This window comes from Lathyrus oleraceus, unplaced genomic scaffold, assembly GCF_024323335.1.
Source record: "Lathyrus oleraceus cultivar Zhongwan6 unplaced genomic scaffold, CAAS_Psat_ZW6_1.0 chrUn0214, whole genome shotgun sequence".
Classification (NCBI taxonomy): Eukaryota; Viridiplantae; Streptophyta; class Magnoliopsida; order Fabales; family Fabaceae; genus Lathyrus; species Lathyrus oleraceus.
Genome location: NW_026112605.1, coordinates 7,306 through 79,394, shown reverse-complemented (window position 1 = coordinate 79,394; position 72,089 = coordinate 7,306). Strand labels below are relative to the sequence as shown.

Sequence of the window (72,089 nt, the reverse complement as noted above, 5' to 3'; positions counted from 1 at the left end):
TTGAAAATATGGATTTGATCTTACTTGATCTCTTTCTAGAGGAATGTTATCTCTTTTGAGATATCAACATTAATATTAACTTTGAAAATTGAGATTTTTTTTATATAGGTGTTAGATGTTAGGCACAAAAAGATGAAAGAAAGAACAAACGATTTGAGTCAAATCACAATGTTATAATTTGAATCAACAAAAAGAATGACTTGAATTAAGGTAGTAAAATGAAGAAGTTTCCATATTTATTTGAATCAGGGTCTGTACTTGTTAAGAATTTATTAGAATTAATTAGTCATCAATTATAATTGATTAGTATTATTAATATTATATTAAGAGTATTGATTATGTTATCTTATTGTGTACAACCTATATGAGTATAAATATACACTCAGTGTGATCTCATTAGACACACAACAATATATAGAAAACACAATTTTAATATGGAATCAAAAGTTGAGGGTTTCACAATCCTTTCTATTTTTCCCTAGTAACCTTGTTGTTCCTAATACACACGATTATTGTATGTCTCTGCCACCATGCATCTAATCACTAACGTGCTGATCAGAAGTAGCTTCATCAAAGTCTTGAAAAGTCTCTGATGACGCGTGGCCTCTGAAAAGCATCAGGTTCTGAGACTCAGAAAAAGAATAAGGATTACTTCTAATTTTTTTTATAAAAATACATGTGTCTGAAAATTGCTATGCTAGCTGTGAAGCTATTGGGGCATAATCTGTAGAGTAATAATGCTTTACTCTTTGGATTCTCCATGGCCTCTCTCTCTTGTTATTTATTACTTTCTCTTAGTACTTCTTTATCTTAGTTGTTGGTTTTCCAAAAGATTTTATGTGATTTGTTTTTTCAAAATCTAGTTGTCTCAAATATTTCTCTCTCTTGGTTTTGCCTTTTCATTCCCTATTTAAATTGATCTCTCTCAGTCTAAGTTTTTCATTCTGGTTTTACAACCTGTCTCTCAAACCTGGTTGACACAGTTGTGCAACCTGTAGCGGGGTATTCGTTACCATTAGAGATATTGACTAAATCCAAGGTAAATCATACAAGTCGAGTCGCCACCGCACTTCTATTTATCCAAAGGAATGGTTAGTAAGCGAACAAAAACCTAAAAGTTTTATCGAATCAAAAACTAGTAAAAATGTCAGAGATCTGGGTAAGGGGGTTGGTTATGCTATGGGAAGGTTTTAAGCACCCAAAACATCCTAGGTACTCCTAGGGAGTCCTTTTCACATTTGTTGTAAAGTTGGTATTTTGTGAAAATTTGTTTGTGCAAACATGATTGAAGGGATGAGAAGAGAATGTACAAGTTTATTTACATTTTGTGTTTGGATGGATGAACCCATTGCCTACGTACCATCTTTAAAAGATTAGGATCAAAACCTCGTAGTTCGGGGTAAAAATTTCAAAATGAGTTGGTGAATTGATTGATCCAAAAGCCTTAAGGTCATTTGTTATCCAAGGGAGAAAACTCAACCTAAAACCACAAATCCACCATGTGAGGATAACTTCAACATGCTAGTGAGGGGTTAACCCTATAATAAGTATGGAAGACTCATTGTCCATCACTAAGGATATAGTAAGAATTACATCTACCTCAAGGATAACTCAAACCTAATAGCTAAAGGTTATGAATTTTTTTGACTAAGAGAGAGTGGCCATTGAAACCACAAAAAGTATTTGAATGAGTTATATTTACCAATGAAAAGTATGTACAAAATGGTCAAAGTTGACTTAGGAGTTCAATTCAAATAAGTATTATGAGAAGAAAGTTTGAAAATCAAAAGCATAAGGCTTAGGTTTCTAATGTTGAAAAGAAATGTTAAATGTTTGCACAAAGGTTTTGGCTTGGGTTAGAGTGGAGAGAAGAAGAAGAATGGCTAGAGTCCTGACATACAAGAAGTAAGGGATAAGAGAACAAGACCACAAATGGAGTTCCTCTCTTGAGATCAAATTGATGATCCAAGTAGCTCCCATCCTTTGGAATAAGCAATCACATAAGCATAAACTCAAGCAATCAACAATCAAATGAACTCTTGGAAAGCTCCTCAATGTATCTTGGATTCCTCTCTCTTAGAAGCTCATGGTAATGGTTCCTCAATTTGGATCAAGGTGGAATCCCTAGCACAAAAACACACACATCAAAAAGTTATATAATGCAATCAAAGAATGGACAAGAGGGAGTTTAGAATATGGTCATTTCAATGTTCATCTTCAAGTTTTAAGCATTCTAAAGGCATGAGGCCTAGTTGCTCTTTGACATTTAAGCATTCTAAAGGCATGAGGCCTAGTTGCTCTGCAAACTCCATTAGCTTGGGTAAAGTCCTAAAGTCTAAGTCCATTTTGTCCAATTCTTTGCATTTGGTTCACAACAAACAGACAAACAAAAGCACAAAAGATATATACACACACTACGCCAAATAAGGGAAAAGAGGGCGCTTATTTTGGCCTATAACAGCGCTTTTAAGCGCCCTCTAAAGTGGCACTGGCATAGGTAAAGACAGCGCTTTGTTTTCCTGGAGAAAGCGCTGTCTAAAGTGGCCCTTTAAGGGCCACATTATAGTGCGCTTTCAGAAAAAAACGCCCTCTGGAGTAGTCCATAAAGGGACACCTTAGAGGGCGCTTTCTGGAAAAAGCGCCCTCTAAAGTTGTCAATGTAAAGTGTTTAGAGGGCGCTTTCTGGACAAAGCGCCCTCTAAAGTTGTCAATGTAAAATGTTTAGAGGGCGCTTCCTACAGAAAGCGCCCTCTAAAGTGTTAGTTATTTTAAAAAAAATTGTTTGAAAAATAGTGGATATTTAATTGGTAACCTGTTCGCATGCTGCAAAAGTGTAAAATTCATATTGATTTCATCCTTTAATCCAATGTTATACACCATTAATCCATTGATATATACAACATGAATCCATTTATATACAACATTAATCCTCCATATATACAACATTAATATATGATTCTTTGATCAACAATATACAACAACATATTCATGATTTAGTAAAAGTACAACAACAATATACAACATATATACAACAACAGCATACAACAACATTCCATACATATATGTACAACAATATACAACCTAGCTATATGATTCTTTGATCAACAATGAATTGACATAATTCATCCTTCATTTCATCCAAATGAGCTCTTGAGTAAGATTTGTATTCCTCAAAGTACTACAATTAAGAGAATAAAACATATTCATGATTTAGTAACAAATTAGATGAAATATCCGATAATATTAAAATAAACCCTAAGTTATTATTCCATACCATTTTTGGGATGTCTATACGATTCAACGCAATGATATCTCTCATAAATCTCAATACAAAAAATCCGCAATCGACCGAATTGTTTTGCTGAGGACACTACACAGAAAAACAAACAATATATATATAGTTAATTTCTTACAAACACTATTATAAGCAAAAAAACAAACACTATTATAAGCAAAAATAAGATACTTAATATATACCTGAACTCTGACCCAGGTAATGTCCTTCCTATTACGGTAATTCTTTTTCGATCTAAATTTTAGTATTGCCCTAACAAAATAAAAACGTATATTGAGATCAATCTGACAGACATAATTAAATATACAAATACACACGAATATTTAGGGGAATTTCACTTACACGTCAACCGTCTTCTTCATACTCGGATATTTACTCCAATCACCCGATAACGAATCGAGATAATACACCATTAGTCTCGAAAGATCCATAGCAACCAACACCCAGTGACCACTGTAAAATAAAACAAAAATTTAGATGCATGAAAATTTTCTACGTAAAAGATATACATAGATTAGAATGATATTATTAGAAAGAAAATCTAACCCGTTGCCAGAATTAAACGGTAAAAAATACAAACTGGGTGTAGTATTATCGCCGGCCGCCATGAATCTATCGACTAGTTCATTCTTTACGGATGTTGGATTTTTCGTTATTAACGTTGTGTTGATACGGGAAGCAGCAATAAAATTGAATCGGTTACACAATTCAGCTCCCCGCATCAATGTTACATACATATACCTTAAATAGAAACATAATAAACATTAGACTACTCATTGAAATGTGTAAATAAATTGTTCAACTAAGTAAATAATAGATTGATCGGAGTACCATATGTATGTATGAATGACAGCGATGCCCAATTCTTCGTGTTCAAAAAGTTGTTGCATGTCCTCCTTTGCAATTATTTCGGAATGAGCAATTCCGAAAACACCTTCATCAAAATCTACAATACGGATGGTGCCGTGCATAATATCGGACTCTTCCACCATTTTCTCAAGACGCATCATAATTTGAGATTTTGTCCCGGACGTCGTTGGAATATCGTTACCAGCTTTTTTCAACTTTCGACCGGGAACCTAAAAATTCATATAAATTAAATCATGATTTTTGTGATGCAACAGAATCGTTGCGTATATAATTCAATGGGTATATATATTTGTACCTCTTTTTGAGATGCAACCGACTCGATGCGTCTTGAAATCCCTTTACCAGCTTTATGTGTGGGTCTTGTAGGAGTCTAACATTACCATGTAATAAGGATTGATTAAATATCATAATTGTAGCTGAATTGAAATGTGAATACTAAATATTCATAATCATCTAGAACATATATACCTCGGCATCTGAGAAAATTAGATCTGACGGTCATCCAACAAAGGATCCGACTGCATCTCGCATCAACGTTGTCTCTGAAACAACGTCAGGTAATGGTAGAAGCGCGTTGGTATCTAATACAAGGTCAACCGAAACTTTCATATATCCCACCAGGAGGGGATTATGGTGAAGTAATTCACCCGAAGTGTTGTGCACTTTTCCCTTGCCAACCATGCGATAAGTTGGTGACGATAGATACAGCTGACAAGGTGTAATGCCCTAAACCAATAATAAATGTTATTGTTAACGTGTATATGTGTCAAGTAAAAAAGTGCTATTTTAATTTCATAATAACATATATAATTACCTCGGGAAATTTCGGTTGACAATTGATACTAGCTCGGTCACTAGTATCTTTTGCCTCGGAAGCGCACCTTTCCTCTCTATACCTTGCATTCTCCTTTTGCAGTTCGAGTACTTGTGCCCTTAACTCCGCCAAGGTCTCCATGACCTCTTTGTTGGTAGGATTTTTTGTTTTTGGTTTTTTATAAAATGACGACGGAGTCACACCAAAACCCTTACCCCTCACACGACCGGAAAACTCAGGAACATTTAGTACTCGACTAAGTACGCTCCTGCAATCCTGGACCTCGGTTGAAGGTAAGGTTTGGGATAAAGTCTCCTGAAATATTATTAGAGGAGATTAAAAATGAATTATATGTCTAACAAAATTTTCGATATAATTAAAGAAATAATGTTGCATATACTTACACATTCGTCATAAACATTTTGGACCGCTTCAACGACAACCCCATCCTTCCCAACCCGAGCAGCCTTCCACAATACGTGCTCCGGAAGAGATGTTGCGTCACTTTTCTCCTCGGCTAGCTACAAATTGAATCAGATTATAAGATCATCAATTATAACATATTGTGACAATATATAAGCTCATAGCATTTGAATATACTCACAATTCTTTGTTGTAACCGTGCATATCCCGTACGCCCTTTTTTGTACGGATACGCGGGTTTTGATGCCCTTTTCCGATTTTTGTCGCTTACTTCCTGGATAAAAAAGTTTAAGGCATATTAGAACCAAGTAACTTAACAATTGTATAATACCATAATTAATAGACATTACATGGAATTTTTCGTTTCTTCGTTTGGCGACAAAGTTATCCCATTCTTCGGCTGAAATAATCTCGGCATACTTCATTGGCCGTTCTGCTTCAACAAAGTTTCCTTCCTCATCCTTGAGAAATTTGTTGGACAAAAAGGATCGAAATCCTCAGAGTCTTTTTCCGGCCAATTGAATACAATATTTTTTCCGGCTTTCATCGATGTGAAAGGATCTCTAAAAAACATACAAATGGAGTGTGTTATTATAAGTAATATTATAACAATATATGGTCAACAAATAGTCAACAAAAAAAACATATAATAATATATGGTAAGTACCTGTATCTCGGACCATATTTTTTCTTTGCCAACCTTCAATTCCGGACTTCTCCAATTATCACATGTAATCGGAATATGTTGTCGAACAAGGGAACCAATGTAACTTGCCAACATTGAACCGTTAGGCTCAATTAGTTGGTCTTCAGCACTCCAATGTACTTCGAATTTTTCACCCTTGTCTCTTGCACGAATGATTGACTTCATAACAGTCAATCCTCGTTTGATTTCTTTTTCAACATTGTTACGTGATCCACTCGCGTCATGGGTATCGTCTTGGTTAGCCATTTTATCTGTAATATAGAAATGATTCAATAAGACCCAAGTAAGACAATGACCATATTCGTGAAGCTACACGAAAAACACATTCATATACCTTCCATTTCTCTCATGTTACAACAATCTAAACTCTCTCTTTTTTTCATCATTATTGAATACAAACTCACACACACCTACTGCATACAAAAGACCAATACAAACTTATGGTGTTTGGAACATGAACAAACTTGCATCCACAATCATCAAACTTCCAAGCACAAGCTCAAACACACTCCAAATGACATCAGTTTTCAATCAAAAATAAAAAACCTTACAACAAGGTGCTCATGAACACCATATAGTGCTCGTTTGCCCTAAACAACATTAATCAACATAATGCACAAAATGTAAAACTCAGTTTAGAAAATGCCCTAATCAAACACCTGAAGAAAGTGAACGGTAACGATGGAGAAGAGAAATACCTTCAAGGTGACGGTAACGATGGAGAAGATGGACCGGTGCCGATGGAACGGCCGTGGACCGGAACACGGTGAACGTGAACGAAGAAGTGAACAACGACGGTGGACGCAGATAACTCAGTGAACGTGAACGCAACAGCAGAAAAAGGCGACGGCGACGACGACGGTGAGGGAGGGAGAACGAACGGATGACGAGAGTAATCGCAGTAGAGAGTAATCGCAGTAGAGAGAAAACCCAGTTACGTAAACGAAATAGCATATAGAGAGGGAAAATAAAGAGACATGCAGTATATATGTTATAATTTTAATGTTTAATAAAGGACCTTAGAGGGCGCTTGTGTAAAAAAAGCGCCCTCTAAAGGGGGCCTAAGAGGGCGCTTCTAAAAGCGCTCTCTAAGGCTTTCCAAAAGCGCCTTATAAACTGGAAATGTACATGGACTTAGAGAGCGTTTTTTTAAAAGTGCCCTCTAAGGGTACCCTTAGAGGGCGCTTTCATAAACGCGCCCTCTATTGGTGTCCCTCCATTTCCTCATTATTTTTTCGCTTCACTTTAGAGGGCGCTTTGTTACAAAAGCGCCCTCTAAAGTGCGTTGTCTATTCCTCCTTATTTTTCTCTTCACTTTAGAGTGCGCTTCTTTAAGAAAGCGCCCTCTAAGGTGCGCTGTCTATTCCAGTTTTTGGCGTAGTGACAATTATATGCTCAAGTGAGCAAAAGGCAAATGACATTAACATAAACATGTGCTCCAATGAGCAAAGGAAAAAGCAAATGAATAATATGTACAAGAATAATAAATTGCATAAATGTAAAGTGCAAAAAGTAAATGTTAATGGTTAGTGGTTAGTAGTTAGTGTGCCATAAGGCAAATTTAGCGCTATCTTAAGCAATCGTAATTGGACTTATGTAGAAGTCACAACTATCTGAGGCCGGTCAATAATAATGTAGGCAACAACACAAGTTAGAAGTCTTGATTAGTGAACCAAGTTCCAACAACTTGCCATGCCAAAAGAAAAAGAGAATTGATCTTGTATTGGTTTAAGCCTTTTGTATGATTTAGCAAGCAACCTATCCTTAATACAAAGCCATTCACTAGATCATTTGATCAAGATGAATTAGATTTGGATTGAGGAAGATCAAACCTTCTTAATCAATACTAACTTATCAACCTTTAACTCATTGATCAAAAGGAAAAAGAAGAAGAAGAAGAAGATGAATAATGGAAATGGAAATGAAAAGAATAAAGTGCATTAGATGAAATAGAATGTATCAATCAACAAGTGTTGACCAATGACATTGAGGATCATGGTCAAACAATCAAAAACAGAAGTGAGATGAAGATTGGAAGTCAAGAAATGAACAAAATATTTTTAGGCATTTTTAATATTCAAAAAATAAACTTGAATTAAAATATTAAAGAAATGTCAAACTTCAAAATCACTTCATATCAACTTTGAAAAGTCCAAGTGATTTATCCTAAGTTCAACAAGGTCAAACAAAATTTGACGAAAAATTTCAGCATTTTTAAAAGTCAGAAACTATTTTTAATCAATTAAAAATGAATAAAAATAACCTAATTGAACTAAAATCTCAAATAAATCTCAAATCAATTAAAAAATTGATGAGAATATTTTTCATAGATCCATCATCATTCAAATAGGTTAGGAAAATATTTTTGTATTTTTTGAATATCAACAACTAATTAAAATGAATTAAAAATAAACAGAAAAGAGAAAATTCACAAAAAATATCAAATGACAAAATAAAAAATATTAAAAATCATTTTTAGAAACTAGAATTTAAATGAAGAATAATACAATTGGTCCCATATTTTTTGGATTTTAAAAAATGAAGAAGTTATGAATTTTTGAAAATAAAGGAAATAAAAGAAATAAAATCAGAAATTAGAAAAAGAGAAAAAACCAGGAGCGTCTGATCAAGCCTCATTAATTGACGTGGTTGATCAGACGGATGTGAGATGCGCGCTTACCATGTACATAAGTCAAGCGCGAAGCATCATGGATTAAATGAAGTCAAACATAACAAGGGCCAGGATTAGATCGTGGTCAATGGATCCAAGGGGCTATGAAGCCATCCACGTGTGGACGGTGGTGGAAACCACGTCTTCTCCGGTGAGAAGCCAGAATCCGGCCACCAGTTGCAGGTTTTCAAACCTCAATCAAACTGCACGATTCTTATACCAAAATGAAGCTAGGGTGATGTACATCACCCCTGTAACCTTGAATTGTACTCAATCTTTCTATAGAATAAGAAATCTGAGCTGGAAGATTTAGGTACATAAATTGCAGTTCATTAAAACACAAAATCAAATATTTTAGTTTTTTTTTCTTTTCAAAATTTTGTGCATTTAAATTGTTTTATTTTTTATATTTTTATTGTTCTTCTCTTTCTTTTCAAATAATTTTGATAATGACAAAAGAGGAGAAATGCATAGAATATTTAAGAAGAGATTAAAGTATGAAAACTTGAACAAAGCAGTTTCTGCCAAAACAAATTTTGAATTATAAGCTTTAATGTTATTTATATTTTTGAGTAATTTATCTTAATAACTAATTTTAATTAAACAAAGACAATGACTTAAGGAAAGTTACAAACTTTACCCTAATGAACTGTTAGACAAAAGGAAGAGCTTTTAAATCTCAACCTAAGGTCTGCCAAACTTAGGGGGCGCTTACAAACCTCAGACCATGCTGTTAGGAGTTGTTGATTAAAATTATAGGATTAAATTAACATAGATAAAGAGTTAATGGGAGCTTACAAACCTTAAATCTTGTCTTAATGGAATATCAAACTTAGGGGGAGGTTACAAATCTCACCTTAATGGACTGTCTAACTTAGGGGGAACTTACAAACCTCATACTCTAATGTTATAATGTGTTAATTAAATCATCAATCATTATTCTTAAATAAATTTGTTTGTCGTCATCAAAAAAGGGGGAGATTGTTGGAACAAGATTTGTTCATGCCCTTAAAAGGTTTTGATGATAACAAAGTATTTAAAGAACAATGAGATTTACTAATGGTTGTTCAAGTGTGTAGGATCAAAAGATATTAACCTTGATATAAATTAAGTTAATCACTTATAAGAATCATTAAAGAGAAGCAAAGTTATTATGAATCTAAAGGATCATAACCAAGTCTGCATGATCTGAAGTCAAAATATATCAAGGTTTCAAGCTATCAAAAAACTCAGTTCCATAAAGAAGTGATTCAGATTCTGATTGATCAGAATCTGTAAGTTATTCACCAGCATCTAAAGGCTTCAGACTCTGGTCTAGATCCAGCCTCTGATGTGAAGGAGAAGGGCGATCCAAAATGCAGCGGAAATAAAAAATTTCTCCTTTAGTGATCCTTATGAATGGGCATGATCAGTGATAGAATAGTTACCTCTTGTGACAATTGAAACCTTTGATGCAGATCTATGGAGCGATCACGAACGTTGAACGATGCCAACGCCTCTACTCAGTCCACATGAACAAATTCCTTCAATCTCAGTGCTAGCTGTTACGAATGAAGGCTTTAAGTGTGTATGTGTGTGTGTGTGTGTGTGTGTGTGTGTGTGAGTGAGAGAGAGAGAGAGAGAGAGAGAGAGAGAGAGAGAGGAGAGAGAGAGAGAGAACGAAATGCAACCGCAACAAATGCTTCTGCACAAGGGTTCTATTTATAGAACCACTTGTGTGGGCTTCAAGCTAAAAATCCCACTAAGTGTAAGTGGCCCATATTTTATAATATGCCAAAATCACTTAAGCGTGTGGTACCTTACCATATTTCGTATTCTACTTAAGTACACCGTACCTTACGATGTTCTACAATTCACTTAAGTACACCGTACCTTACGATGTTCTATAATTCACTTAAGTACACCGTACCTTACGGTGTTCCTTAGTTACTCTATCTCTCATCAATCCGTCCTTTGTGTGTGACCCTGTAGGTTTTCGCGGCATTGGCAATTATATTAAATCATGTATTTAACATAATAAACAGTGAGCGGTATCTAGCAACACATCATTGCTACCCAAGACACGAAAATGTCATGTGATCTGACAAATCCTTCTGTGATAATACTTATGTGCATAATTACCCTTTTGCCCTTATGTCTATATTGAACACAAGGCATAGACAGTGTCATCCTTGTCCAGTTCAATATTGGCCCATAAACATTTATCTTGTTATGCAAGATGGGCAAATTCCATCTAGGTCACGCATGTCCTTTAGCATGCTTCGTGGAGTACCCATCAACTGTCTTTATGGTTATCCAGTTACGGACAACGTTTGATCAACAATAAAGCACTCGACTCTACATCTAGGGTCCATAGTGGTTTCAGGTCGAAGGGTGGTACACACCATTATCACCATGAGAATAACTTATGACACTTTGCATAACATTCTATATAGTATTCTCATAGCGGGTCAATCCAGTACAAATATTACTCTTAACATTCATACCTATGTTTAAGACTTGATAACTCCTTATCCATGATCCATGAGATGTGATCATCAGTCTATATACATAATAGTCTTAATGCTTCAATGTTATCCCACTTCACAATAAAGCTTGACTACGGATACTTTAAGAATAATGTCCTTATGTTTAATGTGATCTCATGATCAAGTCACACTTGATACATTAAACGGACTAGCTATCCTAGGGAATTTATTAAACAAACATAATAAAGAAAAAAGTCTTTTATTATTAATAAATAATTCGATACAAGTACTAAAATTATTGGCCTCTAGGGCTTACACCAACATCTAAAGGCTTCAGACTCTGGTCTAGATCCAGCCTCTGATGACCACTCAACTTCTGAAAGACTGAAGAGCATATGATCCGTACACCATACCAAAGCAATATTGTATTATTAAAGCCCCATAATTCTGGACAAAGTCTACTAGAGTTTTGTTTTGCGAGGCTTAAGTAATAAAGATATGACATCTTCAGTTTGCTCTACCTGTTGGTAGATATCTAGTACCTTGAAAGGTACTGAGAGTGTTAATACTATTAAATGGACAAAGCTTCATACTAAATGCTAATCTCTAACGACTCTCTTGGCATACTTCTTCAACATGCCTGCTCATTATGTTCAAACTCTCTAATGACTATTTTCCTAATCCTATAAAAGGAAGTTCAAGGATATGAAGAAGATGCTGAAGATGATTGATCAAGTTGATCAACATAGGTTCGTTGACTTTGATTGAAAACTCTAAATATGCTAAAGATTCAAATACCGTGGAAGTCTTTGAATATGTTGTTAATAGAACCATACAACACAAAGATGATATGATACAAGCAAGAACACTTATGTATATACGTTAGCTTGTACAATAGGGTCTTAAGATTTCTTACCGTTGCTAATCTTAGAAATCTTAGAGACATAAGGATCTGTGTTGTACCTATGCCCTAGAGGCCAATACTTTTGGTACTTGTATCGAATTATTTATTAATAATAAAAGGCATTTTCTTTATTATGGTTGATTAATAAAGTCCCTAGAATAGATAGTCCGTTTAATGTATTAAGTGTGACTTAATCATGAGAACACATTAAAATAAGGACACTATTCTTAAAGTATCCGTAGTCGAGCTTTAGTGTGAAGTGGGATAACATTAAAGCATTAAGACTATTATGTTTGTAGACTGATGATCACATCTCGTGGATCATGGATAAAGAGTTATCAAGTCTTAAACATAGGTATGAATATTAGGAGTAATATTTATACCGGATTGACCCGCTATGAGAATACTATATAGAAAGTTATGCAAAGTGTCATAAGTTATTCTCATGGTGATAATAGTGTATACCACTCTTCGACCTGAAACCACTATGGATCCTAGATGTAGAGTTGAGTGCTTTATTACTGATCCAACGTTATCCGTAACTGGATGACCATAAAGACAGTTGATGGGTACTCCACAAAGCATGCTGAGGGACATGAGTGTCCTAGATGGAATTTGCCAATCCTGCGTAACAGGATAAATGTCTATGGGCCCAATATTGAACTGGACAAGGGTGACACGGGGTCTATACCTTGTGTTCAATATAGACATAAGGGCAAAGGGGTAATTATACACATAATTATTATCACAGGAGGTTTTGTCAGATCACATGACATTTTCGTGACTTGGGTAGCAGTGATGTGTTGCTAGATACCGCTCACTGTTTATTATGTTAAATGCATGATTTAATATAATTGCCAACGCCGCGAAAACCTATAGGGTCACACACAAAGGACGGATTGATGAGAAGAAGATAGAATAATTAAGGAACATCGTAAGGTACGGTGTACTTAAGAAGAATACGAAATATGGTAAAGTACCAAATACTTAAGTGATTTTGGCATATTCTGAGATATGGGCCAAAATGCACTTAAGTGGGCTTTTTGGCTTGAAGCCACACAAGTGGTTCTATAAATAGAACCCTTGGGTAGAAGCATTTACACTCCAGACAACACAACTGAAGAGTTGGAATTTCGTATCTCTCTCTCTCTCACTCAAAGCCTTCACTCACAAACAGCTAGCACTGCGATTGAAGGAATCCGTTCGTGTGGACTGAGTAGAGACGTTGTCATCGTTCAACGTTCGTGATCGCCCCGTGGATCTGTATCAAAGGTTGATCATTGTCAGAGATCTGCACCAAAGGTTTGAATCTCCACAAGAGGTAACGATTCTATCACTGATCATGCTCATTCGTAAGGATCATTAAAGGAGAAATTTTTATATTCCGCTGCGCCTTGGATGGCAATTCTCCTTCAGAAGGTACTGAGAGTGTTAATACTATTAAATGGACAAAGCTTCATACTAAATGCTAATCTCTAACGACTCTCTTGGCATACTTCTTCAACATGCCTGCTCATTATGTTCAAACTCTCTAATGACTATTTTCCTAATCCTATAAAAGGAAGTTCAAGGATATGAAGAAGATGCTGAAGATGATTGATCAAGTTGATCAACATAGGTTCGTTGACTTTGATTGAAAACTCTAAATATGCTAAAGATTCAAATACCGTGGAAGTCTTTGAATATGTTGTTAATAGAACCATACAACACAAAGATGATATGATACAAGCAAGAACACTTATGTATATATGTTAGCTTGTACAATAGGGTCTTAAGATTTCTTACCATTGCTAATCTTAGAAATCTTAGAGACATAAGGATCTGTGTTGTACCTATGCACCACTGATAAGAGTATCAAGTGCATCTGTAATTACTATTCTAAACTACTTATTAGAATATGTAAGAAGTCTCTTGTCGAGTGCCTGAGCAAAAAAGTCTCTTTTTGGATAGATTGAGCATTTAAGTATCATGCCGCGGGCAGAGCAAAAGTCTCTTTTTGTATAAATTAAGCATTAAAGTCTCATGCTTGCGTAGAGCAGAAGTCTCTTTCAGGATTTGATTGAGCATGAAGTCTCTTTCCGTGGGATAGTGCAGGAAGTCCTGAACGGGTTGTTCAGGCAATGAAGTTTGTTGCTTGTTGTTTAATTGAGCAAGTTGTAATCTGATTGATTATAGTGAAAATCTCTTGTGCTGCAAGGGGACTGAAACTACTCTCGGTTTGAGAGGAACCAAGATATATTGTGTGTCTCTTTATTTACTTTTGCATTTATATTCCAATGTGCAACAAACTCTAAAGTCAGACTCTTACTTGGATCAGAATCTGAGCTTGACATCTTAGGTTCTGAACAGGTTTGAGAAAAAGAAGTAAATTTTCATATACACAATTCAATCTCCCTTCTTGTGTATACTTTTTTAACCTTAATATATGTCAAAGGTTCCTTATGCCAGTGACATTGATTGTTTAATGTATATTATGGTATATCTAGACCAGATTTGACACAAGTTGTAAGTCAAGTTAATAATTTTATGTCAAAAGTGATCAAGTGTCATTGGGAAACAATCAAGTGGATTTTCAGGTACTTGAAGGGTACAAGGGGTCATGATTTCTTGCTTAACATTGAAAATAACGATCTTTCAGTTGTAGGATATATTGATTCAGACTATGTTTGTGAAAGGGATGATAAAAGGTCTACAGTAGGGTACGTCTTTACTTTATCATGAGGGCTTATTTGTTGGAAATCATTGGTCCAATCCATGTCGACAACTGAATCAGAGTACATGACATCAAGTGAAGTTGCTAAAGAAGCCTTATATCTTACAAAATTGGATAAGAGATTTGGGTGTTGAGCATTGAGGAGTTCGGTTGCATTGTGATAGTCTTTGTGACATTTATTTGGTAAACAATCGGGTTATCATGCTAGGACCAGGCATATTGATGCGGGGTTTCACAAGATTATAGAGTTACTTGCATTTGGACACATATTACTTGAAAATATTCATACTTTAGAGAATGCAACTGATATGTTGATCAAGCCAATCATGAGTGACAAATTCAAGCATTGCTTGAACTTGTTACATATTTCTCAAAGTTAAGTAGGATATGTCCTCGATTGTCAGGATGTGATATTCGTCAATGTGGTGATTGTTGAGTATGACTTATATTAAGACAAAGAGAAACACAATATGTGAAGATTCCAAATGAGTCTTAAGCCCAATTGTTTGTGGTGGGTAGGTGACTAAGGGTGCAGAAGCTGTAGCTCCACGCGATACAGTTTAGGGATATTATTGTAAATTGAGTCGTAGTATTATATATATTGTCTGTAATATTGTAACCCCAATTATTAGACAAAAATCAAAGAAACTATAGTTACTTTATAGTCACATAGGTAGACATAATTAACCAAAGTCCATTAAGAAAATTCATTCATGTTGATTGATTTTTTTATGTTCTAACATATTCATTCATAATAAAATTAGTTTAAAAAATTTTAAAATTTAATATGATTTAAATAAATAAAAATAATTTAAAATTAAATTTGATTAATTTCTTACAAATACATTATGAAGTTTTTATACATAATCAAAATGAAATGGAGTATGTGTGAGTAAATCAAACACTAGCTTCAACATAATGGGCAAAAACGTGTCACAACTGACATTTGTTAAAGTGCATTGTTGCCTTGAACATAGTTAGATACGTGGCAACAAGTACAGAAACTAAAATAAAACACTTTTTTCACCATGAGAGGGAAAAAATGGATAAACGTTTTGTCTTCCTTTTGTTACTGTTTCCATTTCCACTTGCAAAGCTTTGTAAACAATATCATTCATTCCAAGCTTCCATGGATGCTCTCTCTGTGAAGCAAGCAAGGTATGAACAATATCATTCATTCCTATCTCAACTTATTTCATAAATATAGTAATTTGCAAATGATCTTTTGCTTCTGCTGTTGCAAAAAAGGGTTTTGAATCCGTAGGAACTTGGCATGTAAAATTGCTTCTCATCATCATTATCTCATTCTATTAGTATGTATCCAAGAGCAAACACTTGATTAAATCCAAATGATTGATAAAAAAGTTACTACATTCATATGTATCAAATGCCTTTTTAATGTTAATTTTAAGGGATATAGGTTTCTAGTTTTCAATGATATATAAGCACCACCAGGCTAGAATTCAGGTTTGGAAAGTTCCTTTAGTTGTAGTCTCAGAAATATCTCTTTATCTTCTACAGGTTTGTATGCTATAGGCTCTAACCATAGGATTCTTTTGTATGCTATAGGCTCTAACCATAGGATTCTTTTGTATGCTATAGGCTCTAACCATAGGATTCTTTTGTATGCTATAGGCTCTAACCATAGCTTAATACAACTCCTAGGTGAGTTTTTATTCATGTGCATTGAAATTCAATTGTTGCTAGATTGGGAGGGTCAAGTGAGTGGGTATCAGATTTTAAATCCCACATTGTCTATTTCATAAAATTAACTATGCTGCTTACGTATAAACAAAAGGACCTCTGATTACTAACAATTATGGAGCCGTGTGTTGATGACATAGCGAATTATTCTTTCGCCTTTTACTAAAGAATACTGTGTCAGCGTCACAATTAGCGGCATACGCTAGTTTTTGGAAGAGTCCTCTTAATTGAGGGTTCTGCAATTTAGTTTAAGGTTATAATATTTTTTCTACCATCAGCTTCACTAGACAAGAGCAAAACGGAAAGGGATTCTTCTCGTAACACACATTTTTGTAAAATAGATAGTAACTAATAAATTGTTTTGTTGAAGCTTTGCATTTCTGCTATTCTGTCGTGTCTCGAGATCCATAAATTATTTTGTTGAAGCTTTGCAAAAATTTTAAGCTATTCAGCAATGCAAACATAGTCCACTAGCGAGAATCGCGTCTCGAGATCCATAAATTGTTTTGTTGAAGCTTTGCAAAAAAATTCTGCTATTCAGCAATGCAAACATAGTCTCCTTGCGAGAATTGCGTCTCGAGATCCTTGCAAGCTGCCGCAGCTACATATAGATCACATGCTTCATGACTGAATTTCCGATTCTGGTCAGCACAAGATTTGGCAACGGCGCAAGTTTGTCTAAAAACCTAATTTTATTCTTCATCATAATCACGCACTTCATGGAAAGCGACTAGGAATGATATTTCTTACCATCCAGAAGAGCAGTGACAAGAGGGGCTGAAGTACTTTTAGCAAGATGCTTGTAGTATGCAGCTCGTGGAGGCATGGTGAAGAAGAGGTAGCTCAATGCTCTTTTGAGCTCTTATACCATATTAGTGAATGAAACTGAACCAGAGAGAGGCTTCAGATGCTCTTTTGAATCATCTGCTTGTCTCGGACTTGTCATTCATGATTCTATCAACACCATCTTTGTCTCCTAAAGATTTTTCCACTGCATGGTTTCAGATGTAGAAAAAGTGGGGTCAAGCTGGGAAGATGAAGAAAAATGTCACAAAGTTATATTCGGCTACACATGAGGTTGCAAATGTGAGTTGGTGTATGAATTGTTGATCCACTAAACTGATATAGACCGTGTACATACAACTCCAACACTAAATCTTAGGAACAAATATGTCCTGATTTAGATTTAAATGATGATTATCTTTCACAAAAAACGGGATGAATCAATCTCATGTCATCTGAATCCCACACCGGAATTGTTAGAATGAATAGCAAGGAAGATGAGGTATAAATAACAAGTGTGTGACACATTGCAATATACTTACCTGGATGGGGTCAATGGGTGATCATGAAGGCCCATGGCCTAGGCAAGTGACTTCCATTGCACTTAGGAGGGGTGCTTGCCTAAGGTCTACCCAAGTGGTGGAACCTACATCATAATTTGTTGCTGTGGGGGCCTGCGTTCGCGCGGCCCTCTTCAAGTTAAGTTTGTAAAATACTTTTTTAAAAGGGTCACTAGACTTGTATCAATCCTGTTCAAATAAGGAGACATAAATAATTAAGTCTTGCTGTGCTTGACGAGGGTAAGTCTTGCTGTGCTTAACAGGGGTGGGAGTAATATAATGGTTTTGTTTGTAACTTTTGGGTTTACATAATAGAAAAGCTGCTTACAAGTCTTAATCTTTCTAGATTTTGTTGGTGATGTTCCAATGTGTAATCTGATGTTTGGCAGTAGCTCAGTCTGTATACTCTATGTGCTTGCACATTTTGGTGAGGGTGTTGTATATCATCTTTCATTGGTGAGGTTTTTAAAAGATGGAACAAATCAATTAGCTCAATACAGTTCCTCTATTGCAAGGTGAGTTGTTACCTTTTGTTGTTTCATGTGTTATATTTGCATTGAAATTCAGTTGTCACTAGACTGTGATACTTTAGTTATTTAAGATAGGGTCAATTGAGTTGATAACAAACTTAAGGACCTCTGGTTGCCCTTAATTACAGAGCCGTGTGATGATAACATAGTGAACTATTCTTTCGCCTTTTACTAAAGAACCGTGTCAGTGTTACAATTAGCGGCATATGCTAGTTTTTGGAAGAGTAAAGTCCTCTAGATTGAGGGCTTTGCAATTTAGTTCGAATTTATCAATTTCATTGATGATTTTTAAGCTTAGTTTATTTTTAAAATTTTAGAAAACTTTAATACTATGATTGACAAAAATTTAAATTTTATAGGTATAATGCATTATTAGGGTTCCATAAAACTAGTTGGATCATATTTGTGGTGTATTGTCCTTGGAACAAATTAGCTATTTCTCTTTTTCTAGCATTTTGGGCACTTGATGTTATGGTTTTGTGGCATAAAACAAAAACTTGTGATACATTACCCTGATGTCTTTCCATAACAGTATCTTGCTAGCTACTCATATTAGATTGAGGTTTCTCTGGGTGTATCTTGGAATTATCAGAATTAGATGTGTTTTGGAGACTTTCATTCAATGGTTAATATCTTTGTTCTATATAAAAAGGAATGTTGGGTAGGATTTACTCGAGATAACTTATCTGATATGAGTAGAGAGTAATCTGTTTAAAGTGCATAGGTAAAAAAAAACATGAGATGAGTAGAGTGTGATAATTATTTTAAGATTTTCATTGTATTTGATTGAAATGTGTGACTATTGAATTGTATGTATCTACACAAACAAAAATTTCAATCCTCAGCAGATCCTAAAATTTGGATGCTTTTGCTTTGGGAGAAAATAAAGACCCAACAAACTATTGAGTCATGTTCAAAAGACAAACTCTAGTTTTAACCAAACACCTAAATACACTTCCAAACCTTTCTCTAGCCCTTCAGTTGCACTCTCCAATGCTTCAAAACATTCATGTGCAACCTGCATCTTGACAACATCAGAACCTTCGCGTAAAAGGGTCCTTAAGGATGCATCCACACACTGCAGTTCATTTAAATTCTCCTCCTCACATGATGATGTCCTCCTATGCATCAACTTTGCCATTTTCACCATTTGGTTGCCTTTGACTTGGGAGCCAAGAAAGACAAAATGGATTGAAAGATAGACATGTTCATTAGTATAACCTCTCTAAGAACTTATCACAGAAACGACTTCTTGATCTTGGTTCAAAAGTGTGGAAGCTCCAAATTTACTTTCCATTTGTTTTAGAGATGTGATCAACTTTTTGACATTTTTCTTCATCTTCTTTGTGAAGAAGTTATATTCGGCTACACTTGATTCGATGCTTGAATCTCCCTTTCTTCTTCTAAGAGAACAGTGAAGGGCTTCAACATTTTCTTTATGTCTAACATGGTGTCTCTTGTAATACCACAAACATCCAAAATTTTCACCGAACCATCCAACAACTCTTCCACAAAATTCTCACCTTGATGCCGAGAAATGGCCTTTTGTGTCGATGCCATATTGAGAAAATCTTCCAATGAAATATACAAATCTTCCAGCAAAGAAAGGCCAATGGTGATTGAATCAGACGTGGATGTTGATGTGGTTTCCCATGTCTTGATTTTGCTTAGCTCTTGTTCTATTCTAGTGGAGTTAGGATGAGATTGAGAAGGAAAACTATTAGAGCGAACATGGTTTTTATTGCCATATTGCTCTTTAATTTGTTCTTATTTTCTTCAAAGATAATTGTAAAGCTCAATGTTTGTGTGATGTTACCAAGCCTCTCTTTATATAAGACCTACTCGTGAATCATGATATTGTTGATAATTATTAATATCATATAGTAATAAAGAAATAAAATAGGTAGGACTTGTTAATGGAGGTGTAGAGCATGTGGTGCTTGCATGAGTTTTCCTTTGAATATGGTAAGCATGTCACATGTCAACCCAACATTGTGAATTTATTAATGGTATTCTGCAAGATGCTTATATCATTGAAATGTGTTTTAGGTGCACGATGAATATCACTGGCATGTCTTTCAAGTGTTGGTAATCAGAAAACATCATTAGTATTCATCTAGTTTGCCATCTCTGTAGACACATAGCACTCGTAATTGCAATTATAAAAATAGGTGTTTCTTATTGCTTCTTACATGTCATTCATGCACACACAACCAATAATAGAATAAAAATTGTATATAATTTAGTTTGGCTTGATCATATCCAACAAGATCTGGATCTCATCTTTCGATAATCCATTCTTTAACCTATTTAGCTCCTCAACAATGGAACATGCAGGCAAATAGATACCTCTGAACCAAAACAAAAACGCATTCTTTTTAATTAGAAACAAAGTGATTTAAGAAGTTTTATATTTAGCAAGAGTGTTTGGCACAAGTGTGACAAGTTTATAATTTAAAAGGAAAACTCGTGTTCTACCACATGCATGCTCACATGTGATGCATTATATTCTTGAATGAAGCATGATTGCTTGGTATTATATATTGTTAGTGTCAAAGAAGATATTAAGAATGTTAGGAAGTTGATGATATAATGGATGGAGATTTTGTAGTATGCCATTGTTGAATGAAGGTTATGAACTCACTGCTTTAAGTAGTGTGCTTAAAGAAGTTAATTGACAAACATTTCTATCTTGTGAAGAGAACTTGGAGAGTTCAATGAGTTGCATTGTGCGACAGAGGGAAAAAGTAATTTGTCGACTCCATAAGTGGGCTCAGCAACCATCTTGAAGTTGGTTCAAACATTTATTGTACATTCAAAAACGTTTCAACATTCAGCCTGTGTTCGTTGTGGTGATATCGATTCAGCTCTAGGGAATTTCGAAGAGATGAAAGATCAGAGCTTATGGTGTGGATATTGTCACCTATGCTACACTTTTGAAATATACATTTTTCAGTCTCAGTATACAACTACTAATGAAGGTTTTCTTTGATCTTAGGGAGAAGTTTCATTAGGACTAGCATATTCAGTGGTAGAGACTGCAAATTGCATTTTAAATAACAGGGGTATGTGATTTGTTGCTTTTGGGCTTTTTATTTGCAATGCTGACGTTTTAGTTATCTTCTCCAGGCTAGGAAGTCCACGACAATGAAAGGTTTGCAAAACTGAAGAATTTAACACAAGGTTACTCTATTCAAAAGCAAGCCAGTATAACTATATCATACCACACTAACTCTTAACTTTTCACAAAATCTTCAAATAACAGTAAATTAACATCAACCCAATTCTATTTTCTATATTGTCAAATTTTATACAAAAGCATCATAGTAAATTCAATCTAACACCAAGTGAGTTTTCAACTTCATGAAAAAAGGTCAACCACATCTAGAAGAAAAAAGTAGTCACAAATAAAAAAAATAAAATGAAGTAGATCAATAAACATCATCAAACTATATGTATCTAATGAAATGTTGAGAATCCGTTATCAATCAATTAGTATTGATTGATATTCAATTAGTCTGTAAATTATATTATTATCTATTGTGTATCTCTATTTTGCATATAAATATATAGCATGTGTGATCATATTCGACACACAGAGATACAATTACAACATGGTATCAGAGCCTTGATACAGTTTCCACGTGCTTGGTTTGGTCGATTCAGTTCTGCCTTGATACAGTTTGGTATGACTAGATGTGAAGCAAATCACTTTTTTTTCTTCCTCCTTTCCTCCACTGGTCAACACATCTTTCTTGTGGTCTATGTTGATGACATTATTATCATTGGAGACGATACATAGCGTATCCAACGACTCAAAACTCATCTTTTCAAAAACTTTCAGACAAAGATTTGGATCCACTCAGATACTTCTTAGGTATTGAAGTTGTTCAGTCCTCATCAGGCATTGCAATTAATCAACGTAAGTATGCATTAGACATTCTAATTGAAACTGGTATGCTTGACTGTCGTCCGATGGATACTCCTATGGACTCCAACGTCAAGCTTCTTTCGGGTCAGGGGGAGTTGTTGAAAGATCCGGGAAGATATCTGTTGCGCCGCGAAAAATACAGAGTCGGCACTGAATTTTATTTATTCCAAAGGAAAAGGAAAATAGCGATAAAACCCCAAATGAAGAATGATCTCGCAACCAAGAGCGGATTCAGAAGTCGTTTATGCAAGGGGAAGGTATTAGCACCCCCACATCCATGGTACTCCATGGGAACCACTTTGTATCAATGCGTATGGATGTATTATCTATATGTGCTGCTATCGAGAATGAGATGAAAGATAAGGAGGAAGAGAAAATAAGTTTTAAGTTAGTGTGCTCGCCAAAGATTTGGGCCCTTGTGCCTACGTATTCTCATACGGCAATAAGAAATCAGTGCTCCGTAGTTGGCTCACAAATGGAATATTATTTGGTTGTTTTACTGAACAGTATTGACGTTCGCATGCTACTGTTCACTTGTTGTATACTCTACCATGGAAGCGAGAAGTATTGCTTGTTTGCGGTAAAGTGGATGCGGTTGGATCACACTCTAGCAGTTAACATTACTGGCACACATGGAGGCTTAAGCGTCGTTCACGGTAGAACGGAAGTAACACGTCATTTTTAAAGGTTTTGAAGAGATGTGCTAAGACAAAAGATGATTTGATTTGTCGCGGTGATTTATGTACGGAGACAAAACATCAGACCCTGGCTATATTGTCATTTTTTTAAAGGTCTTGTAATATAGATTGGACATATACAAAAGTTGGGTTGATTTAAGAAAAATGGTAATTCCCTAGGCGAATCTCAAGTTAATCAATTACCTAGATTTTGAAAGATTACCTATATGATAAAAACATGGTATATTGTATTTCATTTTGTATAAAATGTTAAATATTTTTATAATTGATATTAATATTTTTGGATTGGAAAAATTAATACAAAAATAAATATTTAAAACTTCTAATTAAAAAGCTCTTATGTTTGTGTTGCAATTGTTGCTATTGAAAACCTATTTTTCGAAAACATGTTTACACTTTTTATTTATAGTTTCCAATATGTATTTGTAAGATTAGAAAGTCATACATGCCAAGTTTGTTCATTCCAAATGACAAAGTAAATTAACACACTGAACCTTCAAAAACTTGTCAAGGGTATTTAGAAACATAGAGTAAAAACAACATAATATACCATCTATAGTCCGTAAAATATTACATTCTCTCCAATTTAGTACCTAATTTAGTCTCTCGTACTAGTCATTATGTTATATTAGATATTATAATTAAATTTTGAGAACGAATTATGTGACGAAACATAAGTGTCATTGTAGGTTATATTTGCACATTAACTAAAATCTGATTTCATCTGTAAGATTGATCTTAAAACAAACTTATACAATTCTACTTAACTTTATTCTAAAATTCTATGTTACAAAAAATTTATTATTAACTATGTCATAAGAGTAATTCAATTAAACACAATTATCACTCTTTAAATAATAAGTCTTTCACCTTAATTTATAAAAAATAATGTTAAAAATTATAACAATACACAGTATTTTGTTAAATTATCAAACATCATAAAAAACAACATCTTTATACTATATATTAAATCTAATGCAACGAGTTATGTTGAGATTAATATATGCCATTTAGGTTATATTAAATCAATGCAACGGATTATGTTGCGAACATAATTTGCAAGATTATCTTAAAGATGACACATCAATTATTAATTGATGTGACAAATATAACCTACCTGGCATATTATGTGTCGCAACATAATCCGTTGCATTAGATTTAATATAACCTAAATGGCATATTATGTGTCGCAACATAACTCGTTGCATTAGATTTAATATAATAGATAATAGATGTTGTTTTTTATGATGTTTTATAATTTAACAAAATAGTGTAATTGTTATATTTTTTATCATTATTTTTTATAGATGTAAGGTGAAAAGACTTAATTATTTAAAGAGTGATAATTGTGTTTAATTGGAATTAACTCTTATGAGATATTTAATAATAAAATTTTTGTAACATAGAATTTTTAGAATAGAAGTTGAAGTATAATTGTATAAGTTTGTTTTAAGATTCAATCTTAAAGATGAAAAATCAGATTTTAGTTGATGTGGCAAATATAACCTACATGACAGATTATGTGTCGTAACATAATTCGTTCCATTAGATTTAATATAATAGATAGATATATAAATAATGACTAGTATCTAAAATTAGGGGACTAAATTGGAGAGAATGTGATATTTTACGGACTAAATAGATGGTATATTATTTTTTTACTCTATGTTTCTAAAATAACCCCTTTGACAAGGTTTTGAAGGTTCAGTGTGTTAATTTACTTTGTCATTTGGAATGGAACAAGACTTGGCATGTATGACTTTCTAATCTTACAAAATACATATGGAAACTAAAAAAAAAAGTGTAAACATGTTTTAAAAATAGGTTTCAAATAGCAACAATTGCAACACAAACATAAGAGCTTTTTAATTAGAGTTTTAAATATTTATTTTGTATGAATTTTTCCAATCCAAAATATTAATATCAATTATAAAAATATTTAACATTTTAGACTGGGAAAAAGAAATACAATATACATGTTTTATTCATATAGGTAATCTTTCAAAATCTAAGGTAATTTATATAACTTGAGATTCGCCCTAGGGACAATTACCGATTTTTCTTAAATCAACCCAACTTCTTGTAATATGTCCAATCTATATTACAAGACCTTTAAAAAATGACAAATATAGCCAGGGTCTGATGTTTGTCTCCGTACATAAAATCAACCGCGACAAATCAAATCATCTTTTGTCTTAGCACATCTCTTCAAAACCTTTAAAAAATGACGTGTTACTTCCGTTCTACCGTGAACGACGCTTAAGCCTCCATGTGTGAGCAAGTAATGTTTAACTGCTAGAGTGTGATCCAAGCGCATCCACTTTACCGCAAACAAGCAAATACTTCTCGCTTCCATGGTAGAGTATACAAGCAAGTGAACAGTAGCATGCGAACGTCAATACTGTTCAGTAAAAACAACCAAATAAATATTCCATTTGTGAGCCGAACTACGGAGCACTGATTTTCTTATTGCACGTATGAGAATACGTAGGCACAAGGGCCCAAATCTTTGGCGAGCACACTAACTTAAAACTTATTTTCTCTTCCTCCTTATTCTTTCATCTCATTCTCGATAGCAAGCAACATATAGATAAATAACATCCATACGCATTGATACAAAGTGGTTCCCATGGAGTACCATGGATGTGGGGGTGCTAATACCTTCCCCTTGCATAAACGACTTCTGAATCCGCTCTTGGTTGCGAGATCATTCTTCATTTGGGGTTTTATCGCTATTTTCCTTTTCCTTTGGAATAAATAAAATTCAGTGCCGACTCTGTATTTTTCGCGGCGCAACAGATATCTTCCCGGATCTTTCAACAACTCCCCCTGACCCGAAAGAAGCTTGACGTTGGAGTCCATAGGAGTATCCATCGGACGACAGTCAAGCATACCAGTTTCAATTAGAATGTCTAATGCATACTTACGTTGATTAATTGCAATGCCTGATGAGGACTGAACAACTTCAATACCTAAGAAGTATCTGAGTGGATCCAAATCTTTTGTCTGAAAGTTTTTGAAAAGATGAGTTTTGAGTCGTTGGATACGCTATGTATCGTCTCCAATGATAATAATGTCATCAACATAGACCACAAGAAAGATGTGTTGACCAGTGGAGGAAAGGAGGAAGAAAAAAAGTGATTTGCTTCACATCTAGTCATACCAAACTGTATCAAGGCAGAACTGAATCGACCAAACCAAGCACGTGGAAACTGTATCAAGGCTCTGATACCATGTTGTAATTGTATCTCTGTGTGTCGAATATGATCACACATGCTATATATTTATATGCAAAATAGAGATACACAATAGATAATAATATAATTTACAGACTAATTGAATATCAATCAATACTAATTGATTGATAACGGATTCTCAACAATTTCAATTAGATACATATAGTTTGATGATGTTTATTGATCTAACTTCATTTTATTTTTTTATATAGGTGACTACTTTTTTTCTTCTAGATGTGGTTGACCTTTTTTCATGAAGTTGAAAACTCACTTGGTGTTAGATTGAATATTACTATGATGCTTTTGTATAAAAATGTGACAATATAGAAAATAGAATTGGGTTGATGTATAATTTACTGTTATTTGAAAGATTTTGTGAAAAGTTAAGAGTTAGTGTGGTATGATATAGTTATACTGGCTTGCTTTTGAATAGAGTAACCTTGTGTTAAATTCTTCAGTTTTGCAAAACCTTTCAATTGTCGTGGAGCTTTCCTAGCCTGGAGAAGATAACTAAAACGTCAGCATTGCAAAATAAAAAGCAGCAAAAGCAACAAAATCACATACCCCTGTATTTAAAATGCAATTTGCAGTCTCTACCACTGAAATATGCTAGTCCTAATGAAACTTTCTCCCTAAGATCAAAAGAAAACCTTCATTAGTAGGTTGTATACTGAGACTGAAAAAATGTATATTTCAAAAGTGTAGCATAGGTGACAATATCCACACCATAAGCTTCTGGATCTTTCATCTCTTCGAAATTCCCTAGAGCTGAATCGATATCACCACAACGAACACAGGCTGAATGTTGGAAACCGTTTTTGAATTGTACAATAAAAATGTTTGAACCAACTTCAAGATGGTTGCTTGAGCCCACTTATGGAGTCGACAAATTACTTTTTCCCTCTGTCGACACAATGCAACTCATTGAAACTCTCCAAGTTCTCTTCACAAGATAGAAATGTTTGTCCAATTAACTTCTTTAAGCACACTACTTAAAGCAGTGAGTTCATAACCTTCATTCAACAATGGCAATACTACAAAATCTCCATCCATTATATCATCAACTTCCTAACATTCTTAATATCTTCTTTGACACTAACAATATATAATACCAAGCAATTCATGCTTCATTCAAGAATATAATGCATCACATGTGAGCATGCATGTGGTAGAAACACGAGTTTTCCTTTTAATTAGTAAACTTGTCACACTTGTGCCAAACACTCTTGCTAAATATAAAACTTCTTAAATCACTTTGTTTCTAATTAAAAAGAATGCGTTGTTTTGGTTCAGAGGTATCTATTTGCCTGGCATGTTCCATTGTTGAGGAGCTAAATAGGTTAAAGAATGGATTATCGAAAGATGAGATCCAGATCTTGTTGGATATGATCAAGCCAAACTAAATTATATACAATTTTATTCTATTAATTGGTTGTGTGTGCATGAATGACATGTAAGAAGCAATAAGAAACACCTATTTTTATAATTGCAATTACGAGTGCTATGTGTCTACAGAGATGGCAAACTAGATGAATACTAATGATGTTTTCTGATTACCAACACTTGAAAGACATGCCAGTGATATTCATCGTGCACCTAAAACACATTTCAATGATATAAGCATCTTGCAGAATACCATTAATAAATTCACAATGTTGGGTTGACATGTGACATGCTTACCATATTCAAAGGAAAACTCATGCAAGCAGTGCGCTGAGTTAACGAATCTCGCCACATGCTCTACACCTCCATTAACAAGTCCTACCTATTTTATTTCTTTATTACTATATGATATTAATAATTATCAACAATATCATGATTCACGAGTAGGTCTTATATAAAGAGAGGCTTGGTAACATCACACAAACATTGAGCTTTACAATTATCTTTGAAGAAAATAAGAACAAATTAAAGAGCAATATGGCAATAAAAAACCATGTTCGCTCTAATAGTTTTCCTTCTCAATCTCATCCTAACTCCACTAGAATAGAACAAGAGCTAAGCAAAATCAAGACATGGGAAACCACATCAACATCCACGTCTGATTCAATCACCATTGGCCTTTCTTTGCTGGAAGATTTGTATATTTCATTGGAAGATTTTCTCAATATGGCATCGACACAAAAGGCCATTTCTCGGCATCAAGGTGAGAATTTTGTGGAAGAGTTGTTGGATGGTTCGGTGAAAATTTTGGATGTTTGTGGTATTACAAGAGACACCATGTTAGACATTAAAGAAAATGTTGAAGCCCTTCACTGTTCTCTTAGAAGAAGAAAGGGAGATTCAAGCATCGAATCAAGTGTAGCCGAATATAACTTCTTCACAAAGAAGATGAAGAAAAATGTCAAAAAGTTGATCACATCTCTCTAAAACAAATGGAAAGTAAATTTGGAGCTTCCACACTTTTGAACCAAGATCAAGAAGTCGTTTCTGTGATAAGAGTTCTTAGAGAGGTTATACTAATGAACATGTCTATCTTTCAATCCATTTTGTCTTTCTTGGCTCCCAAGTCAAAGGCAACCAAATGGTTGAAAATGGCAAAGTTGATGCATAGGAGGACATCATCATGTGAGGAGGAGAATTTAAATGAACTGCAGTGTGTGGATGCATCCTTAAGGACCCTTTTACGCGAAGGTTCTGATGTTGTCAAGATGCAGGTTGCACATGAATGTTTTGAAGCATTGGAGAGTGCAACTGAAGGGCTAGAGAAAGGTTTGGAAAGTGTATTTAGGTGTTTGGTTAAAACTAGAGTTTGTCTTTTGAACATGACTCAATAGTTTGTTGGGTCTTTATTTTCTCCCCAAAGCAAAAGCATCCAAATTTTAAGGATCTGCTGAGGATTGAAATTTTTGTTTGTGTAGATACATACAATTCAATAGTCACACATTTCAATCAAATACAATGAAAACCTTAAAATAATTATCACACTCTACTCATCTCATTTTTTTTTACCTATGCACTTTAAACAGTACTCTCTACTCATATCAGATAAGTTATCTCGAGTAAATCCTACCCAACATTCCTTTTTTATATAGAACAAAGTAGATATTAACCATTGAATGAAAGTCTCCAAAACACATCTAATTCTGATAATTCCAAGATACACCCAGAGAAACCTCAATCTAATATGAGTAGCTAGCAAGATACTGTTATGGAAAGACATCAGGGTAATGTATCACAAGTTTTTGTTTTATGCCACAAAACCATAACATCAAGTGCCCAAAATGCTAGAAAAAGAGAAATAGCTAATTTTGTTCCAAGGACAATACACCACAGAAATATGATCCAACTAGTTTTATGGAACCCTAATAATGCATTATACCTATAAAATTTAAATTTTTGTCAATCATAGTATTAAAGTTTCTAAAATTTTAAAAATAAACTAAGCTTAAAAATCATCAATGAAAATTGATAAATTCGAACTAAATTGCAAAGCCCTCAATCTAGAGGACTTTACTCTTCCAAAAACTAGCATATGCCGCTAATTGTAACACTGACACGGTATTCTTTAGTAAAAGGCGAAAGAATAGTTCACTATGTTATCATCACACGGCTCTGTAATTAAGGGCAACCAGAGGTCCTTAAGTTTGTTATCAACTCAATTGACCCTATCTTAAATAACTAAAGTATCACAGTCTAGTGACAACTGAATTTCAATGCAAATATAACACATGAAACAACAAAAGGTAACAACTCACCTTGCAATAGAGGAACTGTATTGAGCTAATTGATTTGTTCCATCTTTTAAAAACCTCACCAATGAAAGATGATATACAACACCCTCACCAAAATGTGCAAGCACATAGAGTATACAGACTGAGCTACTGCCAAACATCAGATTACACATTGGAACATCACCAACAAAATCTAGAAAGATTAAGACTTGTAAGCAGCTTTTCTATTATGTAAACCCAAAAGTTACAAACAAAAACCATTATATTACTCCCACCCCTGTTAAGCACAGCAAGACTTACCCTCGTCAAGCACAGCAAGACTTAATTATTTATGTCTCCTTATTTGAACAGGATTGATACAAGTCTAGTGACCCTTTTAAAAAAGTATTTTACAAACTTAACTTGAAGAGGGCCGCGCGAACGCAGGCCCCCACAGCAACAAATTATGATGTAGGTTCCACCACTTGGGTAGACCTTAGGCAAGCACCCTCCTAAGTGCAATGGAAGTCACTTGCCTAGGCCATGGGCCTTCATGATCACCCATTGACCCCATCCAGGTAAGTATATTGCAATGTGTCACACACTTGTTATTTATACCTCATCTTCCTTGCTATTCATTCTAACAATTCCGGTGTGGGATTCAGATGACATGAGATTGATTCATCCCGTTTTTTGTGAAAGATAATCATCATTTAAATCTAAATCAGGACATATTTGTTCCTAAGATTTAGTGTTGGAGTTGTATGTACACGGTCTATATCAGTTTAGTGGATCAACAATTCATACACCAACTCACATTTGCAACCTCATGTGTAGCCGAATATAACTTTGTGACATTTTTCTTCATCTTCCCAGCTTGACCCAACTTTTTCTACATCTGAAACCATGCAGTGGAAAAATCTTTAGGAGACAAAGATGGTGTTGATAGAATCATGAATGACAAGTCCGAGACAAGCAGATGATTCAAAAGAGCATCTGAAGCCTCTCTCTGGTTCAGTTTCATTCACTAATATGGTATAAGAGCTCAAAAGAGCATTGAGCTACCTCTTCTTCACCATGCCTCCACGAGCTGCATACTACAAGCATCTTGCTAAAAGTACTTCAGCCCCTCTTGTCACTGCTCTTCTGGATGGTAAGAAATATCATTCCTAGTCGCTTTCCATGAAGTGCGTGATTATGATGAAGAATAAAATTAGGTTTTTAGACAAACTTGCGCCGTTGCCAAATCTTGTGCTGACCAGAATCGGAAATTCAGTCATGAAGCATGTGATCTATATGTAGCTGCGGCAGCTTGCAAGGATCTCGAGACGCAATTCTCGCAAGGAGACTATGTTTGCATTGCTGAATAGCAGAATTTTTTTGCAAAGCTTCAACAAAACAATTTATGGATCTCGAGACGCGATTCTCGCTAGTGGACTATGTTTGCATTGCTGAATAGCTTAAAATTTTTGCAAAGCTTCAACAAATAATTTATGGATCTCGAGACACGACAGAATAGCAGAAATGCAAAGCTTCAACAAAACAATTTATTAGTTACTATCTATTTTACAAAAATGTGTGTTACGAGAAGAATCCCTTTCCGTTTTGCTCTTGTCTAGTGAAGCTGATGGTAGAAAAAATATTATAACCTTAAACTAAATTGCAGAACCCTCAATTAAGAGGACTCTTCCAAAAACTAGCGTATGCCGCTAATTGTGACGCTGACACAGTATTCTTTAGTAAAAGGCGAAAGAATAATTCGCTATGTCATCAACACACGGCTCCATAATTGTTAGTAATCAGAGGTCCTTTTGTTTATACGTAAGCAGCATAGTTAATTTTATGAAATAGACAATGTGGGATTTAAAATCTGATACCCACTCACTTGACCCTCCCAATCTAGCAACAATTGAATTTCAATGCACATGAATAAAAACTCACCTAGGAGTTGTATTAAGCTATGGTTAGAGCCTATAGCATACAAAAGAATCCTATGGTTAGAGCCTATAGCATACAAAGAATCCTATGGTTAGAGCCTATAGCATACAAAAGAATCCTATGGTTAGAGCCTATAGCATACAAAAGAATCCTGTAGAGATAAAGAGATATTTCTGAGACTACAACTAAAGGAACTTTCCAAACCTGAATTCTAGCCTGGTGGTGCTTATATATCATTGAAAACTAGAAACCTATATCCCTTAAAATTAACATTAAAAAGGCATTTGATACATATGAATGTAGTAACTTTTTTATCAATCATTGGATTTAATCAAGTGTTTTGCTCTTGGATACATACTAATAGAATGAGAATGATGATGAGAAGCAATTTTACATGCCAAGTTCCTACGGATTCAAAACCCTTTTTTGCAACAGCAGAAGCAAAAGATCATTTGCAAATTACTATATTTATGAAATAAGTTGAGATAGGAATGAATGATATTGTTCATACCTTGCTTGCTTCACAGAGAGAGCATCCATGGAAGCTTGGAATGAATGATATTGTTTACAAAGCTTTGCAAGTGGAAATGGAAACAGTAACAAAAGGAAGACAAAACGTTTATCCATTTTTTCCCTCTCATGGTGAAAAAAGTGTTTTATTTTAGTTTCTGTACTTGTTGCCACGTATCTAACTATGTTCAAGGCAACAATGCACTTTAACAAATGTCAGTTGTGACACGTTTTTGCCCATTATGTTGAAGCTAGTGTTTGATTTACTCACACATACTCCATTTCATTTTGATTATGTATAAAAACTTCATAATGTATTTGTAAGAAATTAATCAAATTAATTTTAAATTATTTTTATTTATTTAAATCATATTAAATTTTAAAATTTTTTAAACTAATTTTATTATGAATGAATATGTTAGAACATAAAAAAATCAATCAACATGAATGAATTTTCTTAATGGACTTTGGTTAATTATGTCTACCTATGTGACTATAAAGTAACTATAGTTTCTTTGATTTTTGTCTAATAATTGGGGTTACAATATTACAGACAATATATATAATACTACGACTCAATTTACAATAATATCCCTAAACTGTATCGCGTGGAGCTACAGCTTCTGCACCCTTAGTCACCTACCCACCACAAACAATTGGGCTTAAGACTCATTTGGAATCTTCACATATTGTGTTTCTCTTTGTCTTAATATAAGTCATACTCAACAATCACCACATTGACGAATATCACATCCTGACAATCGAGGACATATCCTACTTAACTTTGAGAAATATGTAACAAGTTCAAGCAATGCTTGAATTTGTCACTCATGATTGGCTTGATCAACATATCAGTTGCATTCTCTAAAGTATGAATATTTTCAAGTAATATGTGTCCAAATGCAAGTAACTCTATAATCTTGTGAAACCCCGCATCAATATGCCTGGTCCTAGCATGATAAACCCGATTGTTTACCAAATAAATGTCACAAAGACTATCACAATGCAACCGAACTCCTCAATGCTCAACACCCAAATCTCTTATCCAATTTTGTAAGATATAAGGCTTCTTTAGCAACTTCACTTGATGTCATGTACTCTGATTCAGTTGTCGACATGGATTGGACCAATGATTTCCAACAAATAAGCCCTCATGATAAAGTAAAGACGTACCCTACTGTAGACCTTTTATCATCCCTTTCACAAACATAGTCTGAATCAATATATCCTACAACTGAAAGATCGTTATTTTCAATGTTAAGCAAGAAATCATGACCCCTTGTACCCTTCAAGTACCTGAAAATCCACTTGATTGTTTCCCAATGACACTTGATCACTTTTGACATAAAATTATTAACTTGACTTACAACTTGTGTCAAATCTGGTCTAGGATATACCATAATATACATTAAACAATCAATGTCACTGGCATAAGGAACCTTTGACATATATTAAGGTTAAAAAAGTATACACAAGAAGGGAGATTGAATTGTGTATATGAAAATTTACTTCTTTTTCTCAAAACTGTTCAGAACCTAAGATGTCAAGCTCAGATTCTGATCCAAGTAAGAGTGACTTTAGAGTTTGTTGCACATTGGAATATAAATGCAAAAGTAAATAAAGAGACACACAATATATCTTGGTTCCTCTCAAACCGAGAGTAGTTCAGTCCCCTTGCAGCACAAGAGATTTTCACTATAATCAATCAGATTACAACTTGCTCAATTAAACAACAAGCAACAAACTTCATTGCCTGAACAACCCGTTCAGGACTTCCTGCACTATCCCACGGAAAGAGACTTCATGCTCAATCAAATCCTGAAAGAGACTTCTGCTCTACGCAAGCATGAGACTTTAATGCTTAATTTATACAAAAAGAGACTTTTGCTCTGCCCGCGGGCATGATACTTAAATGCTCAATCTATCCAAAAGAGACTTTTTTGCTCAGGCACTCGACAAGAGACTTCTTACATATTCTAATAAGTAGTTTAGAATAGTAATTACAGATGCACTTGATACTCTTATCAGTGGTGCATAGGTACAACACAGATCCTTATGTCTCTAAGATTTCTAAGATTAGCAATGGTAAGAAATCTTAAGACCCTATTGTACAAGCTAACATATATACATAAGTGTTCTTGCTTGTATCATATCATCTTTGTGTTGTATGGTTCTATTAACAACATATTCAAAGACTTCCACGGTATTTGAATCTTTAGCATATTTAGAGTTTTCAATCAAAGTCAACGAACCTATGTTGATCAACTTGATCAATCATCTTCAGCATCTTCTTCATCCTTGAACTTCCTTTTATAGGATTAGGAAAATAGTCATTAGAGAGTTTGAACATAATGAGCAGGCATGTTGAAGAAGTATGCCAAGAGAGTCGTTAGAGATTAGCATTTAGTATGAAGCTTTGTCCATTTAATAGTATTAACACTCTCAGTACCTTTCTGAAGGAGAATTGCCATCCAAGGCGCAGCGGAATATAAAAATTTCTCCTTTAATGATCCTTACGAATGAGCATGATCAGTGATAGAATCGTTACCTCTTGTGGAGATTCAAACCTTTGGTGCAGATCTCTGACAATGATCAACCTTTGATACAGATCCACGGGGCGATCACGAACGTTGAACGATGACAACGTCTCTACTCAGTCCACACGAACGGATTCCTTCAATCGCAGTGCTAGCTGTTTGTGAGTGAAGGCTTTGAGTGAGAGAGAGAGAGAGATACGAAATTCCAACTCTTCAGTTGTGTTGTCTGGAGTGTAAATGCTTCTACCCAAGGGGTTCTATTTATAGAACCACTTGTGTGGGCTTCAAGCCAAAAAGCCCACTTAAGTGCATTTTGGCCCATATCTCAGAATATGCCAAAATCACTTAAGTATTTGGTACTTTACCATATTTCGTATTCTTCTTAAGTACACCGTACCTTACGATGTTCCTTAATTATTCTATCTCTCATCAATCCGTCCTTTGTGTGTGACCCTATAGGTTTTCGCGGCGTTGGCAATTATATTAAATCATGCATTTAACATAATAAACAGTGAGCGGTATCTAGCAACACATCACTGCTACCCAAGTCACGAAAATGTCATGTGATCTGACAAAACCTCCTGTGATAATAATTATGTGTATAATTACCCCTTTGCCCTTATGTCTATATTGAACACAAGGTATAGACCGTGTCACCCTTGTCCAGTTCAATATTGGGCCCATAGACATTTATCCTGTTACGCAGGATTGGCAAATTCCATCTAGGACACTCATGTCCCTCAGCATGCTTTGTGGAGTACCCATCAACTGTCTTTATGGTCATCCAGTTACGGATAACGTTGGATCAGTAATAAAGCACTCAACTCTACATCTAGGATCCATAGTGGTTTCAGGTCGAAGAGTGGTATACACTATTATCACCATGAGAATAACTTATGACACTTTGCATAACTTTCTATATAGTATTCTCATAGCGGGTCAATCCGGTATAATATTACTCCTAATATTCATACCTATGTTTAAGACTTGATAACTCTTTATCCATGATCCACGAGATGTGATCATCAGTCTACAAACATAATAGTCTTAATGCTTTAATGTTATCCCACTTCACACTAAAGCTCGACTACGGATACTTTAAGAATAGTGTCCTTATGTTTAATGTGTTCTCATGATTAAGTCACACTTAATACATTAAACGGACTATCTATTCTAGGGACTTTATTAATCAACCATAATAAAGAAAATGCCTTTTATTATTAATAAATAATTCGATACAAGTACCAAAAGTATTGGCCTCTAGGGCATAGGTACAACACAGATCCTTATGTCTCTAAGATTTCTAAGATTAGCAACGGTAAGAAATCTTAAGACCCTATTGTACAAGCTAACGTATATACATAAGTGTTCTTGCTTGTATCATATCATCTTTGTGTTGTATGGTTCTATTAACAACATATTCAAAGACTTCCACGGTATTTGAATCTTTAGCATATTTAGAGTTTTCAATCAAAGTCAACGAACCTATGTTGATCAACTTGATCAATCATCTTCAGCATCTTCTTCATATCCTTGAACTTCCTTTTATAGGATTAGGAAAATAGTCATTAGAGAGTTTGAACATAATGAGCAGGCATGTTGAAGAAGTATGCCAAGAGAGTCGTTAGAGATTAGCATTTAGTATGAAGCTTTGTCCATTTAATAGTATTAACACTCTCAGTACCTTTCAAGGTACTAGATATCTACCAACAGTAGTAGAGCAAACTGAAGATGTCATATCTTTATTACTTAAGCCTCGCAAAACAAAACTCTAGTAGACTTTGTCCAGAATTATGGGGCTTTAATAATACAATATTGCTTTGGTATGGTGTACGGATCATATGCTCTTCAGTCTTTCAGAAGTTGAGTGGTCATCAGAGGCTGGATCTAGACCAGAGTCTGAAGCCTTTAGATGTTGGTGTAAGCCCTAGAGGCCAATAATTTTAGTACTTGTATCGAATTATTTATTAATAATAAAAGACTTTTTTCTTATGTTTGTTTAATAAATTCCCTAGGATAGCTAGTCCGTTTAATGTATCAAGTGTGACTTGATCATGAGATCACATTAAACATAAGGACATTATTCTTAGTATCCGTAGTCAAGCTTTATTGTGAAGTGGGATAACATTGAAGCATTAAGACTATTATGTATATAGACTGATGATCACATCTGGATCATGGATAAGGGATAAGGAGTTATCAAGTCTTAAACATAGGTATGAATGTTAAGAGTAATATTTGTACTGGATTGACCCGCTATGAGAATACTATATAGAATGTTATGCAAAGTGTCATAAGTTATTCTCATGGTGATAATGGTGTGTACCACCCTTCGACCTGAAACCACTATGGACCCTAGATGTAGAGTCGAGTGCTTTATTGTTGATCAAACGTTGTCCGTAACTGGATAACCATAAAGACAGTTGATGGGTACTCCACGAAGCATGCTAAAGGACATGCGTGACCTAGATGGAATTTGCCCATCTTGCATAACAAGATAAATGTTTATGGGCCAATATTGAACTGGACAAGGATGACACTGTCTATGCCTTGTGTTCAATATAGACATAAGGGCAAAAGGGTAATTATGCACATAAGTATTATCACAGAAGGATTGTCAGATCACATGACATTTTCGTGTCTTGGGTAGCAATGATGTGTTGCTAGATACCGCTCACTGTTTATTATGTTAAATACATGATTTAATATAATTGCCAATGCCGCGAAAACCTACAGGGTCACACACAAAGGACGGATTGATGAGAGATAGAGTAACTAAGGAACACCGTAAGGTACGGTGTACTTAAGTGAATTATAGAACATCGTAAGGTACGGTGTACTTAAGTGAATTGTAGAACATCGTAAGGTACGGTGTACTTAAGTAGAATACGAAATATGGTAAGGTACCACACGCTTAAGTGATTTTGGCATATTATAAAATATGGGCCACTTACACTTAAGTGGGATTTTTAGCTTGAAGCCCACACAAGTGGTTCTATAAAATAGAACCCTTGTGCAGAAGCATTTGTTGCGGTTGCATTTTCGTTCTCTCTCTCTCTCTCTCTCTCTCTCTCTCTCTCTCTCTCTCTCACTCACACACACACACACACACACACACACACACACACATACACACTTAAAGCCTTCATTCGTAACAGCTAGCACTGAGATTGAAGGAATTTGTTCATGTGGACTGAGTAGAGGCGTTGGCATCGTTCAACGTTCGTGATCGCTCCATAGATCTGCATCAAAGGTTTCAATTGTCACAAGAGGTAACTATTCTATCACTGATCATGCCCATTCATAAGGATCACTAAAGGAGAAATTTTTTATTTCCGCTGCATTTTGGATCGCCCTTCTCCTTCACATCAGAGGCTGGATCTAGACCAGAGTCTGAAGCCTTTAGATGCTGGTGAATAACTTACAGATTCTGATCAATCAGAATCTGAATCACTTCTTTATGGAACTGAGTTTTTTGATAGCTTGAAACCTTGATATATTTTGACTTCAGATCATGCAGACTTGGTTATGATCCTTTAGATTCATAATAACTTTGCTTCTCTTTAATGATTCTTATAAGTGATTAACTTAATTTATATCAAGGTTAATATCTTTTGATCCTACACACTTGAACAACCATTAGTAAATCTCATTGTTCTTTAAATACTTTGTTATCATCAAAACCTTTTAAGGGCATGAACAAATCTTGTTCCAAAATCTCCCCTTTTTTGATGACGAAACAAATTTATTTAAGAATAATGATTGATGATTTAATTAACACATTATAACATTAGAGTATGAGGTTTGTAAGTTCCCCCTAAGTTAGACAGTCCATTAAGGTGAGATTTGTAACCTCCCCCTAAGTTTGATATTCCATTAAGACAGATTTAAGGTTTGTAAGCTCCCATTAACTCTTATCTATGTTAATTTAATCCTATAATTTAATCAACAACTCCTAACAGCATGGTCTGAGGTTTGTAAGCGCCCCCTAAGTTTGGCAGACCTTAGGTTGAGATTTAAAAGCTCTTCCTTTTGTCTAACAGTTCATTAGGGTAAAGTTTGTAACTTTCCTTAAGTCATTGTCTTTGTTTTTAATTAAAATTAGTTATTAAGATAAATTACTCAAAAATATAAATAACATTAAAGCTTATAATTCAAAATTTGTTTGGCAGAAACTGCTTTGTTCAAGTTTTCATACTTTAATCTCTTCTTAAATATTCTATGCATTTTCTCCTCTTTTGTCATTATCAAAATATTTGAAAAGAAAGAGAAGAACAATAAAAATATAAAAAATAAAACAATTTAAATGCACAAAATTTTGAAAAGAAAAAAAAACTAAAATATTTGATTTTGTGTTTTAATGAACTGCAATTTATGTACCTAAATCTTCCAGCTCAGATTTCTTATTCTATAGAAAGATTGAGTACAATTCAAGGTTACAGGGTGATGTACATCACCCTAGCTTCATTTTGGTATAAGAATCGTGCAGTTTGATTGAGGTTTGAAAACCTGCAACTGGTGGCCGGATTCTGGCTTCTCACCGGAGAAGACGGTGGTTTCCACCACCGTCCACACGTGGATGGCTTCATAGCCCTTGGATCCATTGACCACGATCTAATCCTGGCCCTTGTTATGTTTGACTTCATTTAATCCATGATGCTTCGCGCTTGACTTATGTACATGGTAAGCGCGCATCTCACATCCGTCTGATCAACCACGTCAATTAATGAGGCTTGATCAGACGCTCCTGGTTTTTTTCTCTTTTCTAATTCTGATTTTATCTTTTATTTCCTTTATTTTCAAAAATTCATAACTTCTTCATTTTTAATCCAAAAAATATGGGACCAATTGTATTATTCTTCATTTAAATTCTAGTTTCTAAAAATGATTTTTAATATTTTTATTTTGTCATTTGATATTTTTTGTGAATTTTCTCTTTCTGTTTATTTTTAATTCATTTAATTAGTTGTTGATATTCAAAAAATACAAAAATATTTTCCTAACCTATTTGAATGATGATGGATCTATGAAAAAATTTCTCATCAATTTTTTAATTGATTTGAGATTTATTTGAGATTTTAGTTCAATTAGGTTATTTTATTCATTTTTAATTGATTAAAAATAGTTTCTGACTTTTAAAAATGCTGAAATTTTTCGTCAAATTTTGTTTGACCTTGTTGAACTTAGGATAAATCACTTGGACTTTTCAAAGTTGATATGAAGTGATTTTGAAGTTTGACATTTCTTTAATATTTTAATTCAAGTTTATTTTTTGAATATTAAAAATGCCTAAAAATATTTTGTTCATTTCTTGACTTCCAATCTTCATCTCACTTCTGTTTTTGATTGTTTGACCATGATCCTCAATGTCATTGGTCAACACTTGTTGATTGATACATTCTATTTCATCTAATGCACTTTATTCTTTTCATTTCCATTTCCATTATTCATCTTCTTCTTCTTCTTCTTTTTTCCTTTTGATCAATGAGTTAAAGGTTGATAAGTTAGTATTGATTAAGAAGGTTTGATCTCCTCAATCCAAATCTAATTCATCTTGATCAAATGATCTAGTGAATGGCTTTGTATTAAGGATAGGTTGCTTGCTAAATCATACAAAAGGCTTAAACCAATACAAGATCAATTCTCTTTTTCTTTTGGCATGGCAAGTTGTTGGAACTTGGTTCACTAATCAAGACTTCTAACTTGTGTTGTTGCCTACATTATTATTGACCGGCCTCAGATAGTTGTGACTTCTACATAAGTCCAATTACGATTGCTTAAGATAGCGCTAAATTTGCCTTATGGCACTAACTACTAACCACTAACCATTAACATTTACTTTTTGCACTTTACATTTATGCAATTTATTATTCTTGTACATATTATTCATTTGCTTTTTCCTTTGCTCATTGGAGCACATGTTTATGTTAATGTCATTTGCCTTTTGCTCACTTGAGCATATAATTGTCACTACGCCAAAAACTGGAATAGACAGCGCACCTTAGAGGGCGCTTTCTTAAAGAAGCGCACTCTAAAGTGAAGAGAAAAATAAGGAGGAATAGACAACGCACTTTAGAGGGCGCTTTTGTAACAAAGCGCCCTCTAAAGTGAAGCGAAAAAATAATGAGGAAATGGAGGGACACCAATAGAGGGCGCGTTTATGAAAGCGCCCTCTAAGGGTACCCTTAGAGGGCACTTTTAAAAAAACGCTCTCTAAGTCCATGTACATTTCCAGTTTATAAGGCGCTTTTGGAAAGCCTTAGAGAGCGCTTTTAGAAGCGCCCTCTTAGGCCCCCTTTAGAGGGCGCTTTTTTTACACAAGCGCCCTCTAAGGTCCTTTATTAAACATTAAAATTATAACATATATACTGCATCTCTTTATTTTCCCTCTCTATATGCTATTTCGTTTACGTAACTGGGTTTCTCTCTACTGCGATTACTCTCTACTGCGATTACTCTCGTCATCCGTTCGTTCTCCCTCCCTCACCGTCGTCGTCGCCGTCGCCTTTTCTGCTGTTGCGTTCACGTTCACTGAGTTATCTGCGTCCACCGTCGTTGTTCACTTTCTTCTCCATCGTTACCGTCACCTTGAAGGTATTTCTCTTCTCCATCGTTACCGTTCACTTTCTTCAGGTGTTTGATTAGGGCATTTTCTAAACTGAGTTTTACATTTTGTGCATTATGTTGATTAATGTTGTTTAGGGCAAACGAGCACTATATGGTGTTTCATGAGCACCTTGTTGTAAGGTTTTTATTTTGATTGAAAACTGATGTCATTTGGAGTGTGTTTGAGCTTGTGCTTGGAAGTTTGATGATTGTGGATGCAAGTTTGTTCATGTTCCAAACACCATAAGTTTGTATTGGTCTTTTGTATGCAGTAGGTGTGTGTGAGTTTGTATTCAATAATGATGAAAAAAAGAGAGAGTTTAGATTGTTGTAACATGAGAGAAATGGAAGGTATATGAATGTGTTTTTCGTGTAGCTTCACGAATATGGTCATTGTCTTACTTGGGTCTTATTGAATCATTTCTATATTACAGATAAAATGGCTAACCAAGACGATACCCATGACGCGAGTGGATCACGTAACAATGTTGAAAAAGAAATCAAACGAGGATTGACTGTTATGAAGTCAATCATTCGTGCAAGAGACAAGGGTGAAAAATTCGAAGTACATTGGAGTGCTGAAGACCAACTAATTGAGCCTAACGGTTCAATGTTGGCAAGTTACATTGGTTCCCTTGTTCGACAACATATTCCGATTACATGTGATAATTGGAGAAGTCCGGAATTGAAGGTTGGCAAAGAAAAAATATGGTCCGAGATACAGGTACTTACCATATATTATTATATGTTTTTTTTGTTGACTATTTGTTGACCATATATTGTTATAATATTACTTATAATAACACACTCCATTTGTATGTTTTTTAGAGATCCTTTCACATCGATGAAAGCCGGAAAAAATATTGTATTCAATTGGCCGGAAAAAGACTCTGAGGATTTCGATCCTTTTTGTCCAACAAATTTCTCAAGGATGAGGAAGGAAACTTTGTTGAAGCAGAACGGCCAATGAAGTATGCCGAGATTATTTCAGCCGAAGAATGGATAACTTTGTCGCCAAACGAAGAAACGAAAAATTCCATGTAATGTCTATTAATTATGGTATTATACAATTGTTAAGTTACTTGGTTCTAATATGCCTTAAACTTTTTTATCCAGGAAGTAAGCGACAAAAATCGGAAAAGGGCATCAAAACCCGCGTATCCGTACAAAAAAGGGCGTACGGGATATGCACGGTTACAACAAAGAATTGTGAGTATATTCAAATGCTATGAGCTTATATATTGTCACAATATGTTATAATTGATGATCTTATAATCTGATTCAATTTGTAGCTAGCCGAGGAGAAAAGTGACGCAACATCTCTTCCGGAGCACGTATTGTGGAAGGCTGCTCGGGTTGGGAAGGATGGGGTTGTCGTTGAAGCGGTCCAAAATGTTTATGACGAATGTGTAAGTATATGCAACATTATTTCTTTAATTATATCGAAAATTTTGTTAGACATATAATTCATTTTTAATCTCCTCTAATAATATTTCAGGAGACTTTATCCCAAACCTTACCTTCAACCGAGGTCCAGGATTGCAGGAGCGTACTTAGTCGAGTACTAAATGTTCCTGAGTATTCCGGTCGTGTGAGGGGTAAGGGTTTTGGTGTGACTCCGTCGTCATTTTATAAAAAACCAAAAACAAAAAATCCTACCAACAAAGAGGTGATGGAGACCTTGGCGGAGTTAAGGGCACAAGTACTCGAACTGCAAAAGGAGAATGCAAGGTATAGAGAGGAAAGGTGCGCTTCCGAGGCAAAAATACTAGTGACCGAGCTAGTATCAATTGTCAACCGAAATTTCCCGAGGTAATTATATATGTTATTATGAAATTAAAATAGCACTTTTTTACTTGACACATATACACGTTAACAATAACATTTATTATTGGTTTAGGGCATTACACCTTGTCAGCTGTATCTATCGTCACCAACTTATCGCATGGTTGGCAAGGGAAAAGTGCACAACACTTCGGGTGAATTACTTCACCATAATCCCCTCCTGGTGGGATATATGAAAGTTTCGGTTGACCTTGTATTAGATACCAACGCGCTTCTACCATTACCTGACGTTGTTTCAGAGACAACGTTGATGCGAGATGCAGTCGGATCCTTTGTTGGATGACCGTCAGATCTAATTTTCCCAGATGCCGAGGTATATATGTTCTAAATGATTATGAATATTTAGTATTCACATTTCAATTCAGCTACAATTATGATATTTAATCAATCCTTATTACATGGTAATGTTAGACTCCTACAAGACCCACACATAAAGCTGGTAAAGGGATTTCAAGACGCATCGAGTCGGTTGCATCTCAAAAAGAGGTACAAATATATATACCCATTGAATTATATACGCAACGATTCTGTTGCATCACAAAAATCATGATTTAATTTATATGAATTTTTAGGTTCCCGGTCGAAAGTTGAAAAAAGCTGGTAACGATATTCCAACGACGTCGGGACAAAATCTCAAATTATGATGCGTCTTGAGAAAATGGTGGAAGAGTCCGATATTATGCACGGCACCATCCGTATTGTAGATTTTGATGAAGGTGTTTTCGGAATTGCTCATTCCGAAATAATTGCAAAGGAGGACATGCAACAACTTTTTGAACACGAAGAATTGGGCATCGCTGTCATTCATACATACATATGGTACTCCGATCAATCTATTATTTACTTAGTTGAACAATTTATTTACACATTTCAATGAGTAGTCTAATGTTTATTATGTTTCTATTTAAGGTATATGTATGTAACATTGATGCGGGGAGCTGAATTGTGTAACCGATTCAATTTTATTGCTGCTTCCCGTATCAACACAACGTTAATAACGAAAAATCCAACATCCGTAAAGAATGAACTAGTCGATAGATTCATGGCGGCCGGCGATAATACTACACCCAGTTTGTATTTTTTACCGTTTAATTCTGGCAACGGGTTAGATTTTCTTTCTAATAATTTCATTCTAATCTATGTATATCTTTTACGTAGAAAATTTTCATGCATCTAAATTTTTGTTTTATTTTACAGTGGTCACTGGTGTTGGTTGCTATGGATCTTTGAGACTAATGGTGTATTATCTCGATTCGTTATCGGGTGATTGGAGTAAATATCCGAGTATGAAGAAGACGGTTGACGCGTAAGTGAAATTCCCCTAAATATTCGTGTGTATTTGTATATTTAGTTATGTCTGTCAGATTGATCTCAATATACGTTTTATTTTGTTAGGGCAATACTAAAATTTAGATCGAAAAAGAATTATCGTAATAGGAAGGACATTACCTGGGTCAGAGTTCAGGTATATATTAAGTATCTTATTTTTGCTTATAATAGTGTTTGTTTTTTTGCTTATAATAGTGTTTGTAAGAAATTAACTATATATATATATTGTTTGTTTTTCTGTGTAGTGTCCTCAGCAAAACAATTCGGTCGATTGCGGATTTTTTGTATTGAGATTTATGAGAGATATCATTGCGTTGAATCGTATAGACATCCCAAAAATGGTATGGAATAATAACTTAGGGTTTATTTTAATATTATCGGATATTTCATCTAATTTGTTACTAAATCATGAATATGTTTTATTCTCTTAATTGTAGTACTTTGAGGAATACAAATCTTACTCAAGAGCTCATTTGGATGAAATGAAGGATGAATTGTGTCAATTCATTGTAGATCAAAGAATCATATAGCTAGGTTGTATATTGTTGTACATATATGTATGGAATGTTGTTGTTGTATGCTGTTGTTGTATATATGTTGTATATTGTTGTTGTACTTTTACTAAATCATGAATATGTTGTTGTATATTGTTGATCAAAGAATCATATATTAATGTTGTATATATGGAGGATTAATGTTGTATATAAATGGATTCATGTTGTATATATCAATGGATTAATGGTGTATAACATTGGATTAAAGGATGAAATCAATATGAATTTTACACTTTTGCAGCATGCGAACAGGTTCCCAATTAAATATCCACTGTTTTTCAAACAATTTTTTTAAAAATAACTAACACTTTAGAGGGCGCTTTCTGTAGGAAGCGCCCTCTAAACACTTTACATTGACAACTTTAGAGGGTGCTTTGTCCAGAAAGCGCCCTCTAAACACTTTACATTGACAACTTTAGAGGGCGCTTTGTCCAGAAAGCGCCCTCTAAGGTGGCCCTTTATGGACCACTCCAGAGGGCGCTTTTTTCTGAAAGCGCACTATAATGTGGCCCTTAAAGGGCCACTTTAGACAGCGCTTTCTCCAGGAAAACAAAGCGCTGTCTTTACCTATGCCAGAGCCACTTTAGAGGGCGCTTAAAAGCGCTGTTATAGGCCAAAATAAGCGCCCTCTTTTCCCTTATTTGGCGTAGTGAGTGAGGATGTGGCACCAATGATTCGCGCCTTAATTGGGTTTGAGTCCCAACCATGACAGACATCGGGGAAAGGTGGACACCTAAGTGGGTTAGAGTCCAATATGGTGAAAGATACTCAACATGGGTTAGAGTCCGATATGATGAAAGATACTCAATATGGGTTAGAGTCCCATATGATGAAAGATACTCAACGTGGGTTAGAGTCCCATATGGTGAAAGATACTCAACGTGGGTTAGAGTCCCATATGGTGAAAGATACTCAACGTGGGTAGAGTCCCATATGGTGAAAGATACTCAACATGGGTTCGAGTCCCATACGAGTGATGGTTCTTAAAAGTGGGTTCAAGTCCCATAGGGGAACCTGATATCCACTGTGAAAGTCGAATCACATGGACATGCGTGAACCAAGCCTTGGCCTAGACGTAGGTCCGGTTGGGGATTGATGTTGCGTGAATCCGAATAGTGATTTGCTGAGTTATTTGAACTCAAGTGACATGTTTCCATACATTTTTGCGTTTATTCCTGGTGCTACTCAAGTCCTAGTTATAAGGTACGAGTGATGCACAAATAACGGAAGGTGAATACTTGAATTAGAATCGAGTAGGAACCCTGTAGAGCCAAGTGGACCCATACGATAAGAGAACTCACTGAGATTATTATCTCATCCCATTATTGTTGTTATTTTTCAAGTAATCCTTGCAGGTTGAATCTAAGAGAAGCTGTTTATGGATGTCTCAAGGGATGGTGTTTATCATGATCTTCCGTTGTGGAGTTGTGTGCAATGAAGATATTGCACATAGTTCTTAGATTTTTATTGTTTAGGCACTATTGTATAACATGTTCCATTGATGTTTTTAGTTTGTACATGTGTATATATTGATGCCATTAGGCACTTATGTTGGATCAGTACCAATTATTAACACTTGTATGATATTATTCTATATATATATATTATACGAGTTGTTACAATGCGAGCATACAAGGCAATGTTTAACCGCTAGAATGCGATCTAAACAATCTTTCAATAAAACCAACCAACCAATAAGTAATTTTCTATGAAGAACTACGTAGCTTTGAATTCCTCATTGTACTTAAGGATACGTAGTAGCGAGACCTGCAATCTTGTCAAACACCCTAATAAAAACCTTTTTGTGGCCCCTTTTCTTTTCCTTTTGAATTCTTAATCACTTGAAGAAAACAATTAACATAAGCTAACATTCAATCGCAAATTTAACTAAATGGTCCCCATTGAGTACAACGAACGTGGCGGGTGCCAATACCTTCCACTTGCATAATTGACTCCCGAACCCAAATTTGGTTGCGGCAACCATTTTATTTTTCTTTTAATGGTTTTATCGATATTTTATCTTTTCTTCTTTGGAATAAATAAAGTTCAGTGCCGACTCAGTTCTATCATTCTACGAGCGTGCAAACACTCGTGAGGTCGTATTTTTTGGAGATGCGACAGCTAGCGACTCTGTTGCGGATTTTTGCTCCTACAAGAGAGAGTCAAACCTAATTTAGTTAACTTTGCATTTAAATTGTTAACTTCTTAATTATTTTCTTCTATCTGCTTTATTTTATTATGTGTTATAATTTCTGGCTATTCATCTGATGTTATTGGGGCCTCTTTGATTATTGGTACTTTATGAGATACGTTATATGCCCGATTCTGAGGAAAACCTAAGTATAAGATGATGGTTCCGTAGTGTTCGACCTACAAGACTTAGGACTCATTGGATTGGCATGAAAACCATGCTTAGAGTAGATCCCATTCAGAATATTATTGTTTAACGAGTACTCATTGTGGATATAATATTGTTAATTAGAATTTCTGACTCTAGGGACCTTTTTAGAATCACACCATCGATGGTTGAGCAGTATGGACCTGGGAGACTTAGGACTCGTTGGATCGATACGAAGATCTCACCTAGAATAAATTCTCTGGAGATATGGTTATCTAACGAGTAATAGTTATAGCGACTGTGTTTCCAAGAAGGATCCATGACTCTAGTAACCTACCACCATAGAGCTTACCCTTGAGGATTCCATTAAGCAGAGACACCTATAATTTTTCATGCTATTACCCTATTTGACTTTAATATGATATACCTATGATCCTGAACCATGCATGTGCGTTACATTATCATAACACTTAGCATTTACATCTTTGTTTCCAAGGAATCTGAAGAGATTACAGTTGTTACGAGCATTCAAAAGTATGGGTTCAGATAGAAAGATTACATACTCATTAAAGAGAACCAGGATAAATCGTTTGTGTTATTATTATTTATTCTGAGTGTGTTATTGCAAAAAGATTTTAATTCTTGTGAAAATAATTCAACCCAAAATTCAAAAAACCCAACAAACACAAACCCCCCACCCACCTCCATCACAAAACCCAAATTTCAAAACAATCAACGAGGCCAGAGCGGACCAGCCAGCCTGCGACGGGGACCCCCCCCCCTTTTCTTGTTTTTCTGTACCTTCATTTTCCATGTTTTCATGGTTGCTTTTTAGATGATTTTGATATTTGTTTTTAAAACTTCATCTCAAAAGAACTTTTGATGCAATGTTATACCTTCTATATGACAAATGTCAATATGTCGGATCTTTCAGGTACAAGGTGATGGAGTCACCATTTCCACCCCTACGAGAAGTACTGACTATTTTTCTTGGATGAATCTTTTGTTTTTTTGGTGTTGTATCCTATGAATCTTTAATTTTATATTTCATTTGGATGATTTTGATGATTATCATCGTATGAAAACAATATGAATGTTGAAATTTCTCTGCAATGAGAACTTGTGCGTGCTTTTGGTGGTCCTGCAGTTAAAAAGGTGTTCCACAATGTTAAAGATCCTGAACTTCTGATGATGGATGACAAATAAGAAAAATTAGTATGCAATTCCATTATCCATGTTAGCATTTGGATCTTCAAATTTAAATTGCCCTTTAGTACATTCTGACTTTGTGTTACTTGCATGAAAACATCATAACATAATGTGCTGAGATAACAGACAATGTGTCAACTAGGAAAAATAGTATATTGTTCAACGGGCAGCACAATTGGATGTTGTTGTTACAAACAAATTGGTCAGGCTTCCTAGCCAAGAGGATGCATGATTTTTTGTACCTACATATTTTTATATACGTAAATAGTTATAGGCACAAACTTATTATAACGAGAACATGAAATTACTGATCATAATATTGAATAATAACGGGAATAAATTTACTATTAATTCAAACATTTTTGTAAATAATATCAAAACAAATTATATACGAAAAAAATATATTGTTAGATTTAAATATTTTTATATATGTAAAATATTATAGACACAAATTTATTATCTCTTTTAAAAATAATAATTTTTTTAGTTAAACGATCTTGTCTTTCTTTTATTTCATTTCTATTATATTTTAAAATCAAATGTGCATATCATATCAATTCTGGTGCGTAGGTGTCATACCCCAATTTTGTATTTATAATTTAAATATAAAAAAATAATTATGTGACACTTATAAACTAATTAAGTATATGCTACAATTTATTTTTTACTTGAATATGTCTACAAATGTGCTTATAAAATCATACACATGCGGTTATGTCGTGCAAAATAATATAATACGGAAAAAAATGAAATAACTTATTCAAATATGTATGAGTCAATAAATTTTGTTTTCTCTTATAGTGAAAACTATATAAAATGAAAAAAATAAAACTATTGATCCAAATATTGAATAATAAAAATTTATTATTATTTTTTTTATGTGAAAACGATCAAAAGAATTTTTTTAAAAAATTAAATAGATATTTAAAATTGTAGTCTCTCTTATAAGATAATTGTCTTATTTGTAAAAGAAACTAAAAAGATTGATTTATCTAATACATGTTTCAATAGTTTTTATTTTTAATCATATTATTTATAACATTGTTGTTTATATTTTATCTACATGTATTACTATTTTAATTTTAATTTATTATATTTTATAACTTTTTTTTACTTTCTATTTTTATGATAATCTTCTGATAAATTCGTAGTATCCCACACGTCCAAAACTATATCCCACCTAAAAATAGGTACATATTTATTACTTGTTACTTAAAAAAAAAAGGTCTTATCATGACACCATTTGCCCCCTACTGTTTTAAAATTGAATCAACAATCTGATGTATTTGATTCAAGTTTTATACTATATACATTTTGTTGACCAAACTTTCTCTTCAAACTAATATTTTCCATTTTAAATAGTAAAAAATTCCAGATTTATTTCATTTATTAACTTTTTGATTTCCCCTAAAAAAACTTATTCAAATACCAAAGCAAAATACTCGAGATTTAGATTTTATCACTCTCTAACACCTTTCTTTTTCAGACAAAATGTATTGTATTATATTTTCTACAAAGGTGAGAAATATGAGTGACAAAGAGAAAGTTAGATGTATGAAAAAGTGGTTCATGTCTTGTCAAATTGTTCTTAGCATGATATTAGTGCAAGTTTTTGCATCTGGATATATTGTTGTAACTATATGTGTTGTTCCCTTTGCACTCTACTTTGAAAGGTATAATTCATTTTTCAATTCTATATTTTATTTGTAAATTCTTTCATTAATATTATATATAGTATTACTCTTTTCCCACATCATAATTCACTATGTCTTGTTATATGTTTTTGATCTTTGTTCATGTTTTTTATCTCAAATTTTTCCAACTCATTACTTTCCTAGTAAGTATATATTAGTAATAATGTTATTTTGAATTTTTTATAGTATTTATTTTACGAGTCTTATATTAAATAAAGTATAACAATTTACACATATTGGTGAAAGATGCTTACCTTTTTTTTAAGAAAAGAAATGTTTAATTACTAATAAAATTAAAATCAACTGAAAGCTATTTGGTAAAAAAAAAAATTAGAAATCTTTATGAACCATTTTTCTAAGGTTTATATACAACACTAACAATATTATATTTAAATATAATAATTAATTCAAACACATTTAATAACATTTAAACGTATAGCAGGTGAAACATTTATTTATATTGACATGCATTATAAGAGCTTACACCTTACACTGACTTTTATTGAGTCTTTAATTACTTATTTATTTGTTTTTCTATTTAGGTATATACTCCCTGTTTTATATTATAAATAAATTTTATTTTTTAGATTTATTAAATATGTATTTGATATATATATATATATATATACCAAATATATTAATTATTTAATAAATCTAAAATGTGAAATTTATTTATAATATTGAAAGGAGAAAATACATCTTTTTGCATTTACAAATATGTTCATAAAACGATACTTTAATCTTAAATAAAACTTATGATGATAAAAACACTTTTAAATATTTTTACAATTTTTAATGCAATATATATATATATATATATATATATATATATATATATATATATATATATATATATATATATATATATATATAAACAAGACAAAATATTCTATCAGCTATAAATTAAGGAAAACTATAAGATTCTGAATCTAGTCAAAAAATTGTACGAGTTCACCTTAATATTATATAAGAGATAGCCCCACATATATAGTTCAATTAATTAATACTGCAAACAAATTAAGTGAACGTTCATGTATAGATGTATAGAAGTTAAAAGTATATAAGAGATAGTCTCACATATATAGTTCAATTAATACACATTGTAAACTCCTTGAAGATGCAACTATTTATCTCTAGATTATTGAAATATGATAGAGAATATTTATCTTTATAACTTGTTCATTTTATTTTTATTTTTGTTTATATTATTGATTGTCATAAATTCATAGTATAATTTAATAACTTCAATATAATATAGATAATATTTATTAAAAGTAAAATTCATAAATCTTAATTCCAATTTATTCTCACACTCCTCTCACTCACACTTCCTTTAATATTCGATAAAAAAATAATATTTTTATTTTATTAAATAAAAATTTCACTAAATAATTATTTAATAAAACTCTAATTATATAATAATAATAAAATATTAATGAATATAATAATCTCTAAATAATTAAAACTTTTAATTATTTGTAAAAATTTCAATTATTTTTATAAATAATATTTTGCTGTAACATTTTATTTCTAACTAAATAAAATTTCTAAATAATTAAGTATTCCAATTTTATTTCCCCTCTCAAACTCGATATTTCTAGTAATTATTAATCTACTAAAATATCATTAGTCTTCCAAAAACACCAAAATGACTCAAATAGTTCAGAATAATTAAAATAAATCAAGTAACACTCATATAAACAGTCAAATAATAAAATAAAAATATTAATCTAAATTCGGGGTGTTACACTATGTACCGATAAAAATAGTCAATGACACCAAAGTCGTTTCCACATTCAAACTGAAATTTGACATATTGGTATAATAGCTCTGTTTGTGCATGGCCTATATGATATAACGGAGTCATCCTTTAAGAAGTTAGAACTCGAAGATGACATAATCCCATGATATCAAGAAACTCACTCACCACACCACCCTATACTCATTTCTTAGAACTTATAAGCTACACTAATTGCACAAATCAATTCAATTCACAACATCAACCACAAGCACTAGCCTCTTTTCTAAATTGTACTATATTATCAACAAGCTTTCTATCCTCCTTAATATACATAAAAATTACAAGTTTCATCATGTAATATAATAGAGTGACACAAAATACAAAAATTTGAAGTTCACAAACAACAAATGAATTTTTCCCAAATGAAAAAGGATGTGATATATTTTTATTTATACCTTAGCAACTATGATTTCCATGCATTCATGCTTCATCAACTGACCATAATTCTAAATAAGGAAAACTAAAATGGGAGTTAAATATCAAAAATTAAAAAAAATTATGCAAATGAAAGAGAAAATAGTTAAGGTTTTAATTGAAAGCGTGATAACCTGGGCAAGAACATTAGGTGAGTGTGGATCGATCTAACTTCCTGAACTTGGTGATTTTCATAGATGCAGTTTTTGCACAAAATAAAACAAAGAAATTTCGGTGTGCTGCGGGAAACCGACTAGGGCTTAGTTTTCCGCTTCAGCTATAATTGGAAATGGCATAAAGGTTTCACAACATACCAATTCAGTTATTCATTACACAAATAAGATGAAAACACATAAACAATGTAAAAGAAAATCCCATTACAAAATAAATTGATTAATATGGAGAGATTCAATTGATTAGGATTTGGTTTGGATAGATTTGTAAAATGATTTTGATTTGAAGATTAATTTTGAGAAGGGAAAAATTTTAGGATTCGAAAAAGAAGAAAGTTTTTTATATAAGGGTAGAGCTTTCACGATACAAATCCCTCAATTATTATTACTTTAATTTGTTACATTTTTTTCAAATTTTGAGATGATAGAATTAGAGAATGAGTGAGAACAATGAGAAAATTAGTCTACTTCAAAATCTAAGATGAACGAATGAGTGAAAACGATGAGATTAATTACTTAAATATAAGATTAAGGAATGAGTGATAATGATCAGATGAACGAGTGGAAGCTATGGCATAAATCTTACACGAGAATGAAAGGAATAACGAAGAAGATTAGGGCACACAATTGTTTTAGGAGAAGAAGAAACACAACTAGCAGAAGAACTAAAACCTAATTATGCATTTCACTTAATGAACTTGTTCAGATAATACTACAATTAAATTTTAATAAACAAATATTATAGTTATGTGTATATAAATGTAATAGTATAATATAATATATGAAAAACGTATATAGCCTAATGGATATGGTTGGGAACTTGAGTTCGCACCTTATTTTCCTCAAGATTAAGAAGTAAATATTTATTTCATGACATGACTACTATTTTTCAACATGCTATGGAGAAATACTTTTTTGGTTTCAAAGTCTAAAGCCACTTAAAGTAATGAACTCTTTCTTGATGAGAATGTGGCTCACTATATATGTTTTATAGTGATGTAAAATAATTGTTTCGACTATTAAAAATTTAGCCAAGCCAAAAGCTGAAGATGATTTTTCACTCAATTCAATCATTTCTATTTTAAAAAATTAAAAATAGAAGAAGCAAAATCTTTTTTCTAATTGTATGTTGAGTTATCAAGAGACGATTATCACAAAAGTTAATAAATATTTTTAATTGGAGTTATGTAGGTAGGGATGACATTGGACAATGTTTTGGCAATGTGTTATTATACTCGTCCCCATTAATTCATTTTGAAAATAATTATGTAATCAAATGCATATCTATATAGGCATTAATGTTTGTATTTGCATTCGTATCCTATGTGTATTGAATTCCTACTATAACATAATGTGTTCCTTTTATAATGAAGGAAGACTATATTAAATTTAAAATATATTAGAGCCTCTTTTCATTTTATTTGTTAGAATAATCACCGACAAATCCATAACTATAAATATTACAAATAGATGTAACAATTTGTCTTTGTCATCATTAATTATCGTTGTAAACCTTTATTTATAATCTTGAACACTACCTTGAATTTTACATATTTTGGTAAAAATATAACTTCTTTACCAAGACTTTTAGCCTTAATTTAATTATTTCTTATGAAAGAAACTAGAGAGTGATTACTTAATATATGTACTTTTTAGATGATAACCAATTTCAACTTACAAGGAACAATCTCGAATGAAAATAAAAATAGCATTATTATATTTGAACAATTTTATCATTTTAAAGTACAATAATAATCTACTTCTTCATATTTACCATACAATACATGCAGTTATCTATAAATAAAAAATCATGATATAGTCTCACAAGATGAAGAACTTGATACTATCGTTATTGTTGATTTATGCACAATAACATCATCAATCATGCTTATTGATAAATCAGAATCTATTACATTTGTTTGAGACATATGAGACAACTCATTCGTTTTGCCCCACAAAAAGTAATACAATCCTAGAATAATCAAAACCATGTCCAACGACCTGTAAATTTGTTTTAAAATTAACAATTTATCTATGCTTGATTGACAAATAAAAGTTTAATTTAATTTTCTCTCTACTTTTATAATTATTAACACATCTTGTCATATTGGGTTGTAAGTTAAATAACTGTAGAAATATAAATAAATAAATCCTTCAATCATAGAGATGAAATGAAAAAGTATACTAAAGAAAAAAATTTAGTTTTATATGTTCTTTCTTTATTGTAAAACTAACTAACGATTACATAAAGATACCAATAAAAGAATGATCTTATGAACTAACAGACTTTGTTACTATGTATCAGTACTTGTTAAATGATAAATACAATTTTTTAAAAAATTAGAATAAACTTGAAAAATCAACTAATTGATAATAAATAGTACTATAGTTTGGTTGAAGCTCGGTTAAACCAATTTTATATTTTTTTAATATTTAACTATTTTTATTTATTTATTTATTTACTTGTTGTATGATTCAATCATGATGGAATCAATAAAGCAATAATTACAAAGTATTATTAGTTTGATTTTCTATTTAGCTTTTAAAGCACAAACTAAATGTATACTCTATTATTGCATTCATTGATACATATGTTATTTCTTACCACCAACTCATATTTAACATTAGTTATCCTATAAACTAAAATAATAATTAAATTGGGTAATTTTGTATTTTGCACTTAAGATATCCTCTTGTCTAGAGAAAAAGACAAATAACTCAAACAGAATGATTCTTGTAAATACTTGATATTTCCTAATGAGTATCAATTCTATATAAATTAAAATTGAAGTTGAAGCATTAACCACATGTTCAACGGTGATCAACTTCCAACAATATCATACAATATTGTTATTTATTACTACGGTTTATTTAAATGCACATGCTTATAATAAAAGTATTTAATTTAGTCTTAGTGTTAAGAAATGATTACGTAATAAAAAATGTAAGGTAATAATTTAAAGGAAAAAATGAAAATTGTTAAAATGTTAAAGGTGAAAAGAATTCGTACATTCTAACTCTCAGTGGTTCGCCAAGTACAATAACCTCTGATACAAAAATTAGAGTAAGTGGACTGAACAAGTAGACCCCTTAATAGTAATTGCCCATGATAGTATACAAAATATAGGAGCAGTAGCGAGTGCTCTCTAAATAATTAAATTCAACTCATTAGTGTTTAAGATTCTCATTGAGAGTACATTATTAAAACAAATCAAAGAAAAGATTTTACAACATTTAAAACCAAATTATTATCCTTTATTGTTATTGTAGTGATTGGGTCCTAGCGTGAAACTTTCGATCTAGATTGTTTATCGTCATAATCCTCACATGTCCACCTTATATTTTCATCAATGTTCATTGGGTTGGGATCTTAAAATTTGAATTATGTGAGATCCAACGATAAGCAAATAGTCTAATTCGCTTATTATATAAGTATAATTGAGGGTCAATATTATTCAATAAAAATGATCTTACGATGTAGATTATAGTAATAAGTTGTAGATTCCACTCTAACCTCCAGGATTCTTTACTAGAATTTATGAATGCACATATTACTCTGATTGATTTGCGACCATAATGCATGATGGCATTGTTCCTCAATATCTCAGTGGCAATACTTTAACCAACTTAATCTATTTATATTTTGAAACATATTGGTTATTTGTTTCACAACAAATATTTTAAATTTAAAGTGTCCTAAGAATTTTGATAAATCCATTAATATAGTGTTTGTATAAATAGAATATTTTTAACTATAATAACTAATTACTCAAGTGATATAGAACACTATAAAATGTTAAGTTTCATAGGGTAAAATGGTTTCACTCGGAGAATAAAGAGTATTATGCATGACGCTTCATATTATAAAAAAAATTACATATTGAATTAATTAAAAAAATATAAAAAAAATTAAACACGTGATACCTTATGCTTTATAGCGAGATTCTATAACATACCTAACTACTTATTAACATATGCAATTTATTTCATTGAAATTACTAACTAATTTTTTAATTGTGTCTAATCAATAATGACATATAATGCGGGTTTATTTACTCATGTGATTTATAACCGTAACAAAAAAAATAATGTCTAAGCCAAAAACATGTTTAATATTTTATTAGTAAAACAATTAAAATTATGAGTAGATACATACTTGCATAATAAACCAAGTTGTGTAAGAACAACACGATCCAACTAAAAAGAAAGTTCCACGAAGCATGTGAGTTTTGTGTGTTGCAACACACAATTGTCCTGAGACACTTGGCTTTACCAATCCATGTTTCAATCTTTAGATTCTCTATTCTACAATAATCATTCACAATTTTTATATGGCATATTACTTTAATTTTTATATACCAATTAAATTTATCTTCAATAAATTTAGATATTACCTAATTATGATAGAGATCAAGAAAGTGAAAATACTGATTAAGTTGACAGAGTAAGTAGCAATCGTATCTCGAAGACCAAAATAGAATAATCCTAGCAATCGTATATTGGTTTAATCATTTTATTAGAAACTAAGGTATAATTCACTTTATTTTTATAACTTGGAGACTATAAATCCTCTTAATTTATCCAAAGGTGTAAATTACTCTTATAAAATCATCAGTGAAAAATACTTAAATTTAATCGTTATTAATTTTAAAAGAAAAATATGATTTGATATTGACTCGAATGATTTATCTATTTTTATGATAAAACAAAAAAGATCTCGAGTTTTTATATATATTTCTCCTCTAAACATATTTCTTTGTAATATAATATTTTTATTGAACTAACATATTCTTTGAAAATTACATTATCTATTCAAGATGTATTAACAAAAATTACGTTCAAGTTATCAACGAGGAAATGAAAGAACTTAAGAAATATTTGACTTGGGTGATTATTCAAAGGAAAAATGACAAGAAAGAAATGAGATGTAAGTGGATCAATATAGTAAGATATGTTAATGACACTCTTGATTTTTATAAGATCATTGTGGCGAATTAATTCATGCATGTCCTAAGGGAAAGACATATACAAATTATAGACCAAGTTCTACAATATATTAAAATCACTCCATGAAATCGATTCTTGTTCAAAAGAGGTGGGAGTCTAACTATGGAGTCATATGCCAATATTAATTATGCAAATTCAGTAAGTAATCAAAAACTAATTATGCCTATTGTACTTTCTTTTTTAAGAATCTTGTTGCATGGAGAATAAAAATAAAAGTGTAGTGGCTCAATCAAGGGTCAAAGAAGATTTTCAAATTATGGTATTAGAATTTGTAAAACTACTATAAATGAAACAAATGTTAGAATATTTGAAGATACGTTATGAAAGTTGTTATGAAAGCTATATGAAAGTTTTGCTTAATAATAAATTAGTCATAAGTATTGCACATAATCACGTTTAGTATGACCTAAAAAAACATATTATCATTGATCAATATTTTATTAAAGAGATTTTTAATAATAGGTTGATAACTACAACTTACCTTCCTTTTAGATTCGAGTTGTGAGATTTGTTAACATAAGATTTATCAACTGAATAGTTCAATCAACTTACCTAAAAGCTTGTAAAGGTGAATATTTATTCACCAAATTAAAAGAGTATTGTAAATAATATGCCATAATTAATAATATTTGTAATCGGTTTTTAATATAATATATGGGCCCTTAGATAAAACTAGTTAAATTAGGTTTTTTTAACATTATTTAAAATATATTGAAATCATTTTTTAAAAAGTTTTAACATTATTGTTATAAGAATATAATAGGTTAAAGGTAAAGAGGATACTTTTATGTGGACTTGGATTATCATATTACCATTAAATATACAATTTATTTTAAAATTTTATATTCTATTTTGATTTTGTAATCTAAAACATAGTAGAAGTAGTTTAGATTGTTTTTTTATACAATTAAAAATAATGTTATATTAACTCTTTAATTAATTAAATTTAAATTGCATAGTTAATTATTTATGAATTAATTGATTGTGTTTTATGTCTGAATGGACATTGATGGATTAAACCATTCAATTAAATCATCCATACCCTTAAATTGTTTAGTTATTTAAGCTACCTACCATTAAATAATTAATATATTCTACAAAACCTAGATGACTATCTAGGGTAGTAATTCTCCTGCCGAACATAAAATCAAATCTTAAAAGGTATGTCCCTCTATGATATTTATTACCTAATCTTATTATTTCTCTATGTTATAATTTTAACTTTGCGTAGTTGAGAATATAAGAATTGCAATCATAAATCTTATGCTTAATATTATAGAAATTATGCAATTTTTGTCACATATGTTAAAATTGATATAGTTTTTATTTTTTCATCATATTATACCCCCATCATATTTAAGGGAAAATTTATTTTATCATATCCTTAATTTGTGGCACATTTGAATCACTCATCAATATCATTTCTTTGATTTCCACGTTCATGGATTTCTCAACGTCTTCTTCACTTGTAAATATCCAAGACCAATAAAGTCTCCCAGACAATATTCATGATTTTTCAATCAGAGATCATGTATTTGTTTCTTTATATTTATCTAATTATTATGCATGTTTCTTCTTTTTTTATAACTTTTGATTTTAATTTTTGGTTTCTTTAGATGTTTTCTAGGCAACACAATTAAGTTTTCGTTTCAAAATTTAAAATTTGAATTATGGATGAAAGTTTTTTTTGATACATTGTGATAATGATCTCAAGATTTTATTAGAGTTGATATAGTAATTGAAGAAATACAAACTACTTAAAAAAATTATAAAACCTTATGAATAATGTATTATATTAGACTAACATAAGAACATTTTCTAAGATATTAATCTAATTTGGGTCATTATGATCTTGAGAAAATATTGATTTTAGAATAATAAGAAATTATAATATTGCTAATTTGGGTCAATTATAAAATGTTGATTCAATTATTCTTATTTTATTTGGGTCAATTATAATATTGCTAATTTGGGCCAATTATAAAATGTTGATTCAATTATTTAAAATGATTTCTAAAATTGTATTAGAAGAACTAATTAAACTTAATATATATAAAAACATATACTGGTGTATACGTTTGGCAACCCATGCTAAAGCATAACAAGTCTTTTCAAGCATGGAGTACCGAGACTCATAGTTTGTAAACTTCTTACTCATATAGTAGATGGCATACTCCTTTCTACCAATTTCATCTTGTTATCCAAGCACATAACCCGTGGACTCTTCTAACACAATCAAATGCATAATCAGCGGCCTTCCTTCCACTAGAGGAGACAAGATAGGACGTTCCAACATGTACTCCTTGATGTTGTCAAAAGCTCTCTGGCAGTCTTCTGTCCATACACAACCCTGATCTTTACAGAGAAGTTTGAAGATTCGCCCACACATGGGAATCATGTGAGATATAAACCTGGAGATGTAATTCAGACGCCCAAGGAATCCTCTGAATTGTTTTTCTGTCTTTGGTGTAGGCATTTCTCGAATGGCTGTGACTTTATTAAGATCTACTTCAACACCTTTCTGGATGACAATGAAACCCAACAACTTTCCTGAGCGAACACCAAAAGTACACTTATTAGGATTCAAGTGGAGTTTAAACTTTCTCAACCGCTGAAACAACTTCAACAAATACTCAACATAATTTTCTACAGTCTTTGACTTAGCAATCATGTCATCAACATAAACTTCTATCTCTTTGTGCATGTCATGGAAAAGAGTGGTCATGACTCTTTGGTACGTTGCACCAACATTCTTTAAACCGAAAGCTATCACTCTGTAGTAGAATGTTCCCCAGGGTGTAATAAATGTTGTATTTTCCATGTCCTCAGGTGCCATCCTGATTTGATTATAACCGGAGAAACCATCCATAAAAGAGAAGACATTGAACTTAGATGTATTATCTACCAACATGTCAATGTGTTGCAGGCAAAAATCATCTTTCGGGCTAGCTTTGTTCAAGTCTCTATAATCAACACACATATGAACTTTACCATCCTTCTTTGGAATAAGCATAATATTGGCTGCCCATTGAGGATACTCAGAAGTAACAAGGAAACCAACATCAATCTGCTTTTGAACCTCCTTTTTGATCTTGACAGCCATATCAGGATGAGTTCTTCTTAACTTCTATTTAACCGGCGGACATTCTGGCTTCAATGGAAATCTATGCTCCACAATATCAGTATCTAAACCTGGCATATCTTGATAAGACCAAGCAAACACATCCACATACTCTCTAAGAATCTCTACCATCCTCTTCTTAACATATGGATAAAGCAGTCCCCCAATCTTGACTTCTTTCTTGTTATCTTCGGAACCCATATTAATCACTTCCAATGGCTCTTTATGAGGCTGAATGGTCTTTTCCTCATACTCAAGCAGACAGGAAATCTCATCAGGAATCTCTTCAACATCCTCTTCTTCCATTTCAACTCATGAAATTCAAAGTTGGGAGAGGGCATAAGGTCATTGTTTTCAATGGGTTTAACGATAAATCTGCACAATAATTTTATGTTGATTTTAGAATATGAACAAATAGACACACATTGTGATGCAGATATTAAAGCGATTATTATCTTGGTTTTTTATGTTACCATTTTTCAGAAAAAGCAAAAAGAGAAAACATAATATGGATAAACTAAAAACATTTTATTAATGACGACAACATTTGAAAAAAAGCTCACATAGATTCACTTTCACCTTGGGCATAGTGAAAGGATTTTTGAAAATAACAAAAAAAATATATTACTTTGATAAATGTATAACAGAAGGAACATCAACAGCAGTCCAATTCTGACATATCAATCTATGCGTCACAAAGTTTTGCGCTTCTTGCTCTTTATCATCTTCCAGGATTGCGGCAGTAGACTGATCTTTTCAATGAATAAATCCAGCACTATGAAAAACTTCTTGAATTCTCTTCAAATCTCTTCAAGTTGAACCAGGTGAAAAGCCCAAACCAGCTTTGTTCTTCTTCTCAGCAAGTTCGACGACTTGTCCCCATCTAGAAGGTTGACCATTCTCCACCAATTGTTATGTGTCTTTCAAAGAAGTCATGGATTCCCCATTATTCTTAACAACATTATCATCAACAGGAAGAGATTGAAGCTGAGTTCCCACAACTTCGTCAACATCAACGTATGAAAATGAAGAGAGATAACTCACCAACATGGCCTGCTTGCCACCCACGATCACTAACTTCCCATTCCTTACAAACTTCAACTTTTGATGGAGAATTGATGTCACCGCCCTAGCTTCATGATTCCATGGACGACCTAAGAGACAACTATAGGCGGGATGAATATCCATCACTTGAAAAGTGATCTGAAATAAACACGTACATATCTTCATTTGGAGATCAATTTCCATAACTACGGTCTTCCTTGAGCCATCAAAGGCTTTCACAGCAACCCCACTAAATCTCATCGGAGCACCTTGATAAGAAAGCTTGGACAGAGTGCCCTTGGGCAAAACATTCAGAGAAAGACCAGTGTCCACCAACACATTGGACTGGGCATCTTCTTGACAGTTCATAGAGATGTGCAAAGTCAAGTTATGGTTCCTCCCCTGCTCGGGCAACTCTTCAGTACTGAAGCTCAGATTGTTACATGCGGTAATATTGGCCACAATGCCATTGAATTGATTAATTGTGACATCATGATCAACATAGGCTTGCTCTATGACCTTCTACAAAGCCTCTCTGTGAGCTTCTAAATTCATAAACAAAGATATGACGAATATCTTGGATGAGGTGTGCAATAACTGATCCACGCCATTGAAATCACTCTCCTTAATCAATTTTAGCACTTTATCCTGATCATAATTCTGACCCATACTACTGGACTGGCCAGACTGCATAACAGGAATTTTCTCTCAAGTTGGATTCCCTGCCATAACATCTTCAGTTCTTTTAGGAGTTGCAGCAGCAAATACTCGACCACTTCGGGTCACACCACTTACATCGGTAATGTTTACAACAGATGAAAAGGAAGGAATTGGGACTTCTTTACCATCTTCCAACATGGTATCATTGTACTTTTACGGAACAACTTTTTCAGATTCATAGGGCGTAGGACCCGCCAAACGAATAACAAACGGAGAAACAACAAACTTCTGACCATTATATGCAATCACAACTGGTTATGGGATATTAAAACGGGGAACTATGATGTTTACTTCATGCTCATCTTCATCCATATCCCTTGTATTCTGAATAAGATTTTGATCCATCATCTCTTGTAAATATCTTTTCACCACAACACACCCTCGAGGGTTTCTGGAATAAATGTGGTAAGAAGCATGGTCATGCTCATAATAGCTCAACTCGCGCAATGTTGCATACATCACAACCAAGGATCTTCTGATCAGATTGACGTCAAAAACACGGTATTTTCACGGACATCCTTCGACCATATTCACAGTTGCACCACCATGTTTAGGCAACATATTGGCTTGTACATTGGGACTAGAGTCTTCAAAGGACAAAATACCACTTTGCATTAATCTTCTCACCTCAGCTTTCAAAGAGAAACAATTTTCAATATCATGACCGGGTGCTCCTTGATGGAATGCACAACGATAATCAGGTTTATACCACCACGGAAGCTCTTTCAGAATAGATGGCAGAGTCCTTGTCTGTACTAAATTCTTCTGTATCAAAGCAGGAAATAATTCTGCATAGGACATCAAAATTGGATCAAACTGTGTAGGTCTCTGGATACAACTATGTTAATGTTGTTGATTCTGTTGATCGGTACGTTGTTGAAAATATGGTTGATAACTTGGTGCTATTTGAACGGCTGAAGCATCATTTATAACTGGAGTAATTGACGCCACATGCTGGTGACGCTGATTGTTTCTATGAGATATTATACGTTTCTCTTGCGAAATAGCACTAACATCATATTCTTTCTTGGGCAAGTCATTCCCATACCTTCTGGGACTGTTAGATGAACCACCTTCTTTCAATCGTCCTTCACAGACACCTTCTTCTAATCTTATTCCCATGATTACCATCTGGGTAAAATCACTAGGAGCGCTTGGAGCCATCTTGTCATAGTAAAACAGACCCAAAGTCTTCAAAAATAGATTTTTCATTTCCTTCTCTTCTAACGGAGGATTGACCTGCGCAACAATCTCTCGTCATCCATGCGCGTACTCTTTAAAATTTTCTTTATGCTTTTGGGACATAGAACAAAGTTGATCCCTGTTCGATACCATATCAACATTATACTTGTACTGACAAAAAAAAGCTTCACGTAGGTCGTTGAAAGTTCGGATCTAGGTGTTATAAAGTCCCATGTACCACTTCAAAGTAGCACCAGCCAGACTTTCTTGAAAGTAGTGAATCAATAGTTGATGGTTATCAGTTTGGGTCGACATCTTGCGAGCATACATCACCAAATGACTCAAAGGACAAGAGTTCCCTTAAACTTCTCGAAATCTGGAACTTTGAACTTATGTGGAATCTTCACATTAGGGACTAAGCACAGATCGTGAGCATTTTTCCCAAACAAATATTTTCCCCCTCAAATCCTGAATCTCTTTCTGCATAGCTTGAAACTGATCTTGAAATTCATTCATCCTTTCATAGACAACAGTTTCACTCGGGTCAGCATGGAAAACAGGTTCTTCAACATAAAGTGTAACATGAACCACGAGAGGTGGTATAGACATAACCGGCTGAGCCATAGGAACTTCGACAGTAGGTTGATATCCTTCAGGCACAAACTTATGAGGCATGCCCAAAGGGAATCCAGGAGGCTTATGGTGTTGTGGATCATTGACTGGAGCCACAAAAATGGGCGTAGAGACAATTTCAGAAATCACAGTCCTCTGAAGCGGAGTTTGAGGAGGATGAGGATGAGGTTGATTCTGAGCAACTACAAGAGTTTCCATCATAAAATTGAGCCTTTCATAATGGTCCCTCAAAGTAGTCACCTCTTCGTGATGTTCACGATTCTCTTGCTCTAGACGATCCATCTCCTTCAGTTGATTAGCACGAGTGTTGTACTGGTGAGACAACTTATATGGATGAAGACCAAGAAAGGAAGAAATAAGACCCATGGTAAACTTAATCAAAGCAAGACCAAGATGCAACATGATGCATGATATGCAAATGCAAATGTGAAGTTTTCAAGGAATGTTAAGACATAAAACAAATCGCAAACATCATAAAGGGAATAACGCATTTTGAAGTAATGAAAATCTCATTTTATTAATAATGTGAAGGATTACAATTAGAAATACAATTTCAACGACTATAAACAGAAAGAAACTAGATCTATGGAATCATATCCGATGATGACCCGACTCCAAGTTGATATTTCTTGCGAAGTCTTTTGATCTCTCTTTCATAACTACTTTTCATGGCATCCTTCTCCATCACGAGTTGGTCTAAAATATCTTTCCAAACACCCGAAGTGGGAAGACGAGTAGATGATGAATTGTTAGAGAAAAATAAATCCTTTTGGTCCCTTGACCTCTTCATAACACGTTGCTCAATCAAGTATATCAAGTCGTCTTTCTTTCATCTGCTTCTACAATTCTACCTTCTCAAGGTGTCAGGTGTAAAATTTATCTTCCCAATCATCCCTCTCTTCTTTCATCCTATCCAAAGCCTCTTGCAACTCCTCTACGCCTTTAATAGTGGGCGATTTGACGATTACTAAGGACATAGGTCTTTCATAAGCATATGACATCTTGAATTCTTTTGCTCTCTTCTTTACGCAACTAGTGTGAGATTCTAAAGCTATACAACTCTTCAATCCAAGCTCACTTTTTCCTTTCCTATGAATATTGTGCCAATCATGCACCATCCTGGATTTCAACCCTTGAGTTTCTTTTCCTTCCTAGAAAAATAAACCCTCTAACAAAGTGTTGCTAGGTTTGTCTTTCATGGAAAACCCAAGTTGACGTCTCGCCAAATCCTGATTGTAGTTAATTCCTCCTTGTGTACTAAGAAGAGGCACATTAGACAACTCCCCACAACTATCAATAATCTTGACGTCATCATAAACAGAATAATACCAAGTTATGTCATCATTGGTGAGAGACATAAGTCTTTGAGACCACATTAAACAACCCTTGTTTTATTTGAATATAGAAGATTGCGGCAAGTGCGAAATAAACCACTTGTACAATAAAGACGCACAACAGACAATAGTTCCACCCCCCTTAGAAGTCCTATGATGAATGGCGAAATAAGTGTCATCAAGAAAAGTTGGAACAAGATTCCCAACCAAGAAGACCCTAATAGTTATAACATCAACAAAGTTGTCAATATTGGGGAACAAGATCAAACCATAGATGAGTAAGGTAAGGATAACATTAGCAAAAGAAAAATCTTTCTCAATCAAAAATTTCAAAGTCATCCCGTTGATACCTTATTTGTCGCTGAGATTAGTATCTACATCAGATTTCCTCAAGTGAATAGCTTCAACATAAACTCGAGATTCAAGAATTCCTTCCACCCCACTAAAGGAACTCTATCAGAAACTGGCATACGCAAAATATAAGCATACTCATCCATGGTAGGAAACAATTGATAATCAGGGAAAGTGAAGCACTGGTAAATGGGATCATAGAACTGAACCAGAGTACAAAGAAGACCATGCTCAACATCAATAGATAGAACATACAAGATTCTTACAAAACGGTCTCTAAAATCCTTAAGATCATCCATAAAAGATGCTAGCTTCCTTAATTCCATGAGATCAGGACATCTGAAACTGTATTTTCGAGTGTTCCTTCTTCCAATATCCATGATCAAAGTATCTACGATGTTTGCAAAGAGAATATCTAAGTTCCTTGAAAATTGAGAAAAATGCTCATGAATTCAATGAATGCATGATGCAACAACCACAAACAAGATCACACAAGGCACACAAGCAAGGTCCAAATGTTCGGAGTCATGAGCATGGAGAAAAGGGTAAGAACCAACCCACAATGTATGTACTAAGGGTATAATCACCTTTAGGACAAGGTTCTAAAAAATTTCCAGAGTCATACTTCCATCTTTTGGATATTACCATTTTAAACGGCTACTCGTCAACCAATAATATTCTCAAGAGAAACTTGTCCAAGTGTAGTATCGTGTAACAACTAATTCAAGTTTACACCTGAATAGACACCACACTACATCCTAAAAGGCCAAGATGGGTTAAGGGTTCTAAGGTCCTTAGCTTCTCGGGCTCCTAGGTCGAAAAAAGTAATGCCAACTACGACTACTCGTGTGACATCAGTAATCCCAAAGGGGCCTCCACTGAGCGGGGAATCTCAAGCCAACTTATTAAGGATTAACTCCACGTAAGCCAAACAAGACTATACCACCATCCTATTATAAGAGCTTTCAAGTTCGGGTATAGGACTTATCTCACCACACAGAGATCACCAAACACCAGACATAACAAATAATAACAAACAACAATAAGTATAATATATAAACATAAACAAAGATAGGCTAAACCCACTGACGTTTACTCCTCAGCAGAATCACCATTTTTCTGTAGCGGTAAAAAATTTGAGATTAAGTTATTGATTAACTTAACTCATAAAGCAAGAGTCGTCACCGCACTTTTATTATTTCCAAAGGAAAAGGGAAAAAATACGAACAAAACTCAAAGAAGTTTTAAAACAAAACTAATAAAAGAGATACGGGTTCGGGGGTTAATTAGGTAAAGGGAAGATATTAGCACCCTAAACATCCATGGTACTCCATGGGAACCTCTTTGAAAATATGTACATTGTAGTTTGAAAAAGGTGTTGTTTGCAAAAGATTAGTGAGATGAGAAAAGAAATATTTTTTCTTAATTTTTGTGTTTGCCAAGACTTTTGAAGTCTCATGCCTACGTACCAACAAAGTGCAATGGAGAATCAAAACCTCGTAGTTCATGATAAAAATATAAAAGATATTTGTTTTGATTTATTTTTAATGAAAATACAATTTGTCATTTTAAGGAGAATGCTCAACTAGTCACCCACAAGTATGAGAACTTTGCATCATCATGAGAAGGGCTCCAACTTGGATAAAAATCTTCAAGTATGTCATTAGCTCTCTTAGATAGAAAATAATTACCATCAATACTATGGAGATAGGAGAGTTATATCTCAACTATTGAAATGACTCATGTCTAAACTTTGAAAAAAGTTTAAAAAGGAAAAGTGCACAAAGGGCACAAAATGATTTGAGTGAATTATGCATTTTTTAGTCTTTTGAAATTGGTCTGAATATGCTTAAGATATATTAGCATTTATTGGGAAAAGGTTTTGAAAATCAATTAACAAAAATTCAAGGTTTATTGAGAAAGTGGTTCAAGTTAGAAAATAAGAATGTTTTGAAAAAGAGAGAGGAGATTTTGAAAATTTAAGAAGGAGAGGAGAAGAAGAGACTATCCTAGGGCATAAAGTAAAAGCTAGGGAGGAAAGATCTAACTAAGAAATAGAAAGCTTTATGACATAAGTCAAGCAAGAATTCCCCCCTTTGGATTAAGCTTCAAGCAAGCCAAATAAGCAAATAATAATTCATGTATTAGATGAAACCAAAGTAACCCAAACAAGTCTCCAAAAGATATCCAAAGCAAAAAGTATCAGATGAACCCAACGTAACCCAAACAATTCTCCAAAAGAAATCCAAATCCAAAAGTATCATATGAATCCCAAGGTCTCAAATCACAATCTCCCAAGGCAAAGGCCAAGGTCTTAATTCTAAGTCCATGACTCCATAACAATGCTAAGGATAGTAACCTCAAGTCCATAAATAAAGAGAACCAATTTTTTTAGGGGTTTTTCCTTTATTAGTGTCTTAAAATAAAAAAGAAATCCAAATGGACAAAGGAAGAAGAGTATAAACATAAACAAAGGTCCTAGTGGACAAAGAGCAAATATGACATGATATGCTAAATATAAAAGCATAAAGTAAATAATAAGAAATAAAAGAATAAAATAAATGACATTAAAATACAATTAATACAATAAGATGTTAGTAAATGTTAGTGATTAAAAATGAAGGATGGTTTGGTCATTTTTTGGAGAACACTTAACTATTCACTCACAAGCATGAGAGTATGAACCTATACATCACCTTGAGAAGGGCTCCAACTTGGATAAAATCAACAAGTATGCCTTTAGCTCTCATAAGTGAAAAGGGAGCCATATTTTCACACAATACCATGAGGAATAGGAGACTTACAATCTCACTTATAAAAATTCCTTACTTTCGGGACAAATTTAGCGTTATGTTAAGCAATCATGATTGAACTTATGTAGAAGTCACAACACTTTGAGGCAGGTCAATAATAATATTTGTGTTAATACATGCTAGATAAATGATATGTAAATCATTCTCCTAAAGCCATGCCACAAAAAAAATAAAAGAGGATGGATCAAGCACAAAGGCTAGTAGGATGGTCCATTACTTCATTCCATACTTCATAGTGCTTAGGACAAACTTATGCATCAATCCAAAGTACCTTAAATGATCCATAATCAATTAGGAGGTAGATTTGAAATGATGAAATTTCATCAAGTACCAATCCATACATCATGAACAAGATGGACACAGGCCAATCATTTGATCAATAGAAAAAAAAAAGATGAAGAAGAAAGAGACAAGAGAGATCACACCCAAATTGGATCAATAGTTTGATCAAGTCATCATCAAAATTAATTATCCATTTATAGGGGTTTCTTGGCTCTCAAAAGATTATAAATGAATGCAATAGCTTCTTCTATTTATAGGGAGTGTGTTTGGATCCAAATATGTGTGGTATCGAGCTTAATTAGTGCAAAACGATTTTGATCTGAATGTGAGAAAAGTGTGGCTTGCAATCCTTCAAAATTGAGCCAAATTATGTATTTCAAGGGTCAATTAACTTTTGGAGACTTGATTAAACATGTTTAGGTCCAAAACACATGCTAATTTGGCTTGGAATTGAAATTAGTGAAGTTCAAATATCGGGTAATGGTGGTTTCTTCAGTTCCAAGTCACCATGTTCAACTCAATGGGGCATCTTGCTTAGGAGGCTTTTTGATCCCGTTATTTTTGCAATGTGTTGAAATCATAACAAAGATTACAATGTGCCAAGAAATGTTTCATTTGGATGCTTGAGCACAAAGTTATGGCATGTTGAAGTTGGCAATAAAAACTGGTCATATAACTTAGAAAAATTTAGGTATCCAATGGCTGAAAATGACCTGTAATGTCTCAATGAATTCCATGACCTTCCAAGCATAATTTGACATTTATCATTGAAGAAAACATATAGAGGGTATCACAAATGATATTATGCAAAACGAATCAGGATCAAATGCTAAAAATTGAGGAAGTTGTGATCTTTTAAAGTTGGGAAAAAATCACTTGAAAATAGGTCAAATTTCACTAAGTCCACAAATGACCTATAATGTCTCTAAAATTTTGATGATCCTCTAAGCACAATTGGCTCTTGTCATGTAAATTGAAGTTGAATAGGATGTTGAGAAGAATCATATGCAAAAATAATCATTCAAAATGTTGAGAATTGAAGGAGTTTTAATCCTTGGAACTTTGACTTCAAATGTTGACTTTTTGGTTAAACCACTTGGAACAAACTTGTGTACTTGGACTTTTCTTGCATTTTAAAGCACATGGATAATTATATGAACTTAAAATAAGGTTTCCTTTAATGTCTATTGGTTATATTGCTCAAAGCTTGAGGTAACTTGGTGAAGAAGGCATGGAAATAAACACACGAACCTTTGACTTTTCTTGAGAAGTAAGCAACAAAACTTTGATGTATCCTTGATCAAAATGGGATTGAAAGGTGATTAAGGACCTTGGAGATCATGATTGAGAGATAAGCCTCTTTAGAATCAATGGTTGGCCACACTTTAAATTGAGGAATAAATACAAATCCTAGCTGAGGAGTCATGCTTGATACTCTTGATGACAAGCCCTACCTTGCACAATAAACATAAAGAAAACAAAATATTTTTTTCAATTTGATTAGTGGTTAAGCAATGAATATATAAACACAAAAGTAAAACATTAATAAAGATGTGCTTGATGATCCCTGCAAAGGAAAAAAACCCAAAGACGGTAGGGAGAGAGACCAAGAAGTGACATTGTTTATATGCAAGGATGCCAATGATATGTAGGATCTTAGGGTTAAAAATTAGGGTATCACATATGGTATGACTTTTGCATTGACTCTAGGGTCCTTAGGAGCCTCTAATACCAATATGCACCTTAAATCCTCCATAATTTGATATTATTGACACCTATGGTCAACTAATTGGACGCTTATGAGTAAGAGAGTTAACCATTGACTCTGACCTTGACCCATCCAGCGCCCTGGGCCTCATTTTTGGGCTTAGTCCCTATTTGTTTTCGCACCCCCTTTGGGTTTCTGATTACAAATTTGTTTTATTTATTTCTCTTTTAATTTTTCCTCTTTCATTTTGTTTTAATGGTACTTAAGCCCAATATTATTATCTTTATTATTATACATCATTTCTCATGTATGTACCTCCCTTTCCTCTAGTTTATTTCTCTTATCTTTTATTTTACATTTCCTTTTTTTAATTCAGTAATAATAACCAAAAGTAATTAAATAAGAGAACTATCAAAATCAATCTTTCAAAAGCAAAAATGTTAAACACTTGATCAACATCAAGTTACTTTTCAAAATTCTTTCCAATCAAAGTCAAAAGTATTTTCAAAATCAATTTCAAAAATGAATCAACATTAAGTTACTTTTCAAAGCAAAAACATTTCATCACTCTTTCATAAAGTTAACTATTTCACAATCAATTCAATTTCAAACCACAAATATTCAAATCAAACACTTAATCAACATCAAGTCTTTTTCAAACTCAATCAATAATTTCATAATCTTTTTCCCAATAAAAATAGTTGAAAAGGGAATGAGAGATTCACATCCTTCCGTATCTTGAATAAACGAGTGATTGGCGTACGCTTCATTGTTTGAATATTTGTCTTCCAAATAAAACACTTTAATCAAACTTGGATGAAAAGGGAATGGGATATGCACATCATTCTGCTCCAAGAATAAACGAGTAGTTGTCATTGCTTGAATATTCGTTTTCCGCCAATAATTTTCAAAATTCTAAACTTCGACGAAATAAGGAATGAGGGAGGCTCATCCTTCTGCTCCTCGACTAAACGAATGGTTGGCATA

General features: G+C 33.4%; 6 non-coding genes and 3 pseudogenes across 6 annotated transcripts; 4 read left to right on the top strand and 5 right to left on the bottom strand.

Annotated features, from left to right (window-relative positions):
- The first annotated feature begins 16,687 nt into the window (after positions 1 to 16,687).
- On the top strand, positions 16,688 to 16,804 carry LOC127112978 (U5 spliceosomal RNA). Its single transcript, XR_007799139.1, has one exon. It is a non-coding gene; the product is annotated as a U5 spliceosomal RNA (small nuclear RNA).
- A 1,081-nt stretch (positions 16,805 to 17,885) lies between these two features.
- LOC127112974 (U1 spliceosomal RNA) lies at positions 17,886 to 18,046 on the top strand. Its single transcript, XR_007799135.1, has one exon. It is a non-coding gene; the product is annotated as a U1 spliceosomal RNA (small nuclear RNA).
- A 523-nt stretch (positions 18,047 to 18,569) lies between these two features.
- LOC127112975 (U5 spliceosomal RNA) lies at positions 18,570 to 18,689 on the top strand. The gene has a single exon (XR_007799136.1). It is a non-coding gene; the product is annotated as a U5 spliceosomal RNA (small nuclear RNA).
- A 651-nt stretch (positions 18,690 to 19,340) lies between these two features.
- Positions 19,341 to 21,169, bottom strand: LOC127112968 (uncharacterized; annotated as a pseudogene).
- A 7,003-nt stretch (positions 21,170 to 28,172) lies between these two features.
- On the top strand, positions 28,173 to 29,226 carry LOC127112971 (uncharacterized; annotated as a pseudogene).
- A 513-nt stretch (positions 29,227 to 29,739) lies between these two features.
- On the bottom strand, positions 29,740 to 29,861 carry LOC127112979 (U5 spliceosomal RNA). The gene has a single exon (XR_007799140.1). It is a non-coding gene; the product is annotated as a U5 spliceosomal RNA (small nuclear RNA).
- Positions 29,862 to 30,385: 524 nt separating this feature from the next.
- LOC127112976 (U1 spliceosomal RNA) lies at positions 30,386 to 30,545 on the bottom strand. The gene has a single exon (XR_007799137.1). It is a non-coding gene; the product is annotated as a U1 spliceosomal RNA (small nuclear RNA).
- A 1,080-nt stretch (positions 30,546 to 31,625) lies between these two features.
- Positions 31,626 to 31,742, bottom strand: LOC127112977 (U5 spliceosomal RNA). The gene has a single exon (XR_007799138.1). It is a non-coding gene; the product is annotated as a U5 spliceosomal RNA (small nuclear RNA).
- A 22,973-nt stretch (positions 31,743 to 54,715) lies between these two features.
- Positions 54,716 to 60,390, bottom strand: LOC127112967 (WAT1-related protein At1g09380-like; annotated as a pseudogene).
- Between the last annotated feature and the right edge of the window lie 11,699 nt (positions 60,391 to 72,089).